Here is a 72089-nt window from a genome sequence, read left to right as displayed (position 1 = left end):
TTCATCTGCATCTCATTATTGGGTCAGGAGAAATAGCAGCCTGAGCTTCAGTTTGGTCCGGGAATATTATGACTTTGGAGGACTATTGGGAAGGCATGATTGCATTTTGCAATGTGTGAAGAACATGATTGTTTCAGGGGCCAGCGGTGGAATGATATTGTTTGAATTTGTATCCCTGCCCAAAACTCAATTTTAATTGTAGTCCCCAGTTTTTGAGGTGGAGCATGGTGGTAGGTGATTGAATCATTAGGGTGCATTTTCTGCTGGGTACTGTGTCACAATAGTGAGTGAATTCTAGTGAAATATGATAGTTTAAAAGTGTGTGGCGCCTCTCCTGCCCTTTCTTCCTTCTGTTCTGCTCATGTAAGATGTGGCTGCTTCCCCTTCACCTTCCACAATGATTGTAAGTTTCCTGAGGCCTCCTAAGAAGTGTAAGCTGCTATGCTCCTTGTATAGCCTGCAGAACCATGAGCCAATTAGCCTCTTTTTTTAAAATAAATTACCCAGTCTCAGGTAATTCTTTTTTTTTTTTTTTTTTTTTTTGAGACGGAGTCTTGCTCTGTCACCCAGGCTGGAGTGCAGTGAGTGGCGGGATCTCAGCTCACTGCAAGCTCCGCCTCCCGGGTTCACGCCATTCTCCTGCCTCAGCCTCCCGAGTAGCTGGGACTACAGGCGCCCGCGACCTCGCCCCGCTAGTTTTTTGTATTTTTTTTTTTTTTTTAGTAGAGACGGGGTTTCACCGTGTTAGCCAGGATGGTCTCGAGCTCCTGACCTCGTGATCCACCCGTCTCGGCCTCCCAAAGTGCTGGGATTACAGGCTTGAGCCACCGCGTCCGGTCAGTCTCAGGTAATTCTTCATAGCAGTGCGAGAGTGGACTAATACAACTATATTGCCCAAAGTGACTTAGCTGGATTTCTGGTTCCAGAAACATCAGGCCAGTTACCTCAGTAATTAGGCTGTTGCCTCTCAGCTTTGATCCCACCTTTCCATGTCCTGCTCTGCATCTTCACCCCATGAAGATGGGGTGAAGACTCTGAAGACTGCATCCCAGCTCACTCCCTATTGGGCTCCACTAATAGTGTACATATAGGTATACTGGAAGTCTTCAGGGGCAAAAAAGGACTTGTTCCTTCTTGCTTGCTCCCTGTTCTTCTTGTAAACACAACAGCTATGTTTTTTTTTTTTTTTTTTTTTTTTTTTTAATTGTGGCAGTGATGGTTTTAAGCCCAGGAATTGTTTTCTGCTTGCAGCTTTTCTAAATAACTGGAGTTAGCCTCACTGGGCCCCTTCACAGATATTAGAACTGGCAGGCTGGTGATCCCTCCTCAAAGGCCTAATTTCAGCTCTGTGGATTCCCTCTCTGAGTTCCTAAGGCATTAGTACCAGCTAAGCAGGATTCTTCTCCTTCCCCACAAGCCTTGCAGAACCTCCACTTGCAAGGTTCTAGCTTTTATCAACTCTTTCTTCTTCCTTCTGTTTCCTTAGCCTTAGGAGTGATAGTTGCTTGCCTTAGGAGTGGTAGTTGCTTTCCTTAGCTACTAACTCTAATATCTCAGTGTCTCTCATTTGCTGTCTCAGCTCTCCAGTATCTGGTTAACAAGTCTTTATTTTCAATTTCCTTGGTTAGAATAATTGAATAGTTAAATAATTGAATGTGGCTTCTGTCAATGAATTAAGTCAAACTCTGTAAAATATTTAAAGAGATTCATTCTGAGCCAAATATGAATGACCGTGGCCCATGACACAGCCCTCAGGAGGTCCTGAGAACATGTGCCCAAGGTGGTTGGGGTGCAGCTTGGTTTTATACCTTTTAGGAAAGCATTAGACATCATTAAGAAATACATTGATTTGGTCCAGAAAGGCAGGACAACTCGAAGCGGGAGTTGGGGGGTAGGGTTGCGCCGGGATAGTGCTTCCCGGATGTAGATACATGTAAACATTTTCTGGTTTACAAATGGTTGAGTTTGTCTAAAGACCTGGGATCAAAGAAAGGAATGTCTGGGTTGAGGTTGTGGAGACCAAAGCTTTATCACGCAGATAAAGCCTCCAGGTAGCAGGCTTCAGAGAGAACAGGTTTTAACATGTTTCTTCTCAGACTTAAAGTCGGTGTTGATATTAATGCTGGAGAGGTATAATGAGGTATGTTGGACCCCCACTTCCTGCCATGGCCTGAACCAGTTTTTGAGGTTAAGTTTTAAAAGACCCCTGGCTGAGGAGGAAGTCCATTTAGATGGTTGTGGAGGGAGGGGGCTTAGAATTTTATTTTTGGTTTATACCTCTCTCTCCATACTGAAGTTCAACTGACATATCAAGTTATTCAGACCATTCTCCCACAGGAAACAAGTTTTAAAAGTTGGATAAAAAAGAAAAAAAAAATCTTAAAACCACCAAAGAGCTAATAGCATAATAAGAAATTACCAAGCCAAATTCAAAAGAAAAGCTGGAACTCTTGGAGGCAAAAGGAGGAAAGAACTTTTTGCCCCAAGGATTTGTTGATCCCTGGTAGATTTGGACTTAGGTTTTGGTTGTGAGAGGGGTAAATGTCAAGCCCAGAGATGAAGAGGCTGCATCTTCAAATTAATGGTGAACTAGAGACAATTCTATCCGTCCTCCCTTACCCCCATGGGTCTGCACGGCATGCTGTCTTGGTGCTGAGCAGAGTAGGAGTTAAAAAAAAAAGATAAATAGATAAATAAATAAAAAGAAAAGAGAGGAAAAAAAGAAAAGGAATCTTATCCCTGAGAAGCTGTCATTATGGGTGTGAAAGGAAAGATAAAATGGGACAGAGAAATATGTAGAGGAATGAGGAAAATGTTTGGATACTTTTCTAGAACTAATAAAATGATACCAATGCATAGATTCAAGAGGTCAAAGTAAGAGATACATTATACAGAAATTTTAGAATCCCAGCAACAACAGAAACATCTTTAAAGCTGCCATGGGTGGGGGCGGAGGGAGATAGATTAAATTTATGGAGCCTCAGTTAGACTCCCAGCAATTTTTCATGATACACAAAAATGAAAACAGAAAAGATGGTGGAAGGATATCTTCAATGTGCTAAAAAGAAGTAGTAAATTTATCTTTTAATTATGAGGATGAAAAAAGTCACTATCAGGGAAAAGAAAAGGAGAAAATTCTCACTGTCTGATTCTCAATAAAGGAAATGCTATAGGATGTACTTTAGGAAGAGGTGATTCCAGGAAGAAGGTCAGGGTGGAAAGAAAATACAAAGAATAACAGGATTATGGTGGCTCACACCTGTAATCCCAGCATTTTGGGAGGCCCAGGTAGGTGGATCACTTGAGTTCAGGAGTTCAAGACCAGTCAGGCTAACATGGTGAAACCCCATCTCTACTGAACATATAGAAAAAAATTAGCTAGTCATGGTGGCAGACACCTGATATTCTAGCTACTTGGGAGGCGGAGACAAGAGAATCTCAAACCCAGGAGGCAGAGGTTGCAGTGAGCCACTGCACTCCAGCCTGGGCAACAGAGTGAGACCTCATCTTAAAAAAAAGTAAATGGAATGGAAGATGCATGGATAGATCTAAGCAAGCATTGGGAATAAAAAATTTAAATAATAATATATGATGAATAAAATTATTAAGTTATATATAATTTGTTTGGGTGCAGTAGATCATGCCTATAATCCCAGCACTTTGGGAGGCTGAGGTAGGTGGATTGCATAAGCTCAGGAGTTTGAGACCAGCCTGGGAAACATGGTGAAACCCTGTCTCTACAAAAAATGCAAATATTAGCCAGGCATGGTGGCATGCACCTGTAGTACCAGCTACTCGGGAGGCTGAGGTGGAAGGATGACTTGAGTCTGGGAGAGGGACGTTGCAGTGACATGAGATCACGTCATTGCACTCCAGTCTGGGTGACAAAGCCAGACCCTGTCTCAAAATACACACACACACACACACACACACACACACACACACACACACACACACACCCCTTTCACAATATAGTTCATAATAAAGTTTACACATTAGGTATTCCAATGGTACAATCACTTAACTTCAATCTTTGTACCACAAACAAGCATTGAAGATGTTAGATGGCATATAGAGGCATTAACAAATTACACCCAAAAAGCCCTAAATGATAGCTGCATGATATCTCTTTGCTAAATAATGAAGTCATGCTTATGAGGAAAGCTGTGCTGCCAAACCTTATGGCTTTAAGTATACTCAAGACAGCCCAAGGGGGAACCTGCACCATCATAAAAATTGAATGTTGTGTTTATATTCCAGATGAATCTAAGAACATAACCTGACTTATGACTAATATGAAAACCCAGATAACCAACCTGTCAGATCCAAAACCCTTACTAATCAATTGGTTAAATGGTTGGTTTAAATCCTTGGCAACTTGGTGGCAGAAGCTAAGTGATCATACCATCGGAATACCGAATGTGTCCAAAAAGATTGTAAATAAAGAAGGTTTGCTGATTTTTGCAGGGTTTGAATTACTCATCCTGGTGCCGAAGCATAACCTGAAAAACATTGTCCTAACCACCCTGGAAGTAACCACAGCCATAAGTTAGTGCCATATAGCCAATATGTCCCATCTGGAGCAGTCAATAAATACCTAGTCACTGCATACCATCAGTGGCATGCCAGTCAGTGTCTTGTAATACAATAATGTGGTCACAGCATTCTCCAGGTATCCACCCCATATCTCTTGTACTTTTTGGCCATAGGTTCTTGGTGTGGTTTCTTTGCTCCCAGTACAGAGAAGCATTTTGACTGAGTTGGCCAAATGAAGGGGTGAGCCAGATAAATCCATACCAAATTTGCATTATCCCATTTTGAAAATGGGCTGTTGTTTGGGGTGTGGTTACCACTTCCTGTTTTTGTTGGGGGGACGCTAAAGTGAGAGCTAATGAGCTGATCCTTTCCCTTGAAATACTTTTCCTATGTCCTTTGTTCTTAAACATGTTTTTAGTGGGCCAATTCTATATATTGTCTTTTGTTATGCCATTGCTAAGGATACCAGGCCATTTCTGTGATGTAATAAATTTTTGGTATTCTATCCAGTCCTGACTTTGGAAGGGGGATACCCACCATGGCAGACCAGAGCCACTGGAAAGAGGCATGAGTCCACATATCCAGTAGGTATCCTTTTATAATTTGTCTGCATAATCCTGAGCCCATTGTAGAAACAGGTTCATTTCATTGGCATCTGTGATTGGAAGTGGCAAGAAGGTGTATGGACCTAGGATCAATGAATCAATGATAGCAAGGTTGGGAAATTCACTTTAGTTACTAAAGGATGTTAAATCAGACAGTTTAAGTGCCCTGTTCTTTATAAGACAGGAGTTGCTGTTATATCTAGGACAATAATTGTAATAGTTATTGCACAATAAACATAGGCATTCCTTTGTGTACATGCCTGGTCCTGTGTCTTGGGGTTAAACAGTCCACAACAGCTGTCATCTGCTTTTAATCCTGGGTCGAAGATTGATGTTTAGTAAACTGGAGGTAAAGGTCTTTGTTGGGAGTTACAGTCCACTCAGGAGGTTGTGCCTTTCTAAGATGAGATATGTGAATCCATGAGTCTATACCCTCTAATTTTGCGGTGCATGGATTTGTCAATGGTATCTGGTATGGGACCTTCCATCGTGGTTGAAGGGAATCCTTTATTAGATGTCTTTTCCGATAGACAAAATCTCTGGGTTGCAGATCATGACCAGCCATCTTATCTTCAGGGAGCACACTGTAAAAGGAATTCTTTAATGAATCTTGGCTTTTTGAAGAGATGATAAAGGAGTCCCTCACAATATTGCAATATATCTCCCTTGGGAAAAGTTGGATTGGTTATTTTCATTTCCATACACATGGCCTTCCTGTTGTAATTTCATAAGGGGACAGTTAATGTTTACCAAAAGGGGTGGATTGGGGTGTAAGCAGCACTAGAAGGAGTGCTTTGGCCCAGGGAAGGTGAAATGCCTTTGTGAACTTAGATAGATATATTTTAATTATTCCACTGAGCCTCTCCACCAGGCCTGAGGACCAGGGATGGTAGACACATGGAAATGTTAAAATATGGGCTGAATTTTACAAATATTTTGAATAACCTGGCCAGTAAAGGGAGTTCCCCTGTCATTGTGAAGTACACAGGGGACTCTCCACAGTGGCATAATTTTTTTCTAGTAGATTTTTTCCAGCTGCCATAGCTGTTACTTGCCTGCAGGGAAAAGCCTCAACCCAAAGGGAAAATATGCAGACCATTACTAAAACATACTTGTAATTTTGAGATGATGACAGCTGGATAAAATCAATCAATACCTCAAAAGGTCCAGCTGGAACAGGGTCTCCTTGGCCCCATGGAGAGACTTTCCTGGGTTATATTTGGACAAATATCACATGAAGAGTAAACCATTTGCCATCATGAAGGATGGTTTCCAGTAATATTTTTTTACACCAGGGTTTCATTTTATCTGGAATCCAATGGGTCAGATTATGAATATATTCCATAAGGGCATCTGATATCCCATTGGAATAATGGATTTATTATTAGGTCCACATCATATTTTAGTTTCGAGAGTCAAGGATCCCCCTGCTTGTTTCCAAGTGGATTTCTCTTTTGTTGGAGCTATGCTCTCGGTTTCTTTCAACATGTTTTTTAAGTGTTTCAGGTTTTATGGCCATTTCCTGGATTGGGGCTGGTGGCTCGAATGCTACTCTTTCAGCTGTGACATCAGCCAATTGGTTACCCTGACTTTCTGTGGAGTCTAGTTTTGAGTGACCTGGGATTTTTATAATTGTCAAACGTTTTGGTTTTAGTATAACTCCTAGCAGCTCTGATACTTATTGTACATTTTATTATTATTATTATTTTGAGATGAAGTCTTGTTCTGTCACCCAGGCTGGAGTGCAGTGGTGTGATCTCGGCTCACTGCAAGCTCTGCCTCCCGGGTTCATGCCATTCTCCTGCCTCAGCCTCCCGAGTAGCTGGGACTACAGGCTCCCACCACCACACCTGGCTAAATTTTTTGTATTTTTGGTAGAGACAGGGTTTCACAGTGTTAGCCAGGTGGTCTTGATCTCCTGACCTCGTGATCTGCCTGCCTTGGCCTCCCAGAGTGCCGGGATTGCAGGTGTGAGCCACTGCGCCCGGCCTATTGTACATTTTTTTGTGGGTTGCTTTGAGGAGGTTAAATATTCTCTCTCTTTCCATAGCATTCCAAAGTCATGAGCAACCCCAAAAGCTGTCAGTGTAAATGTTTGCAGCCTTCTCTTTTGCCAATTGACAAGCTCAGGTCAGTTAGGGCAATCAATTTGGCAATTCCACTTGAGCTGATCGGGCTTAGGGAAGAGGACCGGCTTCAATTACCTCTCATAAGGAAACCACAGCATATCCTGCTCTAAAATTTCCATCCTCTCCTCTTAAATAAGATCCATCTGTATACTATTCTATCTTAACATTATTCAGTGGCATCTATTGTAGGTCTGCCCTGGGGGTAACAAGTCGGTCAGTCATTACAACACAGTCATGAGGGGTTTTGTTGGAAGGGCCCAGCAAGACAGTGGCAGGATTAAGATCACTATAGTGGGAAATAGTTATATTGGGAGATAATAAAAGCAAAAATTTATAAGAGGCTAACCAGTTGACAGACAGATCTTGAGTATGATGACAGTTTAGAAGGGTCTCCAGAGAATGTAGCAGAAAAATGAAATAATAATTTCTTCAGTAGACTTGTACAGAAGGGCCATAGCTGTGATTGCTCTCATACAAGGAGGCAGCCCTTGAGCAACAGGGTCCAGCTGTTGGCTACAATAGCCAATAGGTCTCTGATGATCACCATGTTTATGGGTCAGTACTCCAAATGCAGTATGTGCAATTTCGTGTGCAAAAAGGGAGAAAGGAAATTTGTAGTTTGGGTTTTCTAAGGCAGAGGCATTATTTATAATTTCCTTTATTTGTTGTACTGCTGATTGTCCCTCTGGAGTCCACATGATGGGATCAGGTTGTTCATTTTTTTAGGTATGCATACAGAGGTTAAGCCATAAGGAAGAAAGTTGGTATCCAGTTTCTATAATAGCCTGCCAGGCCCCAAAATCCTGTAAGTTGTTTCTTAGTGACAGGCATGGGGAAAGCTGAAATTTCTCTTACACTGTCAGGGTTAATACTCAGTCCTTTGACAGAGATAATATGCCCCTAATACTTAAGTCTCAGTAAACATAGCTGAAGTTTGTCTTTGGATACTTTGAGTTCCTTGGTGGCTGTTTGAGTAAATATAGTCTATCTTCTTAAGAGGAAGAGAGTGTGTCTGAACAAAGGAGAAGGTCATCCACATACTGGATGAGTGTTGAGCCCTGGGTAAAAATTAAATCCTCTGGTTTGGTGCTGTGGCTCGTGCCTGTAATCCAGCACTTTGGGATGCCAAGGTCAGGAGTCTGAGACCAGTCTGGTCAACATGGTGAAACCGTGCCTCTACTAAAAATACAGAAGTTAGCCAGTCATGATGGTGGGCACCTGTAATCCCAGCTACTCTGGAGGCTTAGGCAGGAGAATCACTTGAACCTGGGAGGCAGAGGTTGCAGTGAGCTGAGATCTGCCATTGCACTTCAGCCTGAGTGACAGAGTGAGATTCCATCTCAAAAAAAAAAAAAAAAAAAAAAAAAAAAAAAAAAAAATCAAATCCTCTAAATCAGCTTTTTAATATTTGGGAAAAGTAAGTGAGACTTTCTGTATACTCTTGGGGTATTATTGTCCACGTGTATTGTTATTCTTTCCAAGTAAAGGCAAATATCCAAATACCGGCAGTCCAGACCTACAGGAATACTAAAGAAGTCGCTACAGAGACCCACAGCTGAGAAATACTGGCTGTAGTGAATATAGTTGATAGAAGGGTATGTGGGTTGGGGACTACTGGGTGTCTGGGTATTGTGACATTGTTTATTGCCCTCAAGTCCTGCACACGTCTCCATCTTCTCTTGCTTGGTTTCTTTACAGGGAATATAGGGCCACTGCAGGGGATTGTGCAGGAAATAATGAGCCCCTTTTTCAGATAATCTTGTGTGATAGGGACAATTTCATCTATGGCTCCCTGTCATCCAGGATATTAAGATTGAGTAGGGGTTTCTTTGGGTTTTTCTCTACCTTTATTGGAGTAGTTGAGAATATATTCCCTATATCTGTATTTGACTGAGACCATAAGTGGGATGGGACATCCTTTAGCAAGTGCTCTGCTTCTGTTGTTGACAGGAAGATTGGGGAAGCTAAAAGGAGTTTTGGTGCTTTCTGCTCTTTATTCCAATGTTCTTTCTTCTCCCCTAATATTTCCTTCTCTGTCTCCACTTCACTTTCCTGGTCACAAGATGATGTTTTAACATTACTGGTACTAAATTGTGGTACATTGTCTGGACCTTTTTTAATTTGGTATTTTTGGTCTCCTGACTCTAATTCTTAAAAAAGTTCAACTTTTGATGAAAAAGAGATATGGGCATGATGGATGTTGAGGAGATCACAGACCAAAAGATTGACAGGGGCCCCAGGGCATATTAGAAACACATGGGACCTACTAAGCGTGTCACACTTAGAGCCTGCGTCAAGGGGGCTGATTCTGATGAAATGGTAAGGTATAAGTTTTGACTTAAAACATGAGATTGTTTTACTAGACACACCCAACATGTTAATTACTTTATTACGCTGAAGAATGAGGTTCCTAAATAAGGTGGGATTTATCAGAGATATAGTCATGCCTGTGTCAGTTAAGGCAGTTGTAAGCTCATGGTTTATTATTATATGAATCTCTCCCAATTTGTTTGTCAGGGTAGAATATTTGGAGAAGTGAAACCCCTGCACTTTCTCAGAGCATCCCTAGTCTTCCTGAGTTGCATTCTCCTGCCTTTTCTTTTGTTTCAGCCTAAGGCAGTCTCTTTAGGTGTCCTGGTCTTTTACAGTAGTAACAGACTGGGAGGCAAGAGTCTTCAGACGGAAGGAGCTTAAAATCTTTCTGGGGCTGAGAGATTTCTTTAGTTGTAAATGCATAACCGGGGCAATCTTCTGTTTCTCCTTTTTTTCATCATAGTGCAGGATATTTGATCAGCTAAGTTAACTAGTTCATTAGTCCAATCATGGCCCAATTTGTCATGTGGCATTTTATAAGGGTGGCTAAATCATCATCCAGTCTGTTTAAGAAATTTGCATTTTATAATGTATCATTTTTTATTGCTTTCAAAGCAATCAGCTGACATCCTGCAATACTGTCTTAACGTTTTATTGAAATGTGTTAAATAATTTAAAACTGATTCATTTGGGTTCTGGCAGCATTGTCGAATTTTATTCCGATTCACAACCCTTTGGAACACTAAAGGAAAAATATTTAACAGAGCAGTCACTCATTCCCATGCCTCTTTATGCCTGTCTTTTGGATTTTGGGGAGTTGGTTGTTTGTGGCTCTATTGGGCCTTCAGGGGTTAAATCTGCTATAGGGTCTGACCATTGTGCTTTTTCCAGCCATTCCTTAGCTTTAGCTTCTGAGACCAACATGTGGACTAGCTGATAAAGGTCTGAATGACTTGGGTCATAGCTTCTGATAATGATCTCATATTTTTGGGCAAACCCAATTGGATCTTCATGGAGGTCAGGAAATTCTTTAACTATGCTTCGTAATTCAGCCTTTGACCAGGGTTGGTAAACAATTGGCAGGGATCCCCTACCTGTTACAGGTTGTTCCTGAAATGGGGCAATCATGAGAGATGTCCCTGCCGGCTCTCTCTTTTTCACAAAAATTAGCTGGGCATGGTGGCACGTGCCTATAACCCCAGATACTCAGGAGGCTGAGGCAGGAGAATTGCTGGAACCCAGGAGGCAGAGGCTGCAGTGAGCCAAGATCGCGCCACTGCACTCAAGCCTGGTGATAGAGCGAGACTCCGATTCACTGAGCCAGACAAAGGTGTGAATGACTATTTTTCCCTACCCACCCCTTACATGAAAATTGTGTACTTCTCAATATCCCACCCTCTCCCCTTTAAATTTAGAACCCTCAAAATCATCTTTGGAGAAAGGCAAAGACCTATCTCCTGGTACGCGTCCTTAACTTTGGCAAATAAATCTCCTAAAATGATTGAGGCTTGTCTCATCATTCTTCTCTATTGACATCTAGTAACCATGGAGGGATCCTGAGTGAAAGTGACCCAGCCTGCAGTCTCTCATCTCTTGGTGTTTGGTACCAGCTTGGGCACCTCATAGCCCAAACCAATAGGACAATTTTCTGAAGTCCAGGAGCTCTTTCCTCCAGGGATCCCTGATCTTCCAAAGTTTTCCAGGGATCTAGAGGTCTGAGGTTTATTATTTGCTGTTAAAAAAAACAACAACAACTCCTTTTTTTGTGGGAGTTTCCACTCATTTCCATCAAGGAAGGTGAGCCTGTCTGCTTTTGTATCAGCAGAAAGCAGACTTCAGCTTGGATCTCCATCACTAGGTAAAGAACGGGTTTGGGATTCTGTCTTGCAAATTCTTTTAAATGACTAAAATTGGCATCAACAATCAGCTGGTGTTAATTTCCCACTAACAGAGCACTCAGAAATCATATAATTTGTGTCATTATTGTTAGTTTGGTTAACGATTGTGTTGTTTGTTGCCAGTTTTGTTTGTTGTTGTTGTTGTTGTTGTGTGTGTGTGTGTGTGTGTGTGTTTTGGTTCTTTCCCCTATCAGATTTGACCAACTCCAAACCCTCTAGCTCATGAGGGTGGAATTTTCCACTCTGAAAAAGAAATAAGAGCACCTTGCTCCTCTCAGCCTTTTGGGGCATTCTCGGGTGACTGAGAATCATGTGAGGGTGATGGAGAGAAACACCCCCTAAGATGTTCAGTGCCTCTGAATAGGTTTCCCCCTCAGGAGAACATACTTAGGGTCTAATCTCAACTGACAGGTGCATATAAGGAGCTGACCCCTCCCACACCTTGGGCCCCTGACGCATATGCCAGGTAGCTGTGACATGGGTGGACCGAACCAGTTCAGGGTGTGATGGCCCTGAAAAGCTAGGTCTGCAAGCAGCACATTTGGGGTCCGACATACATCCCAACTTGGTGAAATCCAAAAAGGAACTCCAAATTATGGAGAATGAGGTCTCTAAGACCCTAGAAGAACATAAAGTTCTCCCTTCAGAAACTCTGGGTGGGTATTGTGGCAAATAGTCATGCAAATATTTAACCAAGTGGACCACAATAACTAAAGCAGATTCTAAGTTACAATGACCTAAATGGGGATCTTTTGATATGCCCAAATTAGTGTACCTGTGAACCAGGGTGGAAAACGCAGGCACAAAAGCTAAGCAACCGGAATGGGGGAGCTACTTTCAATGGTATCTGGAGAGTCACAAAAGGGAGGAAGACTGCTTCATCTCCCTACAGGAGGCCAACGAAAAACTTAGAAATGCTCATCAAGAACTATCTAATCTTTTCTCTCTCTTAAAGAGCTATTGGCACCTCCTCTACCTCCACCTCCACCTTCACTCTACCCTGACCTCTCTGAACTTCCCTGATCAGATCTGTTCCCCCCTTGTCCTCCATGTCTACCACTCAACAGTAGTCTGACTTCAAAGACCCACTCCCTGATGATTCCTTGACAGCCCCAGTGGCAGCATCTCATCTGGATGATGTGAAAAAGAGAGAGCCGGCAGGGACATCTCTCATGATTGCCCCATTTCAGGAACAACCTGTAACAGGTAGGGGATCCCTGCCAATTGTTTACCAACCCTGGTCAAAGGCTGAATTACGAAGCATAGTTAAAGAATTTCCTGACCTCCATGAAGAGGAACGTTACCTTTAGTAGAGACAGGGTTTCACCATGTTGGTCAGAATGTTCTCAATCTCCTGATCTTGTGATCCACCCACCTCGGCCTCCCAAAGTGCTGGGATTACAGGCATGAGCCACTGTGCCAGCCAATCTGCATTTTTTATATAAGATGACATAAAACAAATGGAGCAGAGAAAAAAATGCAGAGAATCTACATTTTTACATAAGATAACATAGACAAAATGGGACAGATATGCATCTATGTCTGGTGGACTTGGGGTGACTGCACCTGTAAAAGTAAGCTATCAGTTTGCATTGCCACCATGAAATTTTAAGAGCTCATTAGGAATTTCCTTGTGGGCAACATATGGGGGCGGTGTGTAGCTTTCCATCTTATAGCCATCTCATTTAGGAACCAAAAGGGAGAGGTAGGTTTGTGCGACCCAGTTCCAAGCTTGACTTTTCCCTTTGGTCGAATGAGTTTGGGGTCCCCAAATTTAATTTCCTTTCATAATAACATAAAATTCTTCTCCAAAGCAACAGTAACTACTTAATATCATCAAGTATTGTGCTCATTTTTCTCTCATACTCCAATAATTTTTTAGAGTTGGTTTAAATCATACTATTTAATATGTTAACACTTCTAATACTTGACCTTTCATATCTCTTTCCTCGTTTGTTTTCTCTTGGTAGCATTTCCCAAGAATATATTATGTATTTCATTTCTTATTATGTTTAGCATCTGTCTGACAAGCAAACAATAACTGGTGTAATAATTAGCTGTCAAAATAATTGCTGAATAAATGAAGAGCTTGGAGCTTGATAGCAAGTCCTTTATTTTGCTAATGCATTATAAAAGGTATAAGAATAGATGGACTGGAGTCTTGTGATGACCGGTAAACCTTCCCCCCTCCACACTTCTCTTTCCCCTTCTCCCTTTCCCTTCTCCCAGCGCGCGTGTGTGTGTAAGTGTGTGTGGGTGTGTATGTTTGTGCATGTGTCTGTCTGACTCTCTCTCTTTCTCATTTCATCCCTCTCCACAATGGACATGTCTAGGTGAGGGATGCACAAATGTAATGCTTTAAATAAAATGTAATGCTTTAAATTCAGATTAAAAATATAATACTTGTAGACTGAAGGCAGGAATAGGACAAGCAGAATTCAAGGGCCCATTGCATCTGGTAGACATAATCCATGGAAGGATTTCTCTGCCTATCTAGAATTGCTCTGAAAGCCTTTCCTAAAGTAAGTCTTGGTTTGAGGACAGAGAGTACAAAGGTGACCATATCTGGTATAGTGATCCCTGTCCTTCCCAGGGTTGACCTTTCAAGGGGGCGGAATTACAAGCTATTCTCAGTTTGTGCTTTGGGGAGATTATCAAAATATCACCAGGTCTATTTTATGATACACATTCAGAATCATAGTCTCTATGTTTGAATTTCAGTCTCCAGGCACAGACCCAGAGTGACTTCCAGAATTAGAGCACTAGTAGCTCCTCTTCATGAACGTTACCTTCTAAAGAGGCCCTCAGAGAGGGTAGATCAGTTTCCCTTAAGGATTCGCTATCAGGGACATCTTGAGCTTGGGACACCAGCTAGAGATTTTCAGCAGGTTTCCGGGGAAAATGTGGGCATGGAGATGGCACTATGAGGTAATAGAGGCAGCTGGAAGGGAAGTAGAGTACCATAAGTTCAGACAGCTCCACAAAAGACAGGCGGTTTCCTTGGGGATGGAGCCTTCATTAACCTGGTTTACTGAGGCTCCTGTCATTCCTGGCTCTTAGTAAGGATTTTCCAGATAGGACAGCTGTGATTACACAGGCAGAGAAAGATTACAGATCAGGTTACCAACCCCCTCCTACTGACTTCAGGTAGTTTGATAGGGTGAGGGCAGATTAACGCATGGAGCATGCACCCAGGGAGGAGGGGCAGAGGGAAAGAGAACGAACAGAAGGGCAAGAGAATTGGCAGAATCCTGTCTCCAACGTCTTCCTAGGCCCACAGCCGGTGCCTTTGGCTCACTGAGGCGCACAGAGTCACTTAGCCAGGCGCAGGGCGCGCAGCCCAGGCTGAGGTCTGCGGCTTCCATAGAAGTGAGCATGGCTGGGCAGCGGGTGCTGCTTCTAGTGGGCTTCCTTCTCTCTGGGGTCCTGCTCTCAGAGGCTGCCAAAATCCTGACAATATCTACAATGGGTGAGTGCTTGGCCGGAGAATTCCCAGACAGGCGCGTCCCGGATACCCGCACTGCAATCGCTCCAGCGAAAGGCGCTTGATCAGAGTCATCTAGGCGATTTTCCAGGCTCGGCTTGCGGACCAGGCTGGAGGAGGGAGAAACCCATCCAGCTGTGGGGCAGAGAGGGGCCTCTATTGCTGAGGTGAGGAAGATAGTTTTGGAGAAAAGAGACTCTCCTTTCCTCTCTCTTCTTGTTCAGGACGCGCTCCCCATCCCGCAGGGTTGGGGCCAGAAATTTGAGACCAGGACCAGAGCTTGAGTTCCCGGGCTGCCTTCTCCAGAGCGCAGTGGGACTTTCAGAGGCTCACCCTAAGCTCCATGGGGCGGGGGTGCACAGTAGCTTCCAGTAGAAACGGTGGTGGGCGTTTTCAGCTCTTGGAGACCAGGGAAAGGCACTCCTGAGGGCAGCACTGCAAATGTTGTGAAGCTGCATTCGGAACCAGGGTGGCGCAGGCAGGTATTTCATGGCTGCAAGGCCAGTGGAGTGTTTTCCTCCACGGGAAACCTGGAGAACTGCCCAGGGCTGAGGAGAGGACCCAGGTCGTTCGGATCTTTTGGAGCCTCATTCCTTTTACCTGTGCCGCTGACCGTTTTTGAGGGATTCATGGAACTGTTAATTCAGCATTTTGGGCCTCAGTTTTATTTTACTTTTATTTCAAAGAAGTAGAAGATGAAAGAGAATTATACATGAGCTCGATCCCAGGATCGAGCCTCCCCAAGATTTTATTTCAATCCGTAGTGGGCTCTAATGGAGTCCTTTTAGATCACGGAGATTCAGGGCTTGTAGAGCTGGAAGGAACCACGGATCATCTAATTTAGTGCCCGCTTTGGTTTTCTGAGAGGGCAACTGAGGGACAGGAAGTGAGATGCCTTTCTTAAGAGCCCACGTGGCCTCCCTAATGTCCCATGAAGAATTGTTTAGGGTTTCTTACCCCAAGACCACGCTCACCACAACTTCCGCTCTGAAGCCCTTTTCACTAAGGATTTTCAAAAATCACTAAGAAACTGTGTTAGTTCATTTGAACCCTTTTCCCCCCTGTCTGAGCGTTAGTAGCAGTGAAGCAACAGAGCTTCTTGACTTCTTTTTTTTTTTTTTTTTTTTTTTTTTTTTTTTTTTGAGACGGAGTCTCGCTCTGTCGCCCAGGCTGGAGTGCAGTGGCCGGATCTCAGCTCACTGCAAGCTCCGCCTCCCGGGTCCACGCCATTCTCCTGCCTCAGCCTCCCAAGTAGCTGGGACTACAGGCGCCCGCCACCTCGCCCGGCTAGTTTTTGTATTTTTTAGTAGAGACGGGGTTTCACCGTGTTAGCCAGGATGGTCTCGATCTCCTGACCTCGTGATCCGCCCGTCTCGGCCTCCCAAAGTGCTGGGATTACAGGCTTGAGCCACCGCGCCCGGCCGCTTCTTGACTTCTTGAAAGTACACCGTCCTCCTTCCTCAGACTCCAAAAGGAAGCTGGTGTCGTTTCTGAATCCAGGTGCTGGAATCCTGGTCTTTGTCCCAGAAAGCCATTTGACCTCTTAAGACTCACTATGAATGGCTGTTTCTGTGAGGACCCCTTCTTCCCGATTCCCTGTTCTTACATGGATTAAAATTTGAGCAAGACCTGTTGCAGATTTGTACTTTATACATCCCTTGTTGCTTTAGACTATTCACGTCTGGGTATAAGTAAACCGAGTCATTCAGAGAGCTGCACACTACTTCTCTACTCCCCTTCCACCTCCATCCTCAAACTCTTGGCATGTTTCCATTAATTTCTCTTCTGATCTTCCTTTTTTTTTTTTTTTTTTTTTTTTTTTTTTTTTTTTTTTTTGCTGCTGAGACCCTTAGATTCCAGTGAAGGATCTTCTAAGAGAAGATATTAACGTGATAAAATTTTTACCTCTTTTGAGGACCAAGCTTCTCTTTCCTTAGCATGGTAGGGTTTTCCTAGAATCAGTGATTCCTTAGTTTTTGGTGCAACCAGGATCTTGTAGGCCCACCCCAAGGGCTCCACAGTTGTCCTCAGATATCTTAATTATAAGTTGAATACTGGCCAAATTGAGTAATTTCCTGCCAAATACATTTGAATCACAAAGATCTGGGCTCTAAGTAGTAGCTTCTGTCCAATGGCAGTTTCTTAGACTCACCTTGTAACTTCTATATTTCTGTCTGCTACAGTAGCGTACTTTTCCAGAATAGAATGACAGATAGCTCTGATTGATTGCTCATTAGGAACTCTTCATACTAATGTTGACACTACTGTGCTGTGTTTTCTATCATTGCAGTTATATTTTGGAGACAGTGCCTCTCTAAGGCCCCAATTAACATGCAGTATGTACCTTAAGATGAGCAACTTTTACAGGCGTAATCACAGAGAAGCTCATTACACTGACACAGAGACTTTGAGCCACAAATGGAAATCTTTGATGGAGGATTGCCACAGGTCCTGCACATAGGACAGGAAGGCTTTGGGTGCATGTGCCGGGCATTACCCAAAGTGAGATTGAGGAACAGGAAGCGCTTGTGTCCATCTGCTCACTGTTCGCCTTTCCTCTTCCCTAAACTTTTTCTGCTGAATTTCCATTCCCTCCTGCCAACTCCCATATTGTCATCAGAAACTCTATTTTCTTCTGTACAAAATGACATTGTGCATTGTTTCTAGGTGGAAGTCATTACCTACTGTTGAACCGGGTGTCTCAGATTCTGCAAGAGCATGGTCATAATGTGACTATGCTTCCTCAGAGTGAAAACCTTTTAATCCCAGGTATCTTTTTAAAAACTAATTTTTATATTCTTTTACTCTAAGAAAAAAGTGATAATATCTTTTTTATAGAGGTGCATAGTAAAAGCTTTTTTGAATGTAGTCTTATTTCGGGATGAATAAATGTGTGTGTGGGTGTGTGTTCACGTTAAGTATTGGAATTCTTATTGGGGTCTGTAGACTAAGACTTCACATGCCATACTTCTGTGTTTTACTACTTACCTGAGTGTCATCCTATTTTAGACAACTTTCCACACATTATTATTAATAATTTTGAGGAACACTACACAATAGTATGGCTTAATTTTTTTTTGAACAGAAATATTTAGCCATATTTCAAGCTTTTATTATGTAAGTATAGAAGTTCTTCCTATCCCACAGGTTACTTTCTGTTCTTGAGAGACTTGAAATTTATGAAAGATTTCCCAGGGAACCTCTTAATTATGAACTGAGATGGGAATATATGATTAACATGACCTCATATGCTTGAAAAATTTGTAGCTATGCATAAGTTGCACATAATGATGTCAAAAGTTCTTAATTGCTTCATTGCCTCCAACGAATTGTAACTAAAATGAAACTCATCAAATTCTGTTGACAGACAAGGAGAAGGAGGACCAGAGAACTTAAATAATTTGTTTAATGTCAAATGAGAAATTAATAACAGAGTTGGGTGAATCTGGGTCTTCAGGTTCTGGGTTTCTCAATCTGAGGGTTTCTGAAACTTTGAACAACATCAAAAATTAACCATCTTGGGAGAAAAAGTCTGAGTCATTATAAAATTCTGAAGCTAAATTTCAGGCCTTGTTAATGTTCAGATAGTTTTGAGGTACTCTTGATCACCCTCTAGATCGAGTTTCGGAATGTTCACTGAATATCGTTTTTATACATTTCCCTTTGTATCTGCCTTATAGTCAATCTGATTTCTCAGCAGTAATATATGGTCATTTTATTTTGGTGGTTCCAATAGCCTTTGAGAAACTGCTGAAAGCTATAGACCCACTACTTTAACAGACCATGCACACCAAAATCTACAAATGATTCTGTGGATCCATGGATCTGTTCAGTTTTATCTTTGGGTTCAAGTGTTGGGGTTCAGTTGTTCTGGAGTTTCTTTCAGTATTCCTCAATCTTTGGACAGTTCTGAGGTTGAGATGAAATATTCTTTCTTCTATTTTGCAGTAGTATTTGGGTAGAGTTCTGAAAATAGGAAAAACACCTGATTGGGTTGTTTTTGATAGTCTGATAGCCAAATCAGTGTATTGAAATATTTCAACATTTGTTAACTACATGTTTCCATCACTTCCTTATTTAAAACTTTAATAACTAAATGACTTCAGGGATACTGAAGAAGTGTAGGTTTCTTGTGCTCACATGTAATATTTTTCCAATTCATAACTGAAATATCAAGTATAGGATAACAGCCTAAAGGAGCATAATTCTTTGAGGTTCTGACTCTTTTTCCTTTTAAAAAAATTTTATACTTTTTTATTGCTGCATAATAGACGTACATATTTTCAGGGTACATGTGATAACTTAATACATTTATATAATTTGTAAGGATCAAATCAGGGTAATTGGGATATTCATGACCTTGAATATTTGTTCTTTCTTTATTCTAGAAACATTCAAATTATTCTCTTTTAGCTACTTTGAAATATACAATAAATTATTGTAAACTATAGTCACCCTACTTATCTTTCAAACACAAGATCTTCTTTCTTCTGTAAAGCTATAGATGTGTACTCATTAATCAACCTCTATCCATCTCCCCTCTACACTACCATTTCTGGTCTCTAGTAATCACCAGTCTACTTTTTACTTTCATAAGATCCACTTTTGTGAGCTGCTACAAATGGATGAGAACATGGGATATTTCTCTTTCTATGCTTGGCTTATTTCACTTAATATAATGGCCTCTAACTCAATCCATGTTGCTGTAAATTACAGGATTTCATTATTTTCTATAGCTGAATAATATTTCATTGTGGATTTAAATCACATTTTCCTTTTTTTTTTTGACCAATGAGATGCCTTTATTTTATTTTTTTTATTTTATTTTATTATTATTATTATACTCTAAGTTCTAGGGTACATGTGCATAACGTGCAGGTTTGTTACATATGTATACTTGTGCCATGTTGGTGTGCTGCACCCATCAACTTGTCAGCACCCATCAACTCATCATTTACATCAGGTATAACTCCCAATGCAATCCCCCCCCACCCCCGTGATAGGCCCCAGTGTGTGATGTTCCCCTTCCTGAGTCCAAGTGATCTCATTGTTCAGTTCCCACCTATGAGTGAGAACATGCAGTGTTTGCTTTTCTGTTCTTGTGATAGTTTGCTAAGAATGACGGTTTCCAGCTGCATCCATGTCCCTACAAAGGACACAAACTCATCCTTTTTTATGGCTGCATAGTATTCCATGGTGTATATGTGCCACATTTTCTTAATCCAGTCTGTCACAGATGGACATTTGGGTTGATTCCAAGTCTTTGCTATTGTGAATAGTGCCACAATAAACATACGTGTGCATGTGTCTTCATAGCAGCATGATTTATAATCCTTTGGGTATATACCCAGTAATGGGATGGCTGGGTCATATGGTACATCTAGTTCTAGATCCTTGAGGAATCGCCATACTGTTTTCCATAATGGTTGAACTAGTTTACAATCCCACCAACAGTGTAAAAGTGTTCCTATTTCTCCACATCCTCTCCAGCACCTGTTGTTTCCTGACTTTTTAATGATTGCCATTCTAACTGGTGTGAGATGGTATCTCATTGTGGTTTTGATTTGCATTTCTCTGATGGCGAGTGATGATGAGCATTTTTTCATGTGTCTGTTGGCTGTATGAATGTCTTCTTTTGAGAAATGTCTGTTCATATCCTTTGCCCACTTTTTGATGGGGTTGTTTGTTTTTTTCTTGTATATTTGTTTGAGTTCTTTGTAGGTTCTGGATATTAGCCCTTTGTCAGATGAGTAGATTGCAAAAATTTTCTCCCATTCTGTAGGTTTCCTGTTCACTCTGATGGTAGTTTCTTTTGCTGTGCAGAAGCTCTTTAGTTTAATTAGATCCCATTTGTCAATTTTGGCTTTTGTTGCCGTTGCTTTTGGTGTTTTAGACATGAAGTCCTTGCCCATGCCTATGTCCTGAATGGTACTACCTAGGTTTTCTTCTAGGGTTTTTATGGTATTAGGTCTCACATTTAAGTCTCTAATCCATCTTGAATTAATTTTTGTATAAGGAGTAAGGAAAGGATCCAGTTTCAGCTTTCTTATGGCTAGCCAATTTTCCCAGCACCATTTATTAAATAGGGAATCCTTTCCCCATTTCTTGTTTCTGTCAGGTTTGTCAAAGATCAGATGTCTGTAGATGTGTGGTATTATTTCTGAGGACTCTGTTCTGTTCCATTGGTCTTGATCTCTGTTTTGGTACCAGTACCATGCTGTTTTGGTTACTGTAGCCTTGTAGTATAGTTTGAAGTCAGGTAGCGTGACGCCTTCAGCTTTGTTCTTTTGACTTAGGATTGTCTTGGCAATGTGGACTCTTTTTTGGTTCCATATGAACTTTAAAGCTGTTTTTTCCAATTCTGTGAAGAAACTCATTGGTAGCTTGATGGGGATGGCATTGAATCTATAAATAACCTTGGGCAGTATGGCCATTTTCACGATATTGATTCTTCCTATCCATGAGCATGTTATGTTCTTCCATTTGTTTGTGTCCTCTTTGATTTCACTGAGCAGTGGTTTGTAGTTCTCCTTGAAGAGGTCCTTTACATCCCTTGTAAGTTGGATTCCTAGGTATTTTATTCTCTTTGAAGCAATTGTGAATGGTAGTTCATTCCTGATTTGGCTCTCTGCTTGTCTGTTACTGGTGTATAAAAATGCTTGTGATTTTTGCACATTAATTTTGTATCCTGAGACTTTGCTGAAGTTGCTTATCATCTTAAGATTTTTGGCTGAGACAATGGGGTTTTCTAAATATACAATCATGTCATCTGCAAACAGGGACAATTTGACTTCTTCTTTTCCTAACTGAATACGCTTGATTTCTTTCTCTTGCCTGATTGCCCTAGCCAGAACTTCCAACACTATGTTGAATAGGAGTGGTGAGAGAGGGCATCCCTGTCTTGTGCCAGTTTTCAAAGGGAATTTTTCCAGTTTTTGCCCATTCAGTATGATATTGGCTGTGGGTTTGTCATAAATCGCTCTTATTATTTTGAGGTACATTCCATCAATACCGAATTTATTGAGCGTTTTTAGCATGAAGGGCTGTTGAATTTTGTCAAAGGCCTTTTCTGCATCTATTGAGATAATCATGTGGTTCTTGTCTTTGGTTCCGTTTATATCCTGGATTATGTTTATTGATTTGTGAATGTGGAACCAGCCTTGAATCCCAGAGATGAAGCCCACTTGATCATGGTGGATAAGCTTTTTGATGTGCTGCTGAATCCTGTTTTCCAGTATTTTATTGAGGATTTTTGCATCGATGTTCATCAGGGATATTGGTCTAAAATTCTCTTTTTTTGTTGTGTCTCTGCCAGGCTTTGGTATCAGGATGATATTGGCCTCATAAAATGAGTTAGGGAGGATTCCCTCTTTTTCTATTGATTGGAATAGTTTCAGAAGGAATGGTACCAGCTCCTCCTTGTACCTCTGGTAGAATTCAGCTGTGAATCCATCTGGTCCTGGACTTTTTTTGGTTGGTAGGCTATTAATTATTGCCTCAATTTCAGAGCCTGCTGTTGGTCTATTCAGGGATTCAACTTCTTCCTGCTTTAGTCTTGGGAGAGTGTAAGTGTCCAGGAAATTATCCATTTCTTCTAGATTTTCTAGTTGATTTGCGTAGAGGTGTTTATAGTATTCTCTGATGGTAGTTTGTATTTCTGTGGGGTCGGTGGTGATATGCCCTTTATCATTTTTTATTGCATCTATTTGATTCTTCTCTCTTTTCTTCTTTATTAGTCTTGCTAGCAGTCTGTCAATTTTGTTGATCTTTTCAAAAACCCAACTCCTGGATTCATTGATTTTTTGGAGGGTTTTTTGTGTCTCTATCTCCTTCAGTTCTGCTCTGATCTTAGTTATTTCTTGCCTTCTGCTAGCTTTTGAATGTATTTGCTCTTGCTTCTCTAGTTTTTTTAATTGTGATGTCAGAGTGTCAATTTTAGATCTTTCCAGCTCTCTCTTGTGGGCATTTAGTGCTATAAATTTCCCTCTACACACTGCTTTAAATGTGTCCCAGAGATTCTGGTATGTGGTATCTTTGTTCTCATTGGTTTCAAAGAACATCTTTATTTCTGCCTTCATTTTGTTATGTACCCAGTAGTCATTCAGGAGCAGGTTGTTCAGTTTCCATGTAGCTGAGCGGTTTTGATTGAGTTTCTTAGTCCTGAGTTCTAGTTTGATTGCACTGTGGTCTGAGAGACAGTTTGTTATAATTTCTGTTCTTGTACATTTGCTGAGGAGTGCTTTACTTCCAATTATGTGGTCAATTTTGGAATAAGTGTGATGTGGTGCTGAGAAGAATGGATATTCTGTTGATTTGGGGTGGAGAGTTCTATAGATGTCTATTAGGTCCACTTGGTGCAGAGATGAGTTCAATTCCTGGATATCCTTGTTATCTTTCTGTCTCATTGATCTGTCTAATGTTGACAGTGGGGTGTTGAAGTCTCCCATTATTATTGTAAGGGAGTCTAAGTCTCTTTGTAAGTCCCTACGGACTTGCTTTATGAATCTGTGTGCTCCTGTATTGGGTGCATGTATATTTAGGATAGTTAGCTCTTCCTGTTGAATTGATCCTTTTACCATTATGTAATGGCCTTCTTTGTCTCTTTTGATCTTTGATGGTTTAAAGTCTGTTTTATCAGAGACTAGGATTGCAACCCCTGCTTTTTTTTTGTTCTCCATTTGCTTGGTAGATCTTTCTCCACCCCTTTATTTTGAGCCTATGTATGTCTCTGCATGTGAGATGGGTCTCCTGAATACAGCAGACTGATGGGTCTTGACTCTTTATCCAGTTTGCCAGTCTGTGTCTTTTAATTGGAGCATTTAGTCCATTTACATTTAAGGTTAATATTGTTATGTGTGAACTTGATCCTGCCATTATGATATTAACTGGTTATTTTGCTCGTTAGTTGATGCAGTTTCTTCCTAGCCTCAATGGTCTTTACATTTTGGCATGTTTTTACAATGGCTGGTACCGGTTTTTCCTTTCCATGTTTAGTGCTTCCTTCAGGGTCTCTTGTAAGGCAGGCCTGCTGGTTGCAAAATCTCTAAGCATTTGCTTATCTGTAAAGGATTGTATTTCTCCTTCACTTATGAAACTTAGTTTGGCTGGATATGAAATTCTGGGTTGAAAATTCTTTTCTTTAAGAATGTTGAATATTGGCCCCCACTCTCTTCTGGCTTGTAGAGTGTCTGCCGAGAGATCTGCTGTTAGTCTGATGGGCTTCCCTTTGTGTGTAACCCGACCTTTCTCTCTGGCTGCCCTTAAATTTTTTCCTTCATTTCAACTTTGGTGAATCTCGCAATTATGTGTCTTGGAGTTTCTCTTCTCGAGGAGTATCTTTGTGGTGTTCTCTGTATTTCCTGAATTTGAATGTTGGCCTGCCCTACTAGGTTGGGGAAGTTCTCCTGGATGATATCCTGAAGAGTGTTTTCCAACTTGGTTCCATTTTCCTCCTCACTTTCAGGCACCCCAATGAGACATAGATTTGGTCTTTTTACATAATCCCATACTTCTTGCAGGCTTTGTTCATTTCTTTTTCTTCTTTTTTCTTTTGGTTTCTCTTCTCACTTCATTTCATTCATTTGATCCTCAATCGCTGATACTCTTTCTTCCAGTTGATCGAGTCGGTTACTGGAGGTTGTGCATTTGTCACGTATTTCTCATGTCATGGTTTTCATCTCTGTCATTTCGTTTATGACCTTCTCGCATTAATTATTCTAGCTATCAATTCTTCCACTCTTTTTTCAAGATTTTTAGTTTCTTTGCGCTGGGTACGTAATTCCTCCTTTAGCTCTGAGAAGTTTGATGGACTGAAGCCTTCTTCTCTCATCTCGTCCAAGTCATTCTCCGTCCAGCTTTGATCTGTTGCTGGCAATGAGCTGCGCTCCTTTGCAGGGGGAGATGCACTCTTATTTTTTGAATTTCCAGCTTTTCTGCCCTGCTTTTTCCCCATCTTTGTGGTTTTGTCTGCCTCCGGTCTTTGATGATGGTGACGTACCGATGGGGTTTTGGTGTAGGTGTCCTTTCTGTTTGATAGTTTTCCTTCTAATAGTCAGGACCCTCAGCTGTAGGTCTGTTGCAGATTGCTTGAGGTCCACTCCAGACCCTGTTTGCCTGGGTATCAGCAGCAGAGGCTGCAGAAGATAAAATATTGCTGAACAGCGAGTGTACCTGTCTGATTCTTACTTTGGAAGCTTCCTCTCAGGGGTGTACTCCACAGTGTGAGGTGTGGGGTGTCAGTCTGCCCCTAGTGGGGGATGTCTCCCAGTTAGGCTACTCAGGGGTCAGGGACCCACCTGAGCAGGCAGTCTGTCCCTTCTCAGATCTCAACCTCCGTGTTGGGAGATCCACTGCTCTCTTCAATGCTGTCAGACAGAGTCGTTTGCATCTGCAGAGATTTCTGCTGCTTTTGTTGTTGTTGTTGTTGTTTAGCTGTGCTCTGTCCCCAGAGGTGGAGTCTACAGAGACAGGCAGGCTTCCTTGAGCTGCTGTGAGCTCCACCCAGTTCGAGCTTCCCAGCGGCTTTGTTTACCTACTTAAGCCTCAGCAATGGTGGGCGCCCCTCCCCCAGCCTTGCTGCTGCCTTGCGGTTAGATCACAGACTGCTGTGCTAGCAATGAGGGAGGCTCCGTGGGTGTGGGACCCTCCCGGCCAGGTGTGGGATATAATCACCTGGTGTGCCCGTTTGCTTGAAGCGCAGTATTTGGGTGGGAGTTACCCAATTTTCCAGGTGTTTTGTGTCTCAGTTCCTCTGGCTAGGAAAAGGGACTCCCTTCCCCCTTGCGCTTCCCAGGTGAGGCGATGCCTCGCCCTGCTTCAGCTCTGGCTGGTTGAGCTGCAGTGGCTGACCAGCACCGATTGTCCCGCACTCCCTAGTGAGATGAACCCAGTACCTCAGTTGAAAATACAGAAATCACCGGTCTTCTATGTCGCTTGCGCTGGGAGTTGGAGACTGGAGCTGTTCCTATTCGGCCATCTTGCTCCGCCCCTCTTAAATCACATTTTCTTTATTCATTAGTTCACCGATGTGCACTTAGGTTGATTGCCTTATTTTGGTTGTTGTAAACAGTGCTGCAATAAACCTGGGAATGCAGCTATCTCTTCGATATACTGACTTTTTTCTTTTGGATTGTCTATCCAGTAGTGGAATTGCTGCATCATATGGTAGTTCTGTCTTTAGCTTTTTGAAGATTCTTAGTGGAGTTTTCCATAGTGGCTGTACTAATTTACAGTGTATGAGGGTTCACCTTTCTTGACTTTCTTGTCAGCATTCATTATTCCCTGTCTTTCAGATAAAAGGCATTTAACTGTGATGAGATGATATCACATTGTGATTTTGATTTGCATTTTTCTGATGATAAATAATGCTGAACAGTTTTCTTATATACCTGTTGGTTATTTTGAGAAATGTCTATTCAGATCTTTTCCCTATGTTTAAATTATTTGCTATTAAGTTGTTTGAGCTGCTTATATATTCTGGTTATTAATCCATTGTGAAATGAATAGTTTGCAAATATTTTCTCAATTCTTTGGTTTGTCTTTTCATTTTGTTGACTGTTTCCTTTGCTGTGCAGAAGCTTTTTGGCTCAATGTAATCCCATTTGTCTATTTTTGCTTTGGTTGCCTGTACTTTTGACGTCTATCTAAAAAAGTCTTTGCTGAGACCAATATCTTGGAATAGTTCCTCAATGTCTTCTTCTAGTAGTTTCATAGTTTTAAATCTTAGAATTAAGTTTTAAATCCACTTTGACCTTAGTTTTTTGTATGGTGAGAGATAGTGGTTTGGTTTTATTGTTTGTATCTATCCAGTTTACAGTTTCTCCAGCATCATTTATTGTAAAGACTGCCCTTTCCTCATTGTATGTTCTTGGTATCTTGTTGAAGATAAGGTCGCTATACATGTGTGGGTTTTTATCTGGGCTCTTCTGTTCCATTGGTCTATGTGTTTGTTTTCATGCCAGGATCATGCTGATTTGGTTACTATATGTTTGCAGTATATTTTGAAGTCATGTAGTTTGATGCCTCTGGCTTTAATCTTTTTGCTGAGGATTGCTTTGGTTACTTAGGATCTTTTGTGGTTCCATATACATTTTATAATTTTTTTCTATTTCTGTGAATAATGTCATTGATATTTTGATAATAATTGCATTGAATTTGTAAGTTTGCTTTGGATAGTTTTGGCGTTTTAACAACATTTATTCATATAGTCCATGAACAAGGAATAGCTTTCAATTTCTTGTGTCCTCTTCAATTTCTTTCGGTGGAGTTTTACAGTTTTCCATATACATCTTTTACATCTTTTGTTAAATTGATTTCTAGGTATTTTATATTTTTTTGTAGCTATTATAAATGGAATTTCTTTATTGCTCTCTTTTTCAGGTTGTTTGCTGTTGACACATGGAAATGCTACTGATTTTTGTATGTTGATTTTTTTATCCTGCAACTTTACTGAATTTGCTTATGAATTCTAATAGTTTTTTGATGGGGTCTCTAAGTTTTTTAAGTATAAAATCATGTTTTCTGTGAACAAGGCTAATTTGACTACTTCCTTTCCAATTTGGATGTCTTTATTTATTTCTCTTGCCTAACTTCTCTGTCCAGAACTTCCACTATGATGTTGAATAAAAGTAATGGAAGTGGGCATCCTTGTCTTATTTCAGATCTTAGCTATTTTCAATTTTTTGCTATTTGATATGATGTTAGTTGTGGTGTCTCATATATAGCCTTTATGATTTTGAGGTATGTTCCTTCTATACCTAGTTTGTTGAGGGCTTTTTTTTTTTTTTAATCATAAAAAGGTGTTGGATTTTGCTGAATGCTTTTATGTATCTATTGAAATGATCATATGGTTTTTGTTCTTGGTTCTGTTAATGTGATGTATCATGTTTGTTGATTTGCATATGTTGAACTACCCTTGCATCCCTGGGATGAATCTCACTTGATCATGGTGAATGATCTTTTTAATGTGTTGTTGAATTTGATTTGCTAGTATTTTATTGAGGATTTTGCATCTATCTACATCTGTTATATTGGCCTATAGTGTTTTTTTTTTCTTATTATGCCCCGGTCTGAATTTGGTATCGGAGTATGGCTGGTCCTATAGAATGAGTTTGAAAATAGTCCCTGATCTTTAATTGTTTTGAAGTCTTTGAGTAGAATTAGAATTAGTTATTTGGATGTTTGATAGAATTCATCAGTGAATTCATCAGGTCCTGGGCTTTTCTTTAATGAGAGACTCTTTATTATGGCTTTGATCTCATTCTTCATCGTAAGTTTGTTGAGGTTTTCTATTTCTTCATAGCTCAGTCTTGGTAGGTTTTATGTGCCTTGGAATTTATCCTTTTCTTCTAGGTTTTCCAATTTGTTGGCATATTGTTGTTTGTAATAATATAGAGACTTTTAATGATTCTTTGTATTTCTGTGGTCTCAGTTGTTATATCTTTTTTTCTGTTTCTGATTTTATTTTTTTGATCTTCTTTTTATTTTTTAGTCTGGTGTATTAGTCTGTTTTCACACTGCTGTAAAGAATTACTTGAGACTGGGTAATTTATGAAGAAAAGAGGTGCAATTGACTCACAGTTCCACAGGATGTATAGGAAGTGTGGCTGGGAGGCCTCAGGAAACTTACAATTGTGGCAGAAGGTGAAAGGAAAGCAAGCACATCTTACCATGTGGAGCAGGAGAGAGAGAAAGCAAGGGAGGAAGTGCTACACACTTTCAAACATCCAAATCTCATGAGAACTCAGTCACTGTCACGAGAACAGCAAGGAGAAATCTGCACACATGATCCAATCACCTCCCACCAGGCCTCTTCTCCTACACTAAGGATCACAATTTGAGGCGAGGTTGGGTGGGGACACAAAGCCAAGCTGTATCATTCCACCCCTGGCCTATTCCAAATCTCATGTCCTTCTTATAATTCAAAACAAAACCATGCCTTTTCAACAGTCCCTCAAAATCTTAACCCATTCCAGCCTTAATTCAAAAGTCCAAGTCCAAAGTTTCATCTGAAGCAAGACAAGTCCCTTCTGCCTGTGAGCATTTTAAATCTAAAACAAGTCAGTTACTTCCAAGATATCATGAGAGTGTAGTCATTGGGCAAATACTCCCATTCCAAATGGGAGAAATTGTCCTCAACAAAGGGAGTATAGGCCCCATGCAAGTCTGAAACCCAGCAAGGAAGCCATTAAATCTTAAAGTGCCAAAATAATTTCCTTTGATTCCATATCTCATATCCAGGGCATGCTGATGCAAAGGATGGCCTTCCAAGACCTTGGGCAGCTCTGCCCCTGTGGCTCTGCAAGGTATAGCCCATATGACTGCTTTAGTGATCTGGTATTGAGTGCCTGAAGCTTTTCCAGGAGGATGGTGCAAGCTGTTGGTGCTTCTACCATTCTGAGGTCTGGAGGACAGCTCCACTAGGCAATGCCTCAGTGGGGACTTTGTTTGAGGGCTTCAACCCCACATTTCTCCTCTGCACTGCCCTGGTAGATGTTCTCCATGAGTGTTCCACCCCTGCAGCAGACATGAAGGCATTTTCATATGTCCTCTGAAAACTAGATGGAGGCTTCCAAATCTCAGCTCTTGCCTTCTGCACACCTGCAGGCCTAACTCCACATGGAAACCACCAAATCTTGGTGCTTGCACCCTCTGAAGCAATGACCTTAGCTGTACCTGGGCCTCTTTTAGCTATGACTGGAGCTGGAGCAGCTGAGGGTGCCATGTCCCAAGGCTGAACAGAACAGTGGGGTCCTGGGCCTAGCCCACAAAACCATTTTCCCCTCCTCGCCCTCTGGGCCTGTGATTGTAGGGGCTGCCATGAAGGTCTCTGACATGCCTTAGAGATATTTTCCCCATTGTCTTGGTTATTAACATTTGGCTCCTCTTTACTTATACAAGCTTCTGCAGGTAGCTGCTTGAATTTCTCCCCAGAAAATGGGTTTTTCTTTTCTACCACATGGTCAGACTGCAAATTTTTCAAAAGTTTATACTCTATTTCCCTTTGAAATATAAGTTCTCTTTGCTTATGCAAATGAACATGGGCTTTTAGAAGCAGCCAGACCATGTCTTGAATGCTTTGCTGCTTAGAAATTTCTTCAGCCAGATACCCTAATTATCTCTCTCAAGTTCAAAGTTTCACAAATCTCTAGAGCAAGGTCACAATGCCACCAGTTTCTTTGCTAAAGCATAGCAAGAGTGACCTTTGCTTCATTTCCCAGTAAGTTCCTCATTTCCATCTGAGATCACCTCAGCCTGGACTTCATTGTCCATATCACTGTCAGCATTTTGGTCAAAATCATTCAACAAGTCTCCAGAAAGTTCCAAACTTTTCCACATCTTCCTATCTCCTTCTGAGCCCTCCAAACTGTTCCAACCTCTGCCTGTTACCCAGTTCCAAAGTGGCTTCCACTTTTTTAGGTATCTTTATAGCAATGCCTCACTTCTCTGGTACCAATTATCTGTATTAGTCTATTTCCACACTGCTATGAAGAACTACCTGAGACTGGGTAATTTATGAAGAAAAGAGGTATAATTGACTCACAATTCCACAGGCTCTACAGGCAGCATGGCTGGGAGGCCTCAGGGAACTTACTATTACATACAGCAGAAGGCAAATGGGAAGCAAGAATGTCTTACCATGGTAGAGCAGGAGAGGAAAACGAGCAAAGGAGGAAGTGCTGTACACACTTTCAAACAACAATATATTGTGAGAACTCACTCACTATCATGAGAACAACCAGAGGGAAATCTGCCCCCATGATCCAATCATCTCTCACCAGGTCCCTCTTCCAATACTAAGGATCACAACTTGAGATAAGATTTGAATGGGAACACAGCCACACCATATCACCTGGCTAAAGATTTGTTGATTTTGTTTATTCTTTTAAAAAGTCAACTTTTTGTTTCATCGATCTTCTGTCTTTGTTTTAGTCTCAATTTCATTTATTTTTGCTCTGATGTTTTTACTTTTTTCTTTCTACTAATTTTGTTTTTTTTTTTTGTTCTTGTTTTTAGAGTTCCTTGAAGCGTATCATTAGATTGTTTATATGAAGCCTTTTGAACTTTTTAGTATAGGCATTTTTTACTATCAAATTAACTCCAGTGTTTCTTTGTTGACTTTCTGTCTAGATAATCTGTCCGTTACTGAAAGTGGGATGTTGAAGTTCCTTACTATTATAGTATTGCACTCTATCTCTCTCTTTAGATCTATTTATGTTTGCTTTGTATACTTGGGAGCTCTGGTATGAAGTGCACAGATATGTAAAATTGTTATATCTTTTTGCTGAACTGACCCTTTAATCATTCTATAGAGACCTTCTTTGTCTCTTTTTACAGTCTTTTTATTTGTATTCTTTTTTTTTTTGACAGTCTTGCTCTGTCAGCCAGGCTGGAGTGCAATGGCACAATCTTAGTTCACTGCAACCTCTGTCTCCCGGCCTCAAGCTATTCTTCTGCCTCAGCCTCTCAAGTAGCTGAGATTACAGACATGTGCCGCCATACCCAGCTAATTTTTGTATTTTTGGTAGAAACGAGGTTTCTCCATGTTGGCCAGGCTGGTCTTGTACTCCTGACCTCAGGTAATCTGCCTGCCTCTGCCTCCCAAAGTGCTGGGATTACCGGCGTGAGCTACTGTGCCTGGCCGTATTCTATCTAATCTGATATGTTGATATGTTGATATGTTGATAGTATTCCTGCTCGTTTTTGGTTTCCAGTTGCATGGCATATCTTTTCCCACCCCTTCACTTTTACTCTGCTGTGTCTTTATGGGTATAGTGGTTTTTTTAAATGTAGCATATAGTTGAGTCTTGTTTCTTTCTTCATTCAACTATATGCCTTTTAATTGGATAATTGAGTCCATTTACATTCAGTGCTTTTTTTTTTTTTTGATATGTAATTACTTTTTGTTGCTTGTTTTCCGGTTGTTTTGTAACTCCTTTCTTTCTTTCTTCCTTTCTGTCTTCATTTGTGGGTAAGTTGTTTCCTCTGGCAGCATGTTTAATTCATCGCTTTTTAGTTTTAATGAATCCTATTATAAATTTTTGTATTGTGGTTGCCATGAGGCTTCTAAAATATCTTATAGACATAACAAATTATTTTAAATAAATGACAACTTAGGTCACAAAGAACAGAATACAAACAACAATCAAAAGGAGAAAAATGACCTCTGCACTTTAACTTCATCCCTCCCTCATTTTGACTTTATGCTATCTCAGTGTGTATACTTTTGTATTGCCTATCTATTAATAGGTTGCTGTGGCTATTATTTTGTTTTCAATAGATTTGTCTTTTGGGCTTCATACTAGAGTAATGAGTGGGTTTCACACCACAATTACATTATAGAGTATTCTGGGTGCGTCCATGAACTTAATTTTACCAGTGGATTTTATACCTTCAAATATTTTATTTTTGCATGTTAGTGTTTTTTTTTCCCCAGATTGGAGAGCTCTCTTTAGCCTTTCTTATAAGACAGATCTGGTAATCTAGTAGTTATGAATTCTCATAGCTTTCATTTGGGAGATACTCTGTCTCTCGTATTGGAAGGATAGCTTTACTGGATACAATATTCTTAGGTAACAGGTGTTCTTCTTTCAGCACTTTGAAAATGTCGTTTTACTCTCCCTGGCATGTATGGTTTCCATTGTGAAGTCTATTTTCAGATGAATTATACCTCTTTTTTATGTTACTTGGCACTTTTCTCTTGGTGCTTTTAGGATCCACTCTTTGTCCTTGATCTTTGAGAATTTTACCTTGGGGTAGTTGTATGTGGGTCTGTTTGGTGTTCCCTGACCTTCCTTTTCCTGGATATTTATCACCTTTTCAAGTTTTGGAAAGTTTTCTGTTACTATTTATTTGAAGATTTCTATCCCTTGCTCTTGTCCAACTCCCTCTTGAACACCAATACTTTTTAGATTTGGTCTTTTGAGGTAATTTTATATACCTTGTAAGTAATCTTTGTTCCATTTCATCCTTTTTTTTCTGTCTTTTCTCCTCTGACTTTATATTTTCAAATAGGCTGTTTTTGAGCTTACTGATTCTTTCCTCTACTTGATCCATCTTGCTGTTGAACATCTCTAATGAATTATTCAGTTCAGCAAGTGTGTTTCTCGGTGCCAAGATTTGTTTGATTTTTTCCTATTATTTCATTTAAAACATTTTTTAGAGATAGGTCTTGCTCTGTCACCCAGGCTGGAGTACAGAGGTGCTGCAATCATAGCTCATTGCAGCCCTGAACTGAGTTCAAGAGATCCTCTGCCTTAGCTTCCTGAGTAGCTGGGACTATAGGCCTGTGCCAACTAATTTATTTTTTGATTTTTTTTTTTTTTTTTTGAGATGGAGTCTCACTCTGTTGCCCAAGCTAGAGTGCAGTGGTGCAATCTCGGCTCACTGCAACCTTCACCTCCCAGGTTCAAGCAATTCCCCTGCCTCAGCCCCCCAAGTAGCTGGGACTACAGGCACACGCCACCACGTCCGGCTAAATTTTTTTGTATTTTTAGTAGAGACAGGGTTTCACCATGTTGGCCAGACTGGTCTTGAACTCCTGACCTCAGGATATCCACCCACCTTGGCCTCCCAAAGTGCTGGGATTACAGGCATGAGCCTCCGTGCCCAGCTGATTTCTTTTTTTTTTAAAGATGGGGTCTCTCTATGTTGCCCAGGCTGGTCTTGAACTCCAGGACTCAAGCAATCCTCCCACCTCAGCTTCTGAGTAGCTGATGTTATATGCATGAGCCACTGTGACTGGACTAATTCAGTTTTTTAAATTAAATTTCTCTGATAAGTTTCTGAATTACTTTTCTGTGTTATCTTGGAGATTGACGAATTTCTTTAAAACTACTCTTTTGAATTCTTGGTCAGAGAGTTTACATATTGCCATCTTATTAGGGTCAGTCACTGATTTCTTGTGTCTGTCTGGGGAGGTCATGATTCTCCATTTCATGTTGTTTCTTGTGGATATAGGTCTATGTCTTTACATTGAAGGATTAGTTATTTTTTCCAGTTTTCTTTGTCTGTCTCGTCTTGGTTTCAATTGGATATGTTTGGTTAGAGATTCTTTGCACTTTGCCTGTTGATTTTTTTTTTTTTCTTGCTTTTTATTTTCCACTAGGCTGCTGCCTCCTTTTCAGCTTTAGATGGCACCTTAATCCCAGGTTTGCCTTGGTTCTAGCACAGTCAGAGTGCCACTCATCCTGAATCAAGAAAGTCCCAAAAAGGATATATTGGTAGTGTAGGAAGGCTGGTTAGGGATTTGTGTCGAGACCTGTGGAATGGACCTTTTACAGCATGGTGTTACTGAACATCCACTCTGATTTGGCATCTCCTTTGACTGAGTTACAGAGCAGAGTATCCAGAGTTGGGAATGGTAGTCCTGCCTCCTCCCTTTGTTTCTGGGGTCCCTTTGTCTCTGTCCTCAAGGCGATTTCTCCTTTCAGACACTCTCATGCTTTTTATGGGTTGAGGCAGGGACAGGTCTTCTATCAGAGGACCCAAGATGGTGGGAAAGTTGGTTGTCCACCTCGACTTCACTTTTTTCAGTGTAAAAGTGAGAGACAGGGGAAAATTTTTGACATGCTTGGTGATGGGCAGATATGGGGGAGGGGCATCGTAGATATGGAATTTCAGTTCTCTTAATGCCTATTTGAGGTTTTTCACTCTTCTGTGGCCCTTGGAACTATCTCCTTCTCATATTTGAGTTCTGGGATATTGCAGGTGATAATCTCAGCACTGTATATTTATTTTTGGTTTTCTGTAATTGGGGAGAGAAGCTAGCTTGATTCTATGACACTATTTTGGAACCAGAAGGCCTCTTTTTCTTTCTTTCTTTAAGACCGTTTTCTGTGCCTCACCATCTACCTGGTATATTTTTCTCCAAGTGACAGGTCCTCATTGTTTTTGGGTGACTACCCAAGTTACATCAGTGATCTTCATGGGCTGACTCCAAACAATCAGGGCAGTGATTTTCTTCTCCTGACCAGAAAATTCTCATCCTGACCAGCAGGTCAGTTTTGACTTTTTTAGTAACTAGGTAGGAGAGCAGATCAATAGCTAATATGAGGAAATCCATAATTGCAATTCAGGTTTCTAATTTGGTCACTGGGCTTTTCTCTTTCTCTATAAGTGGTGTTTACCGACGCCCTGAGGTGTGAAATGTACGGCATCTTTATCTGTCATAAAAGGTAAAGTAAATTTCATATTGTTAAGATTTATGGAACTTAATAAAGTAAAATTGCCTTCCTTCTGGATATCAGAACCCATGGATAAATAATGACAGGAGTTAGATAATGATCAAAATGCCATACTTTTTCCAACTGCTTGGAAAACTTATCTTTAGATCTTTACTAAATATTAAAAGTTGAATCCAAGATGAGTAGGGGTTTGGAGAGAGGCCTTGTATGATGTCTGGGTATTATTCTACCTGATTATTTCTGGTAGTCATTCCTGTCCTTGGTAATGTTCTGACATATATGTACTGAACTGTTTTCTGGAAGATCCCAACTTGACTTTTCTCTCTGCAGCTCTCTCCCCTCTGGTATTGTTTTGTGAATTCTGTCTGTCTTGTTTTCTCTGAAATCTGAATCCAGTCTCCTCCATTCAGGGAGAAGCCCTGGAGCTCTATTATGAAAATGTTCTCCAGCTGGTAATAAATGTTCTGCACTGACTGGTGTCCAGTGTTTAGAAACAATTTTTTTTTTAAAATAAATTGTATCTTCTTTATTTTTAGTTATTTAAAGTAGGAAGGTAAATCTGCTCTATTACTTCCTCATGGCCACAGATTGAACTTCCTTTTCTTCATTTTTAAAACATTTTACAGAACCAATATTGACCTATAAATAATAAACTGCATATATATAAAGTATACACTTAGAAGCTGGGTGCAGTGTGATATGTTTTGACTGTGTCCCCACCAGAATCTCATCTTAAATTCCCATGTGTTGTGGAAGAAACCTGGTGGGAAGTAATTAAATCATGAGGGCAGGTCTTTCCTGTGCTATTCTTGTGATAGTGAATAAGTCACATGAGATCTGATGGTCTTAAGAAAGGGGAGTTTCCCTGCACAAGCTCTCTCTCTCTTGCCTTTTGTGATGTAAGACATGCCTTCTGCCTTCTGCCATCATTCCCCAGCTATATGGAACTGTGAGTCCATTAAATATATTTTTCTTTATAAATTACCCAGTCTCAGGTATGTCTTTATCAGCAGCATGAAAACAAAATAATACAGTAAATTGGTACTGGTAGAGTGGGGTGCTGCTGTAAAGACACCCAAAAAAGTGGAAGTGACTTTGGAACTGGGTAACAGGCAGAGATTGGAACAGTTTGGAGGGCTCAGAAGGAGACAGGAAGATGTGGAAAAGTTGGGAACTTCCTAGAGACTTGTTAAATTTTTTTGACAAAAATGATGATAGTGATATGGATGATGAAGTCCAGGCTGAGGTAGTTTCAAATAGAGATGGGGAACTTATGAGGATCTTGCTATGTTTTGGCAAAGTGATGGGGGCATTTTGCCCCTGCCCTAGAGATTTGTGGAACTTTGAACTTCAGGCAGATGATTTAGGGTATCTGGTGGAAGAAATTTCTAAGCAGCAAAGCATTCAAGATGTGACTTGGGTGATTTTAAAAGCATTCAGTTTTATAAGGGAAGTGGAGTATAAAAGTTCAAAAAATTTGTGGCCTGACAATGTGATAGAAAATAAAATCCCATTTTCTGAGGAGAAATTCAAGCTGCTGCAGAAATTGCATAAGTAAGGAGAAGCCAAGTGTTAATCCCCAAGACAGTGGGGAAACTGTCTCCAGGGCATGTCAGAGGTCTTCACAGCAGCCCCTCCCATCACAGGCCCAGAGGCCTAGGGGGAAAAAATGGTTTTGTGGACCAGGCCTAGAGTCCCAGTGCCATCTGGACTCTTGGTGCCCTGCATCCCAGTTGCACCAGCCATGACTAAAAGGGGCCAAGGTATAGCTCAAGCCATGGCTTCAGAGGCTGGAAGATCCAAGCCTTGGCAGCCTCCATGTAGCATTGAGCCTGCAGGTCACAGAAGTCAAAAATTGAGGTTTGGGAACCTCTGCCTAGATTTCAGAGGATGTATGGAAATGCCTGTATTTCCAGGCAGAAGTTTGCTGTAGGGGCAGGGATCTCATGGAGAACCTCTGCTAAGTCAGTGTGGAAGGAAATGTGGGTTGGAGCCCTCACTCAGAGTCCCTACTAGGGGCACCACCTAGTGAAGCTATGAGAAGAGGGCCACTGTCCCCCGGGCCCCAGAATGGTAGATTCACCAATAGCTTGCACTGTGTGCCTGGAAAAACCACAGACACTCAACAGCTGCCCATGAAACCAAGTGGGATGGAGTCTATACCTTGCAAAGCCACAGGGATGGAGCTGCCCAAGACCATGAGAATCTACCTCTTGCATCAGCATGACCTGGATGTGAGGCATGGATTCAAAGGAGATCATTTTGGAGCTTTAAGATTTGATTGCCCTGCTGGACTTTGGATCCACATGAGACCTGTAGCCCCTTTGTTTTGGCCAATTTCTTCCATTTGGAAAGGCTGTATTTACCCAATGCCTCTACCCCCATTGTATCTAGGAAGTAACTAACTTGCTTTTGATTTTACAAGCTTGTAGGCAGAAGGGACTTGCCTTGTCTCGGATGAGACATTGGACTGTGGACTTCTGAGTTAATGCTGAAATGAGTCAAGACTTTGCGGGCCTATTGGGAAGGCATGATTGGTTTTGAAATGTGAGGACATGAGATTTGGGAGGGGCCAGTGGCAGAATGATATGGGCTGGCTGTGTCCCCACCTAAATCTCATCTTGAACTTTCACATGTTGTGGGAGGGACCTGGTGGGAAGTAATTGAATCATGGGGCAGTTCTTTCCCATGCTGTTCTTGTGATAGTGAATAAGTCTCATGAGATCTGATGGTTTTATAAAAACTTGTGTGTTTCCCTACACAAACTCTCTCTCTCTCGCCTGTTGTGATATAAGATGTGCCTTTCACCTTCTGCCATGATTCTGAGGCCTCTCCAGCCATGTAGAACTGTGAGTCCATTAAATCTATTTTTCTTTTCTTTTTTGCAAATTGCCCAGTCTTGGGTATGTCTTTATCAGCACCATGAAAATGGACTAATAAAGAGTGGTTCATACTTGTAATCCCAGCACTTTGAGAGGCCAAGGTGGGTGGATCACTTGAGGTCAGGAGTTCAAGTCCAGCCTGGCCAATATAGTGAAACCCCATCTGTACTAAAAATGCAAAAATTAGCCAGGCCTGGAGGTGTGCACCTGTAATCCCAGCTACTCAAGAGGCAGAGGCAGGAGAACTTCTTGAATCCAGGAGGTGGAGGTTGCAGTGAGCCAAATCACACCACTTGCACTACAGCCTGGGTAACAAAGTGAGACTCTGTCCAAAATAGAAAAAAAGTAAAAATGAAAACATATATACAATTTGATGTTTGAATGTGTATATACTTGTGAATCCATCAACATAATTAGGATATGAATATTTCCATCATTCCAAGAAAATTTCTCTTGTCCCTTCATAATCCCCACTATGTGTCATCCCACCTTCCAGCTCCCACTGCTAGTTAGTCACTAACATATCACTATGTGTTAGTTTGTATCTTTTAAATTTTATGTAAATGGGATTATAAGGTATGTATTCTTTTATTTTGCTTGTTTTAATTAATATTATTGTATTAGTCCATTTCACATTGCTATAACATGTCTATCGCCTGAGGCAGCATAATTTATGAAGAAAAGAGATTTATTTGACTCACAGTTCTGCAGGCTGTACAAGCATGGCATCAGTATCTGCTCAGCTTATGGTGAGGCCTCAGAAAGTTTACAATCATAGCAGAAGACAAAGGGGGAGCCGGCTAGTCACATGATGAGAGAGGGAGCTAGAAAGAGTGGGTGGAGGTACTAAGCTCTTTTGAATAACCAGCTCTTGTGTGAATTCACTACCATGGTGACAGCACCAAGCCATCCATGAGGTATCTGATCCCAAGACTCAAACATCTCTCACTAGGCCCACCTCCATCTTTTCAATGAGATTTGGAGGGGGCAAACATCCCAAGAATATAAATTATTATTTATAGATTCATTCATATTGTGTTTATGAGTTATTTATTCATTTTTACTGCTTACTAGTGTTCTATTGTATCCATTACTAAAATGTGTTTATTTAGTTTTCTGTTGATAGACACTTGGGTTATTTTCAGTTTGGGAATATTACAAATAAACCTGCTATGACCATTTTGTGTACAAGTCTGTTATAACTTACTTTCTCTTTCTTTCTTTTTCTTTCTTTCTTTCTTTCTTTCTTTCTTTCTTTCTTTCTTTCTTTCTTTCTTTCTTTCTTTCTTTCTTTCTTTCTTTCTTTCTTTCCTTCCTTCCTTCCTTCCTTCCTTCCTTCCTTCCTTCCTTCCTTCCTTCCTTCCTTCCTCCTTCCTGCCTTCCTGCCTTCCTGCCTTCCTGCCTTCCTGCCTTCCTGTCTTCCCTCCCTCCCTCCCTTCCTTCCTTCCTTTTTTTTTCTTTCATTATTTTTTTGAGGCAAGCTCTTGTTCTGTTGCCCAGGCTAGAGTGCACTGGCACAATCATGGCTCACTGCAGCCTCAAACTTGGGCTAAAGCAATCCTCTTACCTCAGCCTCTTGAGTAGCTGGAACTACAGATGTGCACCCCCAATCCCAGCTAATTTATTTTTTGTAGAGTCGGTATCTCACTATGTTGCCCAGGCTAATCTCAAACTTCTGGCCTCAGGTGATCCTCCCACCTTGGCCTTTCAAAGTGTTGGGATTACAGACATGAGCTACTATGCCTGACCTACATTCCTTTCTCTGGGTTAGCAACTAAAAGCGCAGTGGCTGAATCGTACTGTTTAACTTTTTAAAAAATGGACATACTTTTCCCAAAGTGGCTGTACCATTTTAAATTCTTACCAGAAGAGAAAGTAGGGAATGAACCATTAGTTATCCTTCTTAAATCAGGTTGTTGCAGTTTTTCACTAATTTTAATCACAGGGCATATTAATACTTAGAGATGCCCTGAGAGATCTTTTGTAATGCAAACTTATCCTTTTTCTACCTCCAATGTGTAGGAACAACACAATTTCAACTTGATAATCAGGATAACCAATTTCAATCAGTACAGTAACTTCTTTCTTTGCCATTTGATTCAGAAGCATGGGGAACCAAAAATGACTGGATTACATTCTTACTTTTCTGTTTAATAGAATTATTTTTGTGTCTCTTGGTGGAAACATTCCTTCATTTGGAACCAAAATCCCTAGTCTGAAAGAGCATAAGGCTGCAGGAACAGGAAGCAAAAACATTGATAGTGGATCACTAGGGGAAATAGTGAGTGGTGATGCTGCCATTTCTACCCCTTGATACCTGAACCCATGAATCCTGGCTATAGGAGAAGCAACATCATATATTACATGTGATTAAGCACATATGTAGTCTCCTGGAGAACACTACCCCAGGCTTGTAATGTATTTCCACCACCTGTAGCTGTAACTTTGTCTTTTAAAAATCCTTCCCTGTTTCATTAAGTCAGCCACTTTAGGATGGTGGGGAACATGGTAAGAGGATAAATTCCATAATTATGAACTCATGCTGCAGTTCATTTGCAGTGAAGTGAGTTTCTTTGTCAGAGTCAATGCTGTGTAGAATTCCACATCAGTAGATAAAGCATTTTGTAAGTGCATGGATGGTAGCTTTGGCGGAAGCACTGCATGAAGGGAAAGCAAGTCAAATCCAGAGTAAGTGGCTTTTTGAGTAAGAATAAAGTTCTGTCTCTTTCATAATGGAATTGGTCCAGTGTAATCAATCTGCTACCCAGATAGCTGATGGGGTTACCCTGAAAAATGATGACAATCAGGCAATCAATGCTGTTCTCTGTCGCTGGCTGACTGGGTACTCTGCAGTGGCAGTATCCAGGTCAACTTGGTGAGTGGAAGTCCAGTTAGATATGCCCATACATAAACTCCATCCCTGCTACCATGGCCACTATGTTTATGAAACCATTAGGCAAATGACAGGGTTGGCTGAGGAAGGAACCTAGATGTTACCCACAGAACAGGCCAACTTCTCCACTTGATTCTTAAAGTTCTTGTCTGCTGAGGTCACCCTTAAGTGAGCATTTACATAGGACACAAATATATTTATGTTTTGCCCATTCAGTTAGGTCTTACAACATACCTCTTCCCCATAACTTTTTGCCACCAATTTTTAAGTTATGTTCCTTGCAGGTCCATGATAATCTAGCCGAATCATTGTCCACAGACAATGCAATGGACAAGTGTGATTTGTTGTGGGAGGGAAATGTTAATAAGTTTCATGCAGACTAAATGATGTCACAGGGCTGGAACATTGATTTACCTTTGAGGTTAGAGAGTGAGGGTGTATTACTGGCCTTGTTAGATAAAAGCAAACTGCCTTTGATGGCCTTGACAAACAGGTGTCAAGACAAATTTGCCAGATCAATAGTTGCATATCAGGTATCAGGGATTGTGCTAATTTGCTCAAGCAATGAAACTATTATCTGGAAGAGCAGCTGCAATTAGAGTTTCCTATGTGGTTATGTTTATGACATCTATCATTCTCCAAGATCCATTTGTTTTCTGCACAAGTCAAAAATGCAAGTTGAATAGGGATGTAATGGGAATCACCACCCTTGTAATCTTTAAGTCCATAATGGTGCCATTAGTCTTTGAAATCTCTGTAGAGTGCAATATTGCTTTGGTTTTCTGTTTTTCCAGATACAGATCATTTTAGTGACTTCCACCTGGACTTTCCAACCATGATAGTTTACACTCCACACTTCAGGGGAGCAGCATGATTATTCTGCCACTGCTGAGTATATCTATTCCAATTACACATTTCAAATCTGGGGAAATAATCACAATCAGTTTGGGGAATCAGACCCTTGGAATTAGGGTCTGATTTCAAGATCTAATGTTCAGTGGTCTCTTGAAAAATATAATTATTTTATTTCCCCAATGCATAGCCACACTGGTAAAAAGCTGTAGGTTCCTTTGGAGACGGCTGGAGAGAGAGTAACGGTATATATTTCTGGTAGTGTAGTGGGGTCTTTTCCCAAGGGACCTTGCCTCCTCTTTGTTCCAGGGCTTTTGTGTCTATAAATTGTCTGAGGTCTGTGTTTTTGAACTGAAGTTATACTTTTGTTTAATCTATTTAGGACTCCTTTGCTTGTACCAATCAAGTAACAATTTTGTCAACTTCTCATTTTCTTATCTTTTAGGGACGCCATGATGAAGTAGCTAATGCTCTAGGTCTCCATGAATCAGATTATTCTAATTATTGCTTTGACTCTACTATTCCTCATGCTAACCATGCGTACCTTGATTTTGGTGCTTAAGTGCTACCACTTGACCCCAGCCACCCCAAGATGCAATTAACTCCATTATATTTAGGGATCCCACTTCAATGGCATCATAATTTCTGACCATGAAGAACAAACATAGAGCTCTCTAGCAGTGCTGAGGCGCCCCTTGCAAACTCACACTCATGGTGAAAAAAAATGTGTCCTCTTGTTCTGTTTCCTTCCTGCACTGGGTTAGCAGGCCTTACATCTTCATTTCCTTAAGCTGTTTGATACTTTTCGGGGTACCAAGGCAGATCTGGCATTTTATTTTTATTTAGTGTAGGCCACCCTTTCATCCATGTTTAATTTAATTAACCAAACAGATCCCCTTTTAATCTATTGAGCTACAATGATGAATCAAGAATCTCTGTCTAGTGCCTCATATCAATAAATTCAATCTAATCAAACTTTACATGCCTTTCACCATTACCTCACATACTCTCCTACACATGTACCCTAGATTTTTGTCATGCATATTGTTCTTTTGGTGTATAGTGAAACTTCTTACGGGTAACCTTTGACACTTCTTTGAGCTTGAGTCTATTTTTGAATCTAAAAGTAAAGAGGGATGCTAAAACAGTATGTTTCAGCAAAATAACTGAAAGAGACTGTACAGTTTCTCATGCAAATGAGATTAACTTCTCCAGATGGGTGTAGGAAAGTTGCTTCTACTGATAAAGAAGATTCAACAGAAGTTAGGGGTTCAATAGCCCCAGATTCATAGGATCTGCCCATATGTCCCCATCTCAGTTTTTAGGATCTCATTTCCCAATCATTGCCTGAACTTCAACAGAAAATACCTTGCAAGGTGGGGAATTAAATTTCATTGTAATTCAGTCTCAGGAGGAGACTGGGTTTGATTTTCAGAAACATTCAACCCAGTAGCTGTAGGAGATTTTTTTTTTTAGGGCAGACAAAGAAGCTTTCAGGTCATTAGTGTGGAGATGGAGCTTGGAATTTAAAGCCTTGACCTCATTCTTTTCTTTCTGTGCTTTCTCTATCAAATTAGGAGAAACCAGCTATCCTCATTATACTCATGAGTTTGATTTAAATATCCCAGAACATTGCCTTTTAGAAACATTTGCTTAGGAGTATCCAATGATGATATTTTGCCACATATCTATTGCCACCTAATGCCACAGGATGAGTGCCCTCTTTAACACTGAAAAGAGTTATTGACTTCAAACATAATCAATATTCGAATCACTTGGTTCTTATAATAGAGAACCAATCCTAGGAAATCAGAATCTTAGGAAATCAGAAAAACAGTATCAATTGGACACACACACACACACACACACACACACACGGACACGTATTTCAAGGACTTGGTTTACATAATTTGAGGTGTTAGCAAGTCCAAAATCTATAGGTCAGGTAGGCAGGCTGGAAAGTCTCAAGCAAGATCTGATGTTGCAGTCTTGAAGCAGAATTTATTTTTCCTCTGGGAAACCTCAGGGTTTTTTGTTTGTTTGTTTTTAAAACCTCTCAACTGATTGGTTAAGACCCACTACATTATTGAGGATAATCTATCTTACTTAAAGTCAACTGATTGTAGATAATAAGCATGCTATATAATATTTTCATATCAAAACCTAGATTAGTGTTTGATTAAATAACTATGTACTCTATCCTAGCCAAGCTTACAAATAAAACTAACCATCAGAGAATAAAATTTGGAGTGCTCTGTTTTATGGCTTCCTTCTCTACTTGTGAAAAAATCTTTGAACTACAGCTCTGGACTTGAGTGTGGTGCTCTTCTTTCTGAGTCACATCTCTTCTTTGGTATCTGAGTGCTATGTGAAGGAGTGGGCAGTAGGCATAGGTCTCCTTGCTTTCCTCCCCCAGCAGGAAACCTCACACTTACAAGGTGGGTCATGGTTAAGTGGCACCCCAGTATTCGCAACACTGCTGTGCCCAAGGTAGAGCTCATGCTTCACAAGTGGGGGCTGGTTGGTAGAAGGGAGCCCCCACCTCCTGGACACATTTGGCCAGAACTTAGCTGCAGCAACAGGTAGAAGAGGGCAGGATGAGAAATGTTTACATCCTGCCCCTCCCAGAAAAATAACTCTCTGGCAGAGAGCTGGGGTAGGGGCAAGAGAGAGGGAGCCTGCATTCTTGGCTGCAGTTTGGGAGTTGGTGGGAGCAGTCGAGGAAGTCAGCCTCTCAGAGTTAGTTGAGTAAAGGGAGACAGTGGGTGTTCATTCAAATACCACAGACCCTAGGCTCAATTTTCAGTGAATTTTTGTAGATTTTCTTGAATAAATATTTCTTCTTTTTCTGTATGCCCTAGAACAATGTCCAGCATTTGTGTGTGTGTGTGTGAGTGTGTGTGTGTGTGTGTGGTTTTCACCAGTTTTGGTATGAACAGTGTCTGAAGAGTTACTCATGCTATTATGCTGGGAATGGAATGCTGGTAATGATGGAGCATTGTTAAACTTACCAAGCAATTCTTCTCAGGAATGTAACTGAAGCACCATGCCTTCTACTTTGTGTGTGGCAATGGCACATCCCTTTTTGTGAGTTCCTTTGTATATATATAATGTCTTGAATAAGTGCACCCTGTGTATGTCTTGAATGATTGTGCTTGATGAATCTCCTCCAAGGAGGACATCCTCATTGTAATGTCATAACTGCTCCTGGATATGGTTGGATATGGTGATGGTCTTCCTGGCAGTGATTGTGGGCCAGGATATTAAGGTTCCCCACAGTGAGCCAGTTACAGGTGATTTATGGCCTTTTAAAGATAAAGATAAAGGGAAACTGACTGAGATCCTATTGAAATAGGCCTTGAATGGAGCATATTTGCAAATCTATGGTTGCAAAGTATTAGTTAGTATTCAAATGTAGTAAGCAATTTTTAATAACCATGGGTATGAGGTTCTAAATGTGATGGATCCTGGCATTAAGGCGATAGTAAAATGTTGTGAGGCATCATTAATTCTTGCTAGATTTAAAAGTAGTCCAATGTGGGCTTTTAAAGGGAGAAAGAATGGAGACAATCAACCCTTTTCTAAATAGATCTTTCATAATGGAGTTTAATCCTTAAAGGCCCTGTTTTAATCTATTTTGGGCAGTGTTAATAATTTTAATATGTTGAAGCAGATCCACAGCATCCCTTTTTGTTAAGCCAATTCTAAGTTCCAAAGAAATAATTTTATGTTAGTTTTTTAATTGTTAGATAGGAGTAGCCATGCCCAGAATGGAATGGAATATTTTAGGAAATGAGTCTTAAGACTATGGAGTACTGATATGGTTTGGCTGTGTCCCCACTCAAATCTTATCTTGAATTCCCACGTGTTGTGGGATGGACCTGGTGGGAGGTAACTGAATCATGGAGACAGTTCCTGTACTGTTCTTGTGATGGGGAGTAAGTCTCATGAGATTTGATGGCTTTTTTCTTTTTCTTTTTCTTTTTCTTTTTTTTTTTTTGAGATGGAGTCTCGCTCTGTCACCAGGCTGAAGTGCAGTGGCGCTATCTCAGATCACTGCAACCTCTGCCTCTCAGGTTCAAGTGATTCTCCTGCCTCAGCCTCCCAAGTAGCTGGGACTACAGGTGTGTGCCACCATGCCTGGCTAATTTTTTTGTATTTTTAGTAGAGGCAGGGTTTCACCATATTAGCCAGGATGGTCTTGATCTCCTGACCTCATGATCCACCTGCCTCAGCCTCCCAAAGTGCTGGGATTACAGGCATGAGCCACCACGCCCAGCTGAGATATGATGGTTTTATAAGGGAGAGTTTCCCTGCACAAGTTCTCTCTCTCTCTTTGCCTGCTGCTACCCATGTAAGACATGACTTGCTCCTCCTTGCCTTCTGCCATGATTGTGAGGTCTCCTTAGTCGTGTGGAACTGTAAGTCTATTAAATCCTTTTTCCGGTATGAATTACCCGGTTTCAAGTAGGTCTATTGGGAGAACCCACTCCCGATGTTTAACATGGGTTATTTTCTATTTCCCAAGCGTCTCGGCTGGGTTGAGAAATAAAGGGAAAGAGCACAAGAGAGAGAAATTTAAAGCTGGGTGTCCGGGGGAGACATCACATGTTGGCAGGATCCGTGATGTTCCCCTAGCCGTAAAACCAGCAAGATTTTATTAGCGATTTTCAAAAGGGGAGGGAGTGCATGAATAGGGTGTGGGTCACAGAGATCACATACTTCACAAGCAAATGGAGGCAGGGCGAGATAACAGGACCACTGGATAAGGTAAAATTAAAATTGCTAATGAAGTTTTGGGCACGCATTGTCTTTGATAACCTCTTATCAGGAAACAGGGTTTGAGAGCAGATAACCTGTCTGACTAAAATTTATTAGATGCGAATTTTTGTCCACCTGATAAGCCTGGGAGCACTATAGGAGACCGGGGCTTACTTCATCCCATCGGCTTCGACCATAAAAGACGGGACGCCTTAAAAAGGGTCCGTCTATAGGCCTACCTTCAGGGCGTATTCTCTTTCTCAGGGATGTTCCTTGCTGAGAAAAAGAATTCAGCGATATTTCTCCTATTTGCTTATGAAAGAGGAGGAATATAGCTCTGTTTCCATCCAGCTCACTGGCGGCCAGTTCAAAGTTACCTCTCTTGTTCCCTAAACATCGCTGTTATCCTGTTCTTTTTTAAACATGCCCAGATTTCATATTCAAACACACATGCTCTACAAACAATTTGTGCAGTTGACACAATCACAGGGTCCTGAGGTGACATTCATCCTCCTCAGCTTACAAAGAAGATGACGGGATTAAGAGATTAAAGTAAAGACAGGCATAAGAAATCACAAGGATATTCACTGGGGAAGTGATAAGTGTCCATGAAATCTTCAAAATTTATGCTCAGAGATTACAGTAAAGACAGGTGTAAGAAATTATAAAAGTATTAATTTGGGGAACTAATAAATGTCCATGAAATCTTCACAATTTATGTTCTTCTGCCATGGCTTCAGCCGGTCCCTCCGTTCAGGGTCCCTGACTTCCTGCAACATAGGTCTTTATCAGTAGCATGAAAACAGACTAATACAGGCATTTGGCACCAATGCTTAAGATGGGGCATATATATTTGCCCTCTATATTATATCGGATAACTCCTTAAAAGTACAGAAGTGATATTACTTAAATTTAGTGAAATATTCTGATATACCTGTAACTTTTGCCCCATTGTTGATTAAGGTTATTATGGTTTGCATGGGTGTATTCAATCTGATGTTAACCTAGAACTTATAATGTAGAGAGAAAACAGCTAATCAGTGTCCTTTAATTTTTCTGTAAAAATAAATGTTAGATTTCCAAAAGGTTAAGTTGTAGACCTTTGTTTTAGTTTTTGTTCTTGCATCCCACCTGTTCCCCTCCTCACCCCTTCTGGCTAACCTAATTCTCTCTTTCTCTTTTTGGTTGTTCTCAGGTGTACTTTTGTGGTGGTGGGTGGGTGTCCTTTCTAACATGCTCATCTTTGTAAGTTTCTTTCTGAGAGAGTTCCAGTGAGTATCAGCAAGGTTATAGACCTTCTTTCTGGTAAGTTTGAGAGACCCAAGGCTTAAATCGGGTTTGAAAGAACTCTTTGGCTGTACATGTTGTCATGGGTGCTTTTCCTGATAACTCTGTTCATCTGGAGCATTTTTAGCTACAGAGATATAATCAGCAATAGAAGCAAATACATTTTCTGAGGTCCCAGTGGACCATCTATTTTTAGGATTGTGGATGTGACCATGCCATGCAATGACTGCCATTCTTCACACCATTTGGTGGGATCATATATTGCACTGATGTCAGTCTTAACCCTGAGTGCTCTTTACAATGATGTGTGTGTGGGAGGTAATATCTGATTGGGACACATAACCAGTGCTCATAGGGTAAGAGTTATTCAACTGATCTAGTGTCAGCCACAGCTCATGCTGTAATTGAGAAACGCAATTCCATCTGAGTCATAGAGATAGCTTTGGTTTGAGACACATGACCCAGGGCTACTGAAAAGAGGGTCCCAATTTGTCATTCCTGTCTCACAATGCAAATTATTGAAACTTCTGATTGAAACTTGAATTGAGATGAGGATTTTCCCACTTTGGCCTGGCTTACTGGGTTTGAAGTTCTCATTAGTAACAAGGGAGAATGAGTTGAAGTTTTCTTCTTAGTTTGCCCAGATGAGGCACAGAAAGTGAAGTAGGAGCTGGGGCTGGAAAGGAGTCAGCAGTCAAACTCCAAGAATGGAGTCAGACTTCTTATTACACAAGGGTGATGGGGGAGGGGTGGGACTGGTAAGTATAGTGAAGGGAACTACCATTTTTTAATTTTGCCCTTTAGAACTTTTTGACTTAATGAAAACCTATTTGTAGGTACCATTTTAAATAATGAAAATGAATTTTTCTGAAAGAGAAGAGAGTATGGGCTCTGAAGTCAATCTGACCTATATTTAAAAACAAGCCCTACAGCTCATTATGTGTGCAAAGGAGACAAATTTCCTCACACTGCGTTACTCTCTATTGTCTCATCTATAAGTGTAATAGCTGTTCCTTTAAATGAAAACTTTAAGTGGAAACTTTTATAACTTTAAATTGAATAAAAGTGCCTGGATAATGATAAAGTCTCAACATTATCAGGTTGTGCAATAGAATGAATGAAAAAGAAAAACAAAACCAAATCAACATAAAACTTTACAAGTAAGCATTTCCATAAATGTAAAATTAATAGAATAAAACTTTAATATCATCATGCTAATGTTAATCTATGTTGTATGATATATTTACCTTTTTAACCAATTTGTGTTTTCTTAGAAATTAAAGAGGAAGAAAAATCATACCAAGTTATCAGGTGGTTTTTACCTGAAGATTATCAAAAAAGAATGACGAAGCATTTCAATAGCTACATAGAAACAGCATTGGATGGCAGGTAACTTCTTTTTATTCTATGAAGCAAAGAGTCACTATTTTAGTAATACAAATGAATAGAGAGATGCATGATATTTGGAGTGAGTTTTAGAGAAATGGATGGGTGGGTGATGGATAGATGGAGGAATAGATGATATGTGAGTGGATGATGGATAGATGGATGAATGGTTGGATAAATGAGGGGATGGAGAAATAGAGGACAGGTGGGTGGTTGGGTGGATAGAGTAGACAAGGTTTGCATTCCCAACAATTGAGTCTATATTGTCCTTCTTCTACCATAAAGGTTCTATAGAAAGCAGGAGATTGCTCCTCTAAGCCTTCCTTACAACATTCCATGTATAATCTTTGTATGCATTCTCCCCAATAAAGAAGCTAGGATCTTCAACTCTTTTGTTTGTCAAGAAAAAAGAAACACCTGTTCTCACGTATTTTCCCTCCTTTGTCCTCTCATAAATTCACCAGTGGAGAAAACTCTTATGAACATTGATTTTTCACACCTTGAACCTTCACCTTTTAAACTCCTTAAAGATAATCAAATACCTGGATCGTACACAATGAGAGATGAGCCTGAGACTTTTTGCCCTTACCTAGAACACAAGGAATCTCCTTCATCTGCCACATAAAAGAGGAGAAACACAAATCCATGCCATTCTTAGTTAATTATAGTGGCTTCATCCTCTTTGCTTTCCTTGAAAATTCTACTCAGTAGTCAAGGTGGTGCTCAAATCTAATTATTCCATAAAGCTTGCTTCCTCACTCAGACTGGAAGACCACATGCTCTCCTCCATAGATCTGGTATATAGCACTCATTTGATACTTAGTCTATGGCATCTTGTGTTGTTATATATTTTTAAAGTATATGTCTTGTCTCTTTTCTTCCAGCTTGATTTCTTTGAAGACAGGCTCCAGATACATATTAAATATTGTCTAAGTTACTGGGATCAGTGCCTTGTGATTTTTTTCAATTTATTTACTTGAAATATGATTAATGTTATACTTTTGAGAAGTTTGTTTATACTGTATACATTGAATTTATCCACAATATTTAAAAATCATTCTTTATGTAAAATCTTTTAAAAAATGAAATAGTGGATAATTTCAGAGAATCATCATTGTTGTAATTTAAAGTTGATTCTTAAGAACAGGTAGAGATCTGCATATCACTCATGAGTTCTAAACCTGCAGGCCTTCTTTATGTGAAGTGACAGGCTTGCTGGGCTATTGCTTCTTCCTTTCTTTATGTGATTAGGAGGTCTGTGGTCTCCAGAGCACCTGTACCTATTACCACTGCTCGGGAACTTCTTCATCTATTCTTCTGGATTCTATACAAACAGGATCGTTTTCTATGCAAGCAATGATGGGAAGACATTGAAGGGCAGTAGCTTCTGGAATAGTGACATAGGCAAGAGTCTTAACTAGGTGTCAGTAAAACTTTAGCATTATTTTATATGAATGTTCCAGCCAGCATGAAGTGAAAAGACTGATAATAAACTTCAAACCAGGCTTTCATTTTTATTTGTTTTTTACTACTTAACTCCTAGGCTAGGAAGACGAATCTCATTTCAGCTGAGATTTTGGATTCTAATATTGTGATCAAAAAGTTCACTGCACAAGACAATGTGTCAAATGCAAGATACACAGTATTTTTTAAAAAGACTACATCATCAATAGTTAAGGAGCCTGTCAAATTACTTACATAGATTTCTGGAGAAAAGATAGTCACTCACAAAAAGTATATAAATGAGGGTTAACAGAGCATCACAGGATTTATAAAGGAGACATAGAACTCTGAGACCTGCTATAGTCAGAGTTGGCTCCCAGAGTAGAAGGACGTTGAATTGGCATTGATGGTGGATGGGAATTGGGTCAGGGGAGGAAATAGGATGGGAGCAAGTGGGGACATTTTAGAGAGCAGAAGTATCTGGACCAGAGTGACCAGAGCTGAGAGTATTTGTTGAAACATTGTAGAATGGGTGGATGGATACTGGTTATATTCTTACATACCTGAAATTTTTTTTGAGTCCAACATTCTCCCAAATACTGTAAAATTATACTTTCCCAAATATTTATTATTTATTTTCTTTATTACAGAGACGAATTTGAAGGCATTCTAAAGTTAATGGAAATATTTGGGATTCAATGTCATTATTTGCTAAGCAGAAAGGATATAATGGATTCCTTAAAGAATGAGAACTTTGATCTGGTATTTGTTGAAGCATTTGATTTCTGTTCTTTCCTGATTGCTGAGAAGCTTGTGAAACCATTTGTGGCCATTCTTCCCACCAGACTCGGCTCTTTGGAATTTGGGCTACCAAGCCCCTTGTCTTATGTTCCAGTATTCCATTCCTTGTTGACTGATCACATGGACTTCTGGGGCCGAGTGAAGAATCTTCTGATGTTCTTTAGTTTCTCCAGAAACCAATGGGACTTGCTGTCTACATTTGACAACACCATCAAGGAGCATTTCCCAGAAGGCTCTAGGCCAGTTTTGTCTCATCTTCTACTGAAAGCAGAGTTGTGGTTTGTTAACTCTGATTTTGCCTTTGATTTTGCCCGGCCCCTGCTTCCCAACACTGTTTATGTTGGAGGCTTGATGGAAAAACCTATTAAACCAGTACCACAAGTAAGTAAACCCTCAGCATTCAGTTTGGGGTTCACATAGAGTCCTTGGGTGCATGGTTGGTGGCTGCCACCTGCCAGTGGATTCCTGAAGTTGAAGTAGGGATTGGCAAGGGAGACACCTAGCGCATGTTCTTAAAGGAAGTGCTGACTTTCAGAGTTTGGCAAGTACAGTGTCAGGCCTTGCAGGATCCTGAGATAGAAGATTTCCTTAAATTGGCTCTTCTCTTACCATGCCTTGGATTTAGAATCAGTGAGATGAACCCTTCAATTAAAGTTGCCATTTTAATTTTTATTTTGTGTGATTATGTGTAAAATAAATACGTAGTTAGTGCCCATTACATGAAATAATTGTTAAGGAGATGAGCTACTCACAGTGAAACAGACAACACTGTGGATTCAGAGTAAGCAGGGTGGGACTGCATGGGACTGACAGCAAGAACTGACAGTGGTATCTCCAGTGTTCCCTGCCTGTAGAGCCCTGGTTCCTGGCTCCACCTAGACTTTCTGACTTGATTTGTCTGGAGTGGGCCCCTGCTATTGTAATTTGTAAATGCTGCCGGGTGATTCAAATGCACAGCGCAGACTCAGAATCACTGCTATAGAAGGTTTTCAAAAGGAGAACTCAAATGAGTTGGCTGCCTGTTGCCTCTGAGCACTGGGTTCCCATTTTACAGAAGTCATCATAGTTAGTATCTTGCCCTCTATAGGAAGGTATGGTCATCTTCATTTTTATTAATGGAGGAGGACAGAAGCACAGGTGATTTAGGTGACCTCCCACCACTGTGTAGTGCAGAGGCCCCAAGACCCTGGATTTGGCCTGGACTTTCCAGGTACCAAAGTGACTATTCTTCCTCCTCTGATCTTATATTGAGTAAGCAGGAAGAGTTGGGGAATGATCTATGGACGAGATGGGCTTTGCATTGGTGGTAGGTGTATTTAGGAATGGAGCTGGGAGGGAAAGCACCCCAGGTCAGGGAGCAGGGGACCTAACGTGTGGAGGTGCAAGTGAGATGGCCATAACACTAGGTTCTCTGGGTGACGCTGGCTAGATTAGTGTAGTAAAAGATTCATTTGCATGAATAAAACCATGGGGATTTAGCTGAGGTCTTAGCTACCGGGAGGGTGGGTCAGGTCTTGGCATTGGGGCCGTTGTGGAAATTGTTAAGAAGAGAATAATGGGAGTTGAGATTATGAGATAACAGATGCTTATTTTCAAATATTTTTTCTCTTTTTGATTATTTTAATTGCGGTCAAATCTCTATAATATAAAATATACCACTTTAACCATTTTTAAGGGTATGCTTCAGTGGCATTGAGTACACTTATATTGTTGTGTAGCTATCATTACCATCTGTCTCCAGAACTTTTTTTTATCTTCTCAAATTGAAACTTCCTGTGGATTAAACAATATGTTAAATAGAATGAGCATTTGGCTCAGCCATCAAAGATGCGATTCAGAATAAAGTGGTTTCCATTTTTTCTTAGAGGTGCCATCCCCACCCCACATTCCGACAACTACAGGCATGGGCAGTGCACAGCACCTCCCCTCCTTATCCCCTGCCTTCCCACCTCGGTACCTGGCTGTGTCCACAGCATGAACAAGCCATTCCCAACAGCTACAAGGGGTGGGAAAAAAGTGGGGCTGCCATTGTGGCCCCATGAACCAGCTGGCCAGCGCCTCCCAGTGGGACTTTTTCCTCCCCTGGCCAAGGAGTTCACCCTGGCCTGAACTGGGGGAAGACTATAGTGATTAAAGGAACCTATTTGCACAGAGCAAGAGGTTCGTTCCCCAGGACCTCCCCCTTTTGCCCCTTAAACTGTGTTTTTCTTTCTTTTCTTTTTTTGATTTTCTAAGCGAGAGGGTTCCTTTTCCCAGCACGCTGCTTCTGATAGAGAAAATAATGGAGGAGCGACCCCTGCTGGCTGATAACTGCAAATTCGGCAGGGCCCCATTTGAGACAATCTGAGCAGACACATGCAGCCCCTGAAATCTGTTTTTGTCACAAACTCAATTCCAGGTTTCAGACTGAGGCCCTAGAAAGGAAAACCCGATTTGAGGGATCAAAAGTCAGGCAACAGACACAATGTAAATGGACAGGACCAATTCCTGGTGACTAAACCCCCACTTCATGGAGGGAGGCTATGCTCCATGGCATAAATGAGGCCCAGGGAACTCAAAGGTTTTCAACAGCAGGGGAAATAGAGGCATAGGTGAGGGGAGATAATTCCTATTCTCTAGTCCCACCTGGCTTCATGGGTGCAGACCACAATGGCACCTGTGGGTGGCATCCATGAGGTTGCCAGGACTCAGGGACAACAGATGGAAGAGAAAGTCCCTTGCTTTCTCTCTCCCTCACACCCTGAGTTTTCGTTGAAAGAAGGAAGGCAAATGAGGGACACCTCTATTTCCCTGTCTTTCAGAATGGGCAACCAGCTCTCTTCACCACCCCCAGCTTATTCTCCTCTGGAGTGTATCTTGAACCACTGAGACTGCTTTGACCCTCAGAATCTGGAGGAAAAGCACCTCATAGCCCTCAAAACAAAGGTTTGGCCAAATTATGAAGGACTGACTTGGTCTCAGGAAGGAACCATTCATTTTGATACCATCTGGCAGCTGGACCTTTTCTGTAGACATGAGGACAAATGGTCTGAGGCCCCATATGTGCAGGTTTTCTATACCATACAGGGAAATCTAGACCCTTGCTGACAGTGTAGGATTGATCCAGCCCTCCTGCTTGTCATTTCAGGAGAGGCTGCAAAGGGCAATTCCAGGGAACTAAAGAAACAAATCCCAGAGGCACTCCCAACAGAGGCAGCCAGGTCCCTCCAGCTCTGCTCCTCTGGGTCCACCTCAACCTCCCTATCCAGCTTCAACCTCTCGCTTGCCTAATCCTAGAAATCCTCACCCTAGACAAGCCGCAGTCTCACTCCTGCCCTTCCAACGGATGCCTGGTGAATTTGGCCCCAGTAAGGTCCAGATCCCCTTCCCCCTACAGGACTTAAAGTAAATTAAGGGGGATTTTGACAAGCTTTTGCATGACCCTGACAGATATATAGAGGCTTTCCAGAATTTAACCCAAGTATTTGAACTCTCTTGGAGAGATATTGTGTTACTTTTGAATCAGATCCTGATGGAACACTGAGAAGCAGTCTGCTCTGCAAGTAGCTGAGAGATTTGGTGATGAACTTTGTTTCACATATAGTATCAGGAAAGGGGGCAAACTTTATCCAACTGGAAGAGAAGCAGTACCAGTAAATGACCCTGGATGGGATCCCAGTGATGAGATGGGAGACTGGAAGAGAAGACACTTTCAGCTAGGGGCGATTGGAGAGGAAATTGGCCACTGGACGGCTGAACTCCAGGAAGACCATCTTCCCATTCCATCTCCTTTCCAGCTCCCCATCCATCCCACCTTCACCATTCAATAAAACCCCCACATTCACTATCCTCAAGTCCATGTGTGACCTGGTTCTTCCTGGATGCCTGAGAAGAACCTGGGTACCAAGAGGGCATTGAGCTGGTTAACACTTAAGCCGTCTGAGGATAGCAAAGCTAAAAGAGTGCACTGTAACACACACCATGCTCACTTGGGCTTTAGGAGTTGCAGGCACCCACCCTTATACACTGCTGTGGGGCTGGAGCCCCAGAGCACTCACCCAGGCTCCTGCACCTGCCCATGTGCATGCTCCCCCTACCATAAGGAGTTTGAGCAGCAGCGGAGGCTGCGGCCAAACTGACAAGCTACACCCTTGTCACATATCCTGCGAGGGAACTTTCCCATTTCGCTGTCATCAAAATTTTTTTGACCATAATGCAAAAGTCTATTTCTGGGCTCTCTCTTCTATTCCACTGGTCCATGTGTCTATCTTTATGGCAGTACTGCACTACTGGGATTACTGTAACTTTGTAATATGTTTTGAAATCAGCAAGTGTGAGAACTCCTTTTCTGCTCTTTTTCAATATTGTTTTGACTATTTAGGGTTCTTGATAGTTCTTATACATTTTAGAATGATTTTTCTGTTGCAAAAGAAGTTATTGGGATTTTGATAGGATTTGTATAGAATATGTACATCCCTTTGGATTGTACATGTTTGACATCTTAATAAGTGTCCCAATTCATGAAGCCAGGATGCCTTTCCATTTTTTGTGTATGTCTTTAATTTCTTTAAGCAAAATTTTGATGTTTTCAGTGTACAATCTTTTACCTCCTTGGTTAAGTTTATTTCATTCTCTCTGATGTTATTGTTGATGAAATTGCTTTCCTAATTTCTTTTTGGAATTGTTCATTGTTAATGTATAGAAATGCAGCTGACTTTAGAGACTTGATTTTTTTCCCTTCGATTTTGCTGAATTTGTTTATTAGTTCTAACAGATTTTTAATTTTTAGTATGTGTGTATGTTATCTTTAAGGTTTTCAATATATAGAATCATGTTATCTGCCATTATTTCTTCAAATAGCCTTTCTTTCCCTTTCATTTTCTCTCATAGTGCATATATTGATCCACATGATGATGTCCTATTGTCCCTTACATTTTGTTCATTCTTTTTTCTTTTTCTTTCTCAGAGTTGACAATTTCAAATAATTTGTTTTCAAGTTCACTGATTATTTCTTTTGCCCGTTTGAGTTACCTATTGAAACTCTCCAGAAAAAAATTCAATTTGATTATTTCATATTTCAGCTCCAAAAATTTCCCCTTTTTTGAATTAAAAGCTTTCTCTTTGTTGATATTCTAAATGTGTTTAAATATTGATTTTCTTCTTTACTTTAGTTTTTTCCATGTTTTCCATGAGCTCCTTGGGCATATTTAAGACAGTTTCTTTAAAAATATTTGTGTAGTAAGTCCAATGCCTGTGTTTCTTCAGGGAGGGTTTCTGGAGATGTATTTTGTTTTTTAAAATTATGCGTTTTGACTATTTCTTTGCATGCCTTGTGATCTTTTGTTGAAAATTAGACATTTGAACAATTAGTTACTTCCATCAGTCTTTGCAGTCTGGCATGGAAGAGCATGTTTTGAGTGTTTTTATCAAGATTAAGGTCTTCTCAGGTGTTTTTTTGGTTATGTGTCTCATCTGGACCTTTGTATGTGCTTTTCTTCCCCTAGTTCTCAACTGTTTTTGTATGCTCAACTGTTTTTGAATGCCTTAATTTCCCAATGAACCTCGCCCAGACTCTTCTTGGACTTTAGATGTTCTATTATATTCTTCTGTCCATAACCTCTTGACCCAAGCCTTCATAGGTCTGCAGTATCCCTGAAGCTTTCATACGTCATGCTACCTACCACTGCTTTCTATGGCTTCTGTCAGTTTGAAATCTGAGCTATCTCACCATTCCCAATGTGAGCTCTGAATCAGGTGAGACAAACCAGTCACTAAGTAGCCAACAGACAGGTTAGAATGTTGTAAATAGTTTCTATTCTGCTCCTTCCAGCTGAGGGAGGGAATGCACAATTGAGCTTTTGCCTCTGGACTGTGGTCTGCCACTCCAGGGCAAAGGTAAATAAAATGGATTAGAAATTTATACTGTTTGAAAGTGGCTTTTTCTTGATTGGGCATTCGGTTTCTTGCTATGTATGTTTGACTGGTTTTCAAAACTCTACGGAGTTATTTGTGTCAGTCTCCAGTTGATTTTCAAATGTTTCCCTGAAAGAACAAGGGCATGTGGCTTCTGATTAACATTATTGCTCTGCTTCTTTTGATTTTATATTATGATTTTATAATTACAAGAACAGAAAAGCTGTTTTCAGTTTGTTAATTGAAATGGCAGTTCAGGCAGTGTTATGCTGGATGGAATCAAGTTATCCCACAGAATGACCCAGTAGAATGAGGGGCTCAGAACTAGAGATAGTCACAAAAATGCTGAGAGAGGAAGAGTCTGAAGAAATGTTTCGAAGTAATAATTGATGAAACAGTGCTAAAGCTAAGTTTTAGGGCATTAGATCATAATCTTTCTTAAGAATTACCTGAGGACCAAAATAGGCTGGGTAGCTATGCAAATATCAGACAAAATAGAGTGTATGTCAAAAATATTTACAAGAGACAAAGACATTACATAATATAAAATTTTATGTTTGCAATAACATAATTATAAGTATCATTTAAAATATATATGAAATATCATCAACAATATATAAGAGCTGTAAATATATATGCACCAAACAACAGAGCACCAAAATATGTGAAACAATAATTGATGGAATTGAGGAAGAAATAGACATTACTACAGCAATAGCTTGGGACTTCAATACCCCATTTTTAGTAATGGAAAGATTATCTACACAAATGATCAATAAATAAATAGTTATCTTGAACACCATCATAAACCAATTGGACCTAATAAAAAATTAGAGAATACTCCACCCAACAACAGCAGACTACACTGTCTTCTCAAATGCACACAGAATATTCCCAAGATAGTCCATATGTTAGGCTACAATATAAATCTCAATACATTTCAGAAGACTGAACTCATCAAAGCATTTTCTGTGATCACAATAGGATGAGCTAGACATCAATAACAGGAAAAAAACTTTAAAAAATCACAAATTTATAATTTATATGCAAAAAAGTGTCCTCAGGTATCAGAAAAATGACTTCTAGGTCATCCAGACAGAATATGAGCACAGTGCAGCAGACACTGAGCTCTGCCAGGAGCCATAATAATAGCTTCAGGAGAGTGAAGACAAGGCACTGATGGGAGGGTGTGTTTAGTAAATAGACTGGGTTTCATTTCATGGCCACTTAGGCTTTCTCAAACAATTTTGTCACCTCCTTTCTTTTGTCATCTCTCTCTAGGACTTGGAGAACTTCATTGCCAACTTTGGGGATGCTGGGTTTGTCCTTGTGGCCTTTGGCTCCACATTGAACACCCATCAGTCCCAGGAAGTCCTCAAGAAGATGCACAGTGCCTTTTCCCACCTCCCTCAAGGGGTAATATGGAAATGTCAGAGTTCTCATTGGCCCAAAGATGTTCGTTTGGCCACAAATGTGAAAATCGTGGACTGGCTTCCTCAGAGTGACCTCCTGGGTAAGGACTGCTGAGGTCTGCTCTTCTCTTTCAATTGACCTGTCTTTGGGGCTCATTGGTGTTCTGACCTCTAGCTGGGCATTTGTACCAGCCTAGGAAGTAGCTACTCATAGGTAGAGGTAACGCTCAGAGGGCAGAAAAAGAACAGCTAGCTGGAATTCTTTGGGAATTAGGCTGTACTTCAAAAGTGGTGAAAACAGTCATTTCCTCTTTTTCTTTCTAACCCAAGAGAGGCCTGAAGTTTCCAACCAGAGGTGATATGTGGTCATGTTCCCTTGACCCTACTACATTTGACACTGAACAGCGTCACCCCAACACAATCTAAGACAATGTGTAAACTCCAAGAGCATATATCTAGGGGTATGTTGCCCCTGTTCTGTGGCCTCCTGACCACCTGTTTAGCAATGAATGTGCCATTACACAAACGCACATGTATCTATATAAATACATCTTCTTTATCTACTAAGGAAGTGAAGGACTCATGCATTCACAACATTGATTCTAACATTGTTTGAAGGATGTGCCACGATATTAGTGCCAAGGTGAGTAATCACATAGTCAGGTATTGAGTCATTTGGTAACAGAGTTCCTTACACTTCAATAGGTTTTATTGTCCTTGTGATACTTTTTGGAGATCTCTCACTGACATCCTCAGTGACTGGATCAGAGGTTCATAACCAAGTTTATGGCTCAAAGTCAACTTGGTAATTTAAGGTACAGGTTTCTGTGTATTTAATTTATAAGACATGGGGCAAGGAAAAATCTTTTCATTTTCAAAGGAACACAAGTAGAATAGAATCCACGTTTCTGTTGAGAAACACAGATTTAACTCTACATTATCAAAAGTCACTAGCTTGCTCTAAATAAGGGTGGGGCAGGCAGACAGGAACTAGAAATATGGAAGTAGAAATGTATGGTTTATTATTCCTTGCTTTCACAGCACTCTTCACATGGAGAAAATAGCACATACAGTGTAGGTACTATGAAGGAACAGAGAGCAGGAAGTAAAGGGAGAGATGAGGTGAAGAGAGAAGGATGGCCGCATGGATGGAGAAATATGCCTTGCTTATCATTCTTCTCTACAGCTTTCCCTGTATTCAGAGCCTTAGATGGGTTGGGACTGAGGTGAGGAATCTCTACAGAAAGGGAGGCTGGAATCTTGTTTCCTGGAATGTGCACGCTTAAGTGCACATTTCCCAAGCAAAATGAGTGAATTCATTTTCTCAGCAGACCTTGATTTCATTGGTGTTTCCTCTGACTTTTCTGCTTTACCTGGTATTCCAAAATTTTTCATCCTGAAGTGTTCCACTCTCTTTCTTATTTGCCACAGCTCACCCCAGCATCCGTCTTTTTGTCACTCATGGCGGGCAGAACAGCGTAATGGAGGCCATCTGGCATGGTGTGCCCATGGTTGGACTGCCAGTCAATGGAGACCAGCATGGAAACATGGTCCGAGTAGTAGCCAAAAATTATGGTGTCTCTATCCAGTTGAATCAGGTCACAGCTGACACACTGACACTTACGTTGAAACAAGTCATAGAAGACAAGAGGTATGTGGCTCTCTGAGCATGTGGTCACTAAGGCTGAATGAAGATAGAAAACACAAGGGATACTCTGTATTTTTCACAATAATAGCTGAAACTTCTGTGACATGGAATAATATATGTGTGATGCTAACAGTCCACCTGTTTTCTCTAGTAAGTCTCTAGGAAGACTAATTTAGGTTAGATACTGAGAATTTATCTGGGAGTCCCTCTAGTGGAATTCTAGCTGAAGCAGGGTGTTTCTTTTTGTGTTTCCCCAGTGTGCCTGCTCTTTTCACCTCTGGCTTCTTTGTCTGTGTTGCTCCCTAGAACACCCTTCTCTTCTCTTTACAGGACTGGCTCCTTCATGACATTCGGGTCTCTTCTCCAATGTTTCCTCCACAGAGAGGGTTGTGTCTTTGACAATCCTAACTAGCCTCCTCTCTCACTCAGCCCAATCATAATATATTATTTCCTTCATAACACTTTTCAAGATTTGTAATGACTCCATTTATTTATGTTTTTAGTAATTGTCTGGCCCCGAACACAAGAGAGTAGAGAGTCAGCTTCATAAGTACAGCAGTGTGTCTCTCTTTTTTTTCAACTATGTTCCCAGTGCTTACTGCAGAGCCTGCCACAAAATAAGTTTCCATGGATTTCAGTTAAGTGAGGAAATAAAAGTGGCATAGTGACCTTCTTGATTACTGCCCATCCAGCCAATGATCTTATAATCAAGAAGGACTGAATATCTTCTTATGGCTTCAGGAACACAAACCCTGAATCAGGTATATATTCTCTCATATATGGTCATATATATGGTATTTTTTCCTTTAGTATACCATAAGCATCCTAGGGATATGGACATCCTGGGGATATGGACTAGAACTGGGGATATGGACTAGTTCTTTTAGTATACCATAAGCATCCTGGGGATATGGACAGCTTAACACTTTTAGAATTAATCATTGATCTTTGTATGTGGGTGTTTCTATTGAACTTTTCAAGAGGATTCAGCAAGACAGTGGCAAGGCCATGACAACAAATTTTCTTTGCAGCCCAGCCTTGTTGCATGTGTTAGAAAAGTGTTTGTATGCTTGTGTGTGTGCTCACACAACACAAAGTCTCTAAGACTTGTGAGGCTATGTCAGTAACACACCCTCTCTGTCTCTGCCAACAGGTACAAGTCAGCAGTGGCGGCAGCTAGTGTCATCCTGCGCTCTCAGCCCCTGAGCCCCACACAGCGACTGGTGGGCTGGATTGACCACATCCTCCAGACTCGGGGGGCGGCGCACCTCAAGCCCTATGCCTTCCAGCAGCCTTGGCATGAGCAGTACCTCATCGACGTCTTTGTGTTTCTGCTGGGGCTCACTCTGGGCACTGTGTGGCTTTGTGGGAAGCTGCTGGGTGTCATGGCCAGGTGGCTGCGTGGGGCCAGGAAAGTGAAGAAGACATGAGGCTAGGTGTAGCCTTGGATGAGGGGAGGGCATCCCTGGTTCTTTGAAGGTTCTCCCCACCCCAGCACAGGCCACCCTGTGTTCTCTCTTCAGCTCCACCTGCCAATGATCCTGCAACTTGCTTCTTTCAATTATCTGCCTCTGTTTAGAAATCTTCATGCACTACTCAGGTTTCTTGACTTGCCCCTTGTGACCTGGAGCCCCCAGCTCAGATACAAACTTTCACCTGCCAGCCCTGCCTCCTCCTTTCTCCCTTTTCCTAGACACAGGACTCTGACAACTTCACCCTCCTTGTTTAGATGACTTCCCAGTCTCCAGTCCCCATTTCTCCTTCTATCACTTTTCATAAAAAAACACAGGAAATATTTGACATATCTTCCATTTCAAATTCTTCCATTTTATGCATATATCTTGCCCTTCCTATAAGCTCTCCTCAAAGTTCAGGAAACCTGGTTTGCTCTCCTGCATTTAGGAAAGGAGAACCTCGGCCAAGACCTTTGCTTACTGCCTGAGACCCCTTCCTTAGAGAGCACTTCCTTTGCTGGTCAGACATGGAGCCTGCAGTTGGTCCCGGATGATACTACTTGATTTCAGTTTTTACAGTTTCCTTCTTAAGATTTCCATCTTATAAACGGCATACAGGGAACCTCAAGTAGTGAAGTGGAAGCCCATGTGTAAGGCTTTGTGGCTTCAGGTACCAGTGGCTAAGGCAGTTTTAAAGACTTCGTTGATTTTAGAAAAATTCCATCTTCCATCCCCTACATGGCAGTTAATACCGTTATATGTGGTAAAACCTTAGAGATGACATTAATCTGCTAGGAACAGAAGCAAGAAAAACCATGGCATAATCAACCCCAGAGTTTTTGTTCATTCGTTTCATCTTTCTTGATAAAGCCCGAAGGTAGCCCATTCAGGGCTTGTGTGGTTGGTTGCTCCATCACGTCATCAATAACCCATATGTTTTCTTTTTGATCTTCCTTAGTGTAACACCAGACTACCTTTCTGATAGCTGGTGTTCATGAAATATTTTACGTTCAAATGGTTGTACCTTTTTTTGGCTTTAGAGTTCTGAAATAAAATGAAATTCCACTGTAATAAAACTGTCAAATGTGTGGTATCTGATGAGTTAAAAACATAGAGTAGAAAACAGGCATATGGAGTGGCCCTGGATGAACCATAGTTTTAGATTGTTTAATTCTAGAATTGTGAAACAGATCTTGAAACAATTCAGATCAAAAGATGAAACTGTTACAAATGCTCCTGCAGAAATAGAGAATGCCCCCCATCAAAATCTTTGCCAATTCCATGAAAGGATTTGCTTGGAAGTCTTCAGAGCTGAGTGCCAGATGTCTATGCATTTTGTGAGGTCTCATGACGCAAGAGCCAGAAGCATGAAGCATGCAGAAGTACATTAGAGTGTGTGTATCTGTGTATGTATAATATAAGGTTTTATTGCTGTAATTCTTATGAAACCACATGAATTGATCAATGACAATACTCCCATGAAGGACAGACATGGAGCCTTCTCTGTGTTTTCTTTTGAATCAACAGCCACAATTTCATTTCCCTCATGAACAACACAAGATCCTAGGGATAAGCCTCCCTGGCCAGTAACTCCTCTCCCACCTCAGCACATAGCCTTTTTCTAACACTTGGTAATTCATCGAGGTCAACTTTGTGCCAGTTGTACAAACTTGCATCCCTAAAATCTGATCATAAGCAGCCAATGAGCCAGACTGATGCTTCTAATCTTGTTATTTCCAAGCACCCTCCACAGGGCTGTGAGCATGGCCCTGACAACCTAGAAATCTGGTGTTATCCTTCACTGTTTAAAATCTTTGTTCCCATTGTGTGGAATATAAGGACTCTATGATTTGGTCCTGGCCACCAATCTAGGCACACCTGCAGCAGTTCTCCACCTACTCTTTTCCAAATGTTCACTACACCCCCTCAGAACACATTTTGCTGTTTTTAACCTCTGGGCTTTGTCTATGCCCTTCTCTCTCTCAGAAATATCATCCTACTCTTGCTGGACTAAGAAACTTCTGCTTATCTTTCAATATCCAGTGTGATCATATTCACATTGGTAAGCCTGTGCCTGACCACTACACCTGAAATGGAGATCACTGCATTCTCTTTTGAAGCATTTTTCTTACTATATCACAATTATTTATTACAATATCTGTTTCCTGTTTAGAAACCATAAGGTCTTTGTCATAAAGACAGGGACTGGTTCCTGTTTATCTTGTTATTACAGAACCTGGCATAGTACCTGGAACAAATACTGCTGGGACAACTGGATAATATTTAGAAAAATGGCAATATTTGATCCAGACTTCACACTATATCAAAAATTGAAATCCAATGCACCAGATATCTATGTACAAAAAATGATACCATGCTGAGTCTAAGAGAAAAGTGAATTTTTCCATAGCCTGTGTATAGGGAAAGACTTTCTAAATAGGAATCAAAACTCCTGATACAACAAGAGAAATGTAAATTAATTTGACATAAAAACTTTGGTATGACAAAAATCATGGTAAGAAGATTAACAGTCCAAATTAAAAAGTCAGAGAAACATTGCTGCAATGTATATCTCACATATAGACCTAATATTTATGATAAACTAAAAACTATTAACATTGAGGAAAGAATCTATGATACATATACATGCTGAAATAATATTCAGCTTTAAACTACAATAAACAAAAGCAGAATAAGCTAATATGGAGTAAATTCCAATATGGTTAAGTAAAAAGAGCAAAGAGTAAGAGTAACTATAGAATGTATCCTTTTTTTTTTTTCATAAGAAAAGGGAAAGCATGTATATGGCGGATAATGAAAAATACATATCTATGTGCATTGCTTTGCAAAAACAGTGCAGAGGGAACAAACTAGAGTGTGGTAGATTATCTATGAGAGTGGTGTTTGACTAGGGTGGAAGGATTCATGGGTTTATGTTTTTACATAGTTTGGATTTTGGAAACATTGATACTTTGCATACCAAATATATGTTTAAATTAACAAGGAGAGAAAAACCAAGTACTGAAATACAAATGGAAACAAATGAAATCAATTTTTTTCCAAATGAAAATGTAACTATGCTATAGCAAAAAAATTAACATCATTAACTTTTAAACACCATACTTTGACTATGTACTGTATACAATCAATCAAAAGACAAAAAAGAACTCCAAGTGAATCTTGTAGTCTATTGAGTAATTGTATTCTTAGTTGGCAAATTAGTATATCTGAACCTAATTTCTGTGCATATTAGGATTGAACAAATGCATCAATGACAGTGAGAGTCAGGTTTCTTATTTTGGAAAAAGGAATTTTAGAAATGTGGGAATGGGGAAGATTAGAATAACCTGTAGAGTTGTATTGGAATTAGAGTTATCAGTATAAATGTATAATTATCTGTAACATAAATATAAATATAGGTATAGGGAGAGATACAGGTATGTATTCTTTATACCCACATTTATATATGTATATTTCTTAGCTCTGTCCATGGAAGAGGAATTACAAACAATGGTGCTTCATTAACAATGAACACACCTAGCAACATACCTTGTTTCTGAATATCACCCCTCACTAAAAGGTTTCCTTGAGAAATTGTAGGTTCTAAATTTGGGACAGGGAAAGTGCAAGATAACCCTAGAGCATCATGTGCAAGAAAGAAATAAAAAGCTAAAAAATAATGGAGCAGGCCGGGCGCGGTGGCTCAAGCCTGTAATCCCAGCACTTTGGGAGGCCGAGACGGGTGGATCACGAGGTCAGGAGATCGAGACCATCCTGGCTAACACGGTGAAACCCCGTCTCTACTAAAAACTACAAAAAACTAGCCGGGCGACGTGGCGGCGCCTGTAGTCCCAGCTACCCGGGAGGCTGAGGCAGGAGAATGGCGTGAACCCGGGAGGCGGAGCTTGCAGTGAGCTGAGATCCAGCCACAGCACTCCAGCCTGGGTGACAGAGCGAGACTCCGTCTCAAAAAAAAAAAAAAAAAAAAAAAAAAAAAAACTAATGGCGCTTCCACAGGAGCAACACAATGAACAATGATAGTAATAGGTTATATCTTACTGAATAAATAAGAATTTAAGAGTCAATACTGATAATAAATAGATTACATAGATAGATAGATAGGATCGAAGATAAATGTTAAACAAAATGTGATATAAAACATAGAAGGGATGTTAGAGATTAAAAAGCATTAATTTGCCACCATCCTTATGATAATTAATTCAGACAAGAATCCTAAAGGATGATAAAATGTGAGTGGAAGTTTGATAAGGAATAGGATGCTTATACAGTTTCAAAATAGCTCCACACAAATTAATTACTAATTATATAGGGAAATAGTAACTTGACAGTTGAGAATGTTGGTGGACATGACCTTAGCCAAATGATTAAAGTCAGTATCATGAATAATGGGACCATCTCAGGTCATGTGTCTCCTACTGTGATTCACTGAGATAGAGATGGTGTACCTTTGTAGTATTTTAAGCAAAACTCCACAACACAAAGTGTAATGAAAAATCATCAGACAAATCCAAACTGACAACCATTCTATAAAATAAATGGCCTGTATACTTCAAAATGTCAGTGACATGAAAGACGAAGAAAGGCTCAGAAATCAGTCTTTATTGAAGGGGGTGAAATCTTCAGAATAATCAAATGCCATGCATAATCCTGGATTAAGTTTTGCACTATAAAAATAATATTACCACATGCCACATTTGATGTTAGTGGGACAACTGGGCAAATTTGACTAAGGTCTAAAGATAATGGTATTATATCCATGTTAAATGGTACCTTCGTAATGAAGATTGTTTACTGGGAGGCTACAATATCTGAAATATAGTAATTGTCAACATGTATGCATGGAATGCCATGGTTTCAAAGAGTATAGCACAAGAATGCATAGAACTACAAGAAAAAATTGAATAATGTGAAGACTTTTAAAAGCTTTCCAATGAAAATTTCTAACATTTATAAATGCAGTACTTAGTGTCTCCCATCCAGCCTCAATGATTACTAACTCCTGGCTGATACAGTTTGTCTCTGTGTCCCCACTCAAATCTCACATTGCATTGTAATCCCCAATTTTGGAGAAGGGACCTGGTGGGAGGGTGATTGAATCATGGGGGCTGATTTCCCCCTTGCTATTCTCATGACAGGGAATGTTCTCACAAGATCTAGTTGTTTGAAAGTGTGTAGCACTTCCCCCTTCTCTCTCTCTCTCTCTCTCTCTCGATGCTCTAGCCCTGTAAGACATGCTAGCTTCCCCTTCACCTTCCGCCAAGATTGTAAGTTTCCTGAGCACCCCCAGCCATGCTTCCTGTAATAGCCGTGGAACCTTGAGCCAATTAAACCTCTTTTCTTTCTAAATTACCCAGTTGCAAGTAGTTCTTTATAGCAGTGTGAGAATGGACTACTACATTGGCCAACTTTCTTTATACTTTCGGTGCCCCCACTCATTTTCCGTTCCTTGTCACCCAAATAATTTTGAAGCAAATTCCAGATATCATAGCATTTCATCTGTAAATATTTCAGAATGTATCTCTGAGAGTCTCCCTTTTTCCATACCACAATAACATGATAACACATCCCCAAATCAACAGTAACCTCTTAATATCAAATACGCATTGTTCAGAACTCTCTGATAGGGATATGAGATTTGTAAGAGTTCAGTTGGATCACCCTGATACCTTACCCTTCATGTGTCCTTCCCTGTTATTTATTACTAATGCACCACATATTTGATTTATTTATTTTGTTATCATTTGACTCCCCAACAAGGATGTAAGTTCTGGGAGGCAGGTGTTTTTGTCTCTGTTGTTCAATGCACTCTGTGCAGCAGCAGAACAGTGCCTCACAGATACTTACCTATTAGTATGATTGTTGAGTTAATGAATAAGTTTAGGATGAAAAAACAAATTATCTGTTTACTAATGCATTATTGGAGGTCCAAAAATAATAAATGGGCTGGAGCCTTTTGATGCCTGGTAAAGACCTGCCCTGCCCTTTGCACCAACTCCTCAGTGACCAATGGACATGGCTATGTTGTAGAAATGTCTAAGGATGCAATACTTTAAATTCAGATTTTTTTTTTTAAAAAGGCTTATGGACAGAAAACATGTAATAGTGCAAAGCAGAATTCAAGGATCCACTTCATCTTGTAGGCATTGAAGGACTTTATCTGCCAGTTTGTTGTTTGTTTGTTTGTTTTTTAGATAGAGGGTCTCAATACATTGCTTAGGCTGGCCTCAAACTCCTGAGCTACAGCATCCTTGTGCCTAAGCTTCCTGAATAGCTGGGATGACAGGTGCATGCCACTGTGCCTGGCTCTGCCTGTTTGAGAATTGCACTGAAATCCTTTATTAAAGGCAGCATTATATTGAGGATAGGGAATGCAAAGATGATATTTGGGAGTAGTGTGCCCGCCCCTTGCCAGGGCTGACATTTCAAGGGGGTAAAATTATAAGCTGTCTTCAAATTGTCCCTGAGAAGACTGTGTAAAAAGCCCCAGTTTTATTTTATGATACTTATTCAAGATTATAATCTAAACTTTAGAGATTCATGCTTTCAATGAAGAAGTGAAATTACAGGGGGGCTTAACTTGTTTGGACACTATAATCATTTTATGGATACGAAAGCTTCTAAGGAGACTGCCTGAATAATAATCACAGGCCATTCCCCCTTTGTAGATCATTGTCTCTTGGGGGATTGGCTTCCAGAGTTCTAGAGCTTAGGACACTAGCTACAAATTTTATGCAGGTATCTGGGGAAATGAAGCACAGGGATGTCAGTATAAGATTATGAAAGTTGTCAGAATCAAAAGGTAGTCACCTGTGTTAAAACCGTGACCAATGGAGCCAGGGAAGGCAGTGAAGGGAGGTTCTCACACAGTATACCTGATAACAAGAACTATCACATAAGATTGCAAAAACCACAACCTTGGTTAGGCCACTGCACCCTTACACACACACACACACAAAATACTTCTGTGAGGATATCTGTCCAGCAACTGCCTATCCTACCTTGGACTGATGTCACTCTTGTTATTGACCCTTCTAGCCAAGAATAACTGTCTAAAAATGACCTGTGTAACTCTCCTCATTTTTCATTTAAAAAGCCTCATTGTCTTCCTTTATCTCCCTGAATATGCCCATGTGTATTCCCACTGTAGTGCCCATTTCTTTTTCTTTTCTTTTCTTTTCTTTTCTTTTTTTTTTTTTTTTGAGACGGAGTCTCGCTCTGTTGCCCAGGCTGGAGTGCAGTGGCTGGATCTCAGCTCACTGCAAGCTCCGCCTCCTGGGTTTACGCCGTTCTCCTGCCTCAGCCTCCCAAGTAGTTGGGACTATAGGTGCCCGCCACCTCACCCGGTTAGTTTTTTGTACTTTTTAGTAGAGACGGGGTTTCACCGTGTTAGCCAGGATGGTCTCGATCTCCTGACCTCGTGATCCGCCCGTCTCGGCCTCCCAAAGTGCTGGGATTACAGGCTTGAGCCACCGCACCCGGCCGCCCATTTCTTTTAAAGAGGGTCTCCAAAAGGTTTCTTTTAGAGAGCCTCTCTCAATGTAAGTTATTTGGGTTTGACAAGGTTATCAGAGTAAGAAAGGAAGTGTGGCACCATAAGATCAGGGAAGGATCCATAAAAGGGAGATGGGTTCCTTTGGTGCACAGCCTAAGGGCTGGGTTCTGGGGCTTCTGCAAGAGTGTGCATGGATGGGCAGCTGCGTTCTGCTTCTAGTGGGCTTCCTTCTCTTTGGGATCCTGCTTTCAGAGGCCTCCAAAATCCTGACGGCTTCCACACTGGGTGAGTGCTTGGCGGGAAAATCCAGAGACAAGCATGTTCCAGGTACCACGCATGGGCACTGGCAGTTCTGTCACAGGGTCATCCAGGTAGGTTTCCACGCTGGGCTGGTGTCTCGGGCTGGAAAAGGAAGAGGCTGCTAGGGGCTGTGGAGCCAAGAAGGGCCTCTAACCTGGGGTGAAAAAGACAGTTCTGGAGAAAATGGAAGTTTCCTTTTCCCTCTCCAGCTCTGGACGTGCGCTGCATTGCACAAGGCTGGAGTCAGCATTTAATTTCCCAGTCCAATACGTTCGCCCTGGGCCGCCTTCCTCAGAGCTGGAGAGACGTTCCGTTGCTCATTCAGTTCTTCTAAAGGGGTGCTCAGTAGTTGCCAATAGAAATTGTAGCGAGCATTTTCAGGCTCTTAAAGACGGAGGAAAGGTGCCCCTGGACGTGCCACAGCAAATTGGGGTTGTTTTCGTCCATAGGAATCCCGGATAAGTGACTGGGGCTGGTGAGAGGACCCCTGGACAATTGGGTATTTGGAAGCCCTTTTATCTTTCATTCAAACTACTGGAAAGGTTTTGAAGGATAAGTGGGGCAGTTAGTTTTGCATTTTGTGCCCCTATTTTTATTTCTTTTACTTTTATCCCCAAAGGAATAGAAGATAAAAGAAAATATATCATGGGAAAGGAGGGCCCTCCCCAAGACCCTTCTTAAGCCCACCCTGAAAGGATGGTGGGCTCTCTCTTAGATCAATTTAAGATGGTGGAGAATCTGGGATTCCTGGAGCTGGATGAAACCAAGGAGTTCATTTAATTCGGCCTTTCCCTTTTACTTTAATAAGGGGAATACCAAGGATTAAGGAAATCGAGGCACCGTTTTCAACAGTGCACCCAGCCTTCCTAATGGCCCTTGAGGTGTTGACTCCTGATTCCTTACTCCGAGTCGGGCGCGGTGCTCACGCCTGTAATTCCAGCACTTTGGGAGGCCGAGGTGACTGCATCGCCTGTCAGAAGTTGGAGACCAGACTGACCAATATGGTGAAGCCCTGTCTCTACTAAAAATACAAAAATTAACCGGACGTGGTGGTGCATGCCTGTAGTCCCAGCCATTCGGGAGGCTGAGGCAGGAGAATCGATCGAACTCGGGAGGTGGAGGATGCAGTGAGCCGAGATGGTGCCACTGCACTCCAGCCTAGGTGACAAAGCGACACTCCATCTCAAAACAACAACAAAAACAGTTATAGAAAGCTGTGACTCCGTGTTAATCCTTTTTTGAGTGTTTGTTTTTCCTGATCTTTAGGAGAAATTAAAAGCGGATCTCTTCAATTACACTGTTTCCCTGCCTCAGACTTCAAGAGGGAGTTGATGTGGTTTGTGAGCTGCTAAAATCCCGGTCTTTGTTCTAGAATACATTCTGGCTCATCAAGACCCACCATGAATGGATGCATATGTGGTCACCCCTTGTCTCTGCTTCTTACATGCATAAAATGTGAGTAAGAGCAGGCAGTCTGAGAGGTAGGAGATTTTCACTTTATGTATTCCTTATTACCTCAGACCACACAAGTGTGGATGTTAAAAATAGTCACTCCCACAGATACATACTATTTCTCTAGCACCACAGCCTCCACTTCGAATCCAGTCGCTATGGGACTTCAGCTCCCAAATAATACTTGCTTCTAATTTTTGGCCATTGCCATACCTTCTTTCCTGATCTGGCTTTCTCTGCTGCCAAGACTCTTAGATTCAAGAAAACGCCCATATTGAAGCATGGTTTAGGAGAAGACATATGTAGAATTAAATGATTCAGACTTAGAGCTGTTGGAATTTTATCTTACTCTGAGGCTTGAGAGGAATGTGAGTTACATAACATGCAGTCAAGTAGCATGCAGCTGCAATTTATGCTTCTCTGATTATAGATTAACCTCCTTCCTTATTCTTCTCTGGTAGATAATTAGGAAGACCAAGAGGTGCCAGAGACAAGACTCCCTCAGGTCCTAGCCCTTTTTAAGGAGTAACAAAGTAATCTTCCTGGGGATGCAGCAATCTGTAACCAATCAAGTCGCTGTAATGTGTGCACTGATTTTGTATGGCAAATGTTGTAATACTGCTAAAACTTCTCTGTTCTTATCTTTTAAGTGAAATCTTAACTTCTCCATTTCAGAACACTGACTCCATTTGTTTGGAGTCAGGGTTTTCTGGTTGGTCATCCTCAAGCTTTGCACTTGAATAAACTCTACACCTAATCATGTTTTCTAAATGTCATTATGTAAGGTCGATACATTAGTATGATGGAACTTGTACCTCCCCTGAGAATCAAACTTTTCTTTCCTTAGTATCCCAAGATTGTTCTAGAATGGGCGACATACTAGTCTCTCTTGCAACTGGAATCCCATGGATCCAGTTGCAAGAGAGACTAGGATGTCGCCCATTCTAGAACAATCCCACAGTTTT

At 40.8% G+C, this 72089-nt stretch overlaps 1 protein-coding gene across 5 annotated transcripts; it reads left to right on the top strand.

Moving 5' to 3' along the window:
• Window positions 1-14705: 14705 nt before the first annotated feature.
• On the top strand, window positions 14706-62945 carry UGT3A1 (UDP glycosyltransferase family 3 member A1). Of its 5 annotated transcripts, XR_004056492.1 has the most exons (8): window positions 14706-14950; window positions 17633-17734; window positions 49098-49212; window positions 51303-51834; window positions 58627-58858; window positions 60189-60408; window positions 60998-61166; window positions 61559-61644. XR_004056492.1 is itself a non-coding variant. In XM_030928024.1 (7 exons), the coding sequence occupies exons 1-7, from the start codon at window positions 14857-14859 to the stop codon at window positions 61833-61835; spliced, it is 1572 nt and encodes a 523-aa protein (XP_030783884.1). In that variant the 5' UTR covers window positions 14706-14856; the 3' UTR covers window positions 61836-62945. The 5 variants fall into 5 exon arrangements, 4 of the variants coding, with proteins under 4 accessions (XP_030783884.1, XP_030783887.1, XP_030783886.1 ...); XM_030928024.1 differs by lacking the exon at window positions 60998-61166 and having other exon boundaries at window positions 61559-62945; XM_030928026.1 differs by lacking the exon at window positions 60998-61166 and having other exon boundaries at window positions 14752-14850; window positions 61559-62945.
• The last annotated feature ends 9144 nt before the right edge of the window (window positions 62946-72089 follow it).

This window comes from Rhinopithecus roxellana, chromosome 3 (genome assembly GCF_007565055.1).
Source record: "Rhinopithecus roxellana isolate Shanxi Qingling chromosome 3, ASM756505v1, whole genome shotgun sequence".
NCBI lineage: Eukaryota > Metazoa > Chordata > Mammalia > Primates > Cercopithecidae > Rhinopithecus > Rhinopithecus roxellana.
Note: the sequence above shows the minus strand (reverse complement) of the source record. Positions and strands in the feature narration are given on the sequence as shown.

Excerpts from the sequence above, each read along its gene's own strand:
- UGT3A1 (XM_030928024.1), top strand. The coding sequence starts at position 14,857 with ATGGCTGGGCAGCGGGTGCTGCTTCTAGTGGGCTTCCTTCTCTCTGGG. Across the intron at positions 58,859-60,188 it reads TCCTCAGAGTGACCTCCTGG|CTCACCCCAGCATCCGTCTT; the intron begins GTAAGGACTGCT and ends TATTTGCCACAG. Across the intron at positions 60,409-61,558 it reads CAAGTCATAGAAGACAAGAG|GTACAAGTCAGCAGTGGCGG; the intron begins GTATGTGGCTCT and ends CTCTGCCAACAG.